The 61935-nt window shown below is 50.9% G+C and overlaps 2 protein-coding genes and 1 long non-coding RNA gene across 3 annotated transcripts; 1 reads left to right on the top strand and 2 right to left on the bottom strand.

The window, feature by feature from the left end:
• Positions 1-1237: 1237 nt before the first annotated feature.
• On the bottom strand, positions 1238-19246 carry LOC133340378 (coiled-coil domain-containing protein 113-like). Its single transcript, XM_061548519.1, is given in 10 exon segments — positions 1238-1318; positions 1320-1358; positions 2569-2724; positions 3310-3417; positions 5178-5333; positions 6242-6322; positions 9298-9477; positions 10632-10796; positions 12379-12508; positions 18996-19246. Coding segments are annotated over 10 exon segments (1332 nt in total). The 3' UTR covers positions 1238-1252.
• A 4186-nt stretch (positions 19247-23432) lies between these two features.
• LOC133340348 (E3 ubiquitin-protein ligase znrf2-like) lies at positions 23433-49671 on the top strand. Its single transcript, XM_061548488.1, has 4 exons — positions 23433-24216; positions 43306-43401; positions 47048-47153; positions 48831-49671. The coding sequence occupies exons 1-4, from the start codon at positions 23589-23591 to the stop codon at positions 48886-48888; spliced, it is 888 nt and encodes a 295-aa protein (XP_061404472.1). The 5' UTR covers positions 23433-23588; the 3' UTR covers positions 48889-49671.
• On the bottom strand, positions 28709-30232 carry LOC133340347 (uncharacterized). The gene is made up of 3 exons (XR_009754893.1): positions 30113-30232; positions 29241-29531; positions 28709-28844 (listed from the first exon to the last, which is right to left on the bottom strand). It is a non-coding gene; the product is annotated as an uncharacterized LOC133340347 (long non-coding RNA).
• Positions 49672-61935: the final 12264 nt, after the last annotated feature.

Here is a 61935-nt window from a genome sequence, read left to right as displayed (position 1 = left end):
TTCTTTTTATGCTTCATGCTTTTCAACTCTGGTTAAAAGTGTTAATGTATTTTCTCTGCCAGGCTCTAATACGGAGGCATAATAACTGATCAAGATGATTCATTATCGCAATTAAATACTTCTGAAGTCAACTGTTGGATAGTGTTACAGAATCCTCGCATATGCATGTTTTTTCGTTCCTTGATATTATTGCATTGAAAGATTTTAATCTCAAAGAGCATCGACCTACCTCATTAACATTTGACTAAAATTTAATGTAACTGCAATAAATGATTTACTGTCAAGATACATTCATTGTCTTAGGGGGTCGGTGCATAAAAAACCTATTTAACATGTTGTAATACAATTACATTTTCATTTCAATTTACAGCAGCTCATATCGAGTCTGCATTAAATGCTGCAATTGCTAATTTTTTTAACACAGAATAAAACGTAGTAATTTCCCACATCCTAATATCTAGATTTTCTCTGCAAATTCATTTTTTATGGGTTAAATTAAATGACCTGCATTTATTCTCTCTGGATCTTGCCCGAAGATGCTTGATGCAGTTTGAAGTGAAACGCAACTAATTTCCGCTGAGTTTGGTCGTGAGAATTGTTCTTCAACTCACCGGTGAGCGAGCCGAAACAACAGCCGCTGGTACACACGCGACAACTACATTTTTTTGTCCATGTCGGGCGTGGAGGGTCTTACGACACAAATTTGGTCAGGCCATTACGTGGCCTAACCCAAACATCAATTGTGAATTGCCACATTACCTGAGACTGTGAACAAGGTGCGACCCAAGGGATAATCTTGCAGGAAAACGGGTGATGATCTGTCCAATGGCGGAGCCATTTTCAGGTGGGGGGGGGGAACCCCTCCAGCAATGAAAAATGATAGGAGCAGCCATCAATTGAGAGTCGAATTCGAACCGCGTTGTGTGATCGGCATCGCGCTCGCTGAAGGTTGATGCCTTCAGGGAAGTCGTGTGCTGTATATGCAACTGCGCACAATTCTGTGAGTCACTTATAACTGCTTTGCCGTTACTTATTGCCAATTATGGACTCAGACTATTGTCCTATCATCTCATAGAGTCCCTGGCACACAATAATATGCTACACAGTGGCAGTGGGGGTCGCAAAATGCCGATTTATTACGAATAAACCCCAATGATCCGATCGAAATTAGGGAATTCGATCGGATCATTGGGGGGGCACGTGCCACCCCCCCCCCCCCCACTGGCTCCACCATGGATCTATCCCAATTGTATTATCTGGGGAGGTGCTGTGATGAGTCTGGCACTGGATACTCCTTGTGCTGAACGCTGGCTGTTTTTCAGCCTCTTCCAGGTGCTTTTGTGAGCCTGTAGTTGCGTCTGTTAACAAATATAACAGTTTATCAACACACATCTTACTGCACACAATCATGATAGCAGACACACCAGGGCACGCGCACACACTTGGACAGTGCCCATCATGTAAATACATGTACACAAACAGGCTTAACGAACATAAAGCTACATGTGTGAAACATCCCACACAGGTCTATGTGCACAAGTAGAAATGCCACATGCGTACTGTATATAACCACCATTCACCACTAAGTGGGGTGACATCACCAAGGCGCTTGTGCCAGGCTGTGTGCACTTTAAGGCTATGTGAAGTGGCAAACGCCCACTGGCAGGAAGTATGGGGCAGAGCTAGGTGCCATGGGTTGACTGACCGAGTTGACTGGCCGATGCACAACCTGTACCCCCTACTATGCCTTCTTGCTGCACATACAAAACAATACAAAGCACAGTTGATAAGCACAGGCTTCAAGGCAACAAGCGGTCAGCAAATATACAGCACTAGTTTTATATATATGAGTTACATGTTTCTGGAAAGGTTATAAGAGCTTGTCAAAAGAGACGATGGGAGAGACGCATCAGATAAATGTTGACCTGCAGAGTGGTGAGTGGAGGAAGTTGTTGTGACCTGCAGTGTGGTGAGTGGGTGAATAAGTTATGACCTGCAGTGTGGTGAGTGGGTGAGTAAGTTATGACCTGCAGTGTGGTGAGTGGGTGAGGAAGTTGTTGTGACCTGCAGTGTGGTGAGTGGGTGAGTACGTTATGACCTGCAGTGTGGTGAGTGGGTGAGTAAGTTGTTGTGACCTGCAGTGTGGTGAGTGGGTGAGTAAGTTATGACCTGCAGTGTGGTGAGTGGGTGAGTAAGTTGTTGTGACCTGCAGTGTGGTGAGTGGGTGAGTAAGTTATGACCTGCAGTGTGGTGAGTGGGTGAGTAAGTTGTTGTGACCTGCAGTGTGGTGAGTGGTGAGTAAGTTATGACCTGCAGTGCGGTGAGTGGGTGAGTAAGTTGTTGTGACCTGCAGTGTGGTGGTTGAACATCGTGTGGATGTGATGAAATGTTACTCTGTTGTGTGGAATCTTGGAATGACTTTTGGTGCATCTCCAGTGAGCTGCTTGTTCAAGGCCTTTGTATATGCCTAATATCGACAACCAACTGAGCTGGTACGCACCTGGACCAATACCAGGGAGGAGCTATTCGTGTTTGTTTAATGAACAAGTGTTTACGACATGCACTCACCGTTGCAATCTCCACTTTACGCTCCCAGCTGCACACTTCATTCTGCAAGTCCAGCAACTGGGCCTTGTGCTGCACGTATTCCATCACGGGAGGGACACGGAACTCGGACAGCTGTGCCCGCAGTTGCCTGTTCAGACGTTCTGCCTTCATCCTCTCCTGCTCATTCACCCAGAGACAACTCAATTAACATAAGATGGCCACCTAGTAAGGCACACAGCTAACTCCTAGATACTTTTGTCTACTATTTAAGCATAAACCCCTTGAGCCACAACTCTCAGTTCAATCCGAATCCTGATGTTGCCCATCTCTCACCCTGTCATCTCGACGTTGGCTAGAAACACAACGGTACTGGTCGGAACCTCCTGGTTACACCAGCCCACAGGGATTATTGTGTCCGTCGTGCAGGGAGGGGCTGGGTGGGGAGGGCTGGGGGTGGGGAGGGTAGGGCTGGGTGGGGAGGGGCTGGGTGGGGAGGGGCTGGGTGGGAGGGGTGGAGCTGGGTCGGGAGGGGCTTGTCACCCCGTGGTGCCCTTATAAAACTCAACGTTTAACTACTCACGCCGGCTTGTGCCCCCCTCACAGTCGGGCATATTTGCGGAATACACCACGCTGCCGTTGACCCTGGCCATTGACCGAGCAACCCAACGTTCCAACCAGCTCCCTCCGTAGGAATGTTTAATTGTGTACTGCAGGGTGAATGATGAACTTATGCCCCTGCCATGCACAATGTCAAGGTCTCACTTCCTCCACCGCCACGGTCTCCACGTCGATGCTCTTGAGCATCTCGTGCCGAGAAGCAATGTCACGCTCCATGGTCCGAGCCTCCTCCATAAGCAGGTTCAGTTTTTTCTGTGATCACAAATGAGACGCTGCTCAACAACCGTGCGTAACCGTAATATGCTTAGCGCAACAAAGACACGCGGAGTACGCGACATAAACATCGCACGTTCACCCCTACGATGCTAACGGTGTCTGTGCCGGGCTTATTGCACTCTGGTCGTTTGTTTGTGTATTGTTTGTGTTGTAACATGCTGACCTGCCCCTAACTGGACATCTGTGAAAGAGAGCTGTATTGCTCATCGGATCCTTCAGTCTATATAAGATTCTGCTTCTGATGTAGAGAGGAAAGAGGTTTGCTGACTGACAGCTCATAGTACAGTTAAAGGTTGCACATTAACGGAGTGCAACCAATGAACGTGTATAACAGTGGACCTTTTTGCAGTATCAAAGTATTCTTATATCACCCCGATCTAGAAATGTTCTGATAGTGGCATTGTCTTTGTACTGTTCGGCTTTTAGCGTTGTCTGGTTTGACACTGGTGGTGAGACGAGGCCCTATTGAAAGCTGTCTCTGGTGTAGGCCAATCAGTTTCAAGACATTGCTTATGTAACCAGAGTATGTTTGTTTGCATGTTCACCACAAGTACGTGTGGTTACTGCGAAATTGATTCCTTAGAAAAGGTTTATATTTGGTGTTTGAACCTCTTAACACCTGATGATGATTGCTTGTGTTGCAATCGAAACGTCGTGAGAATTGTATTGTTTTATTTTTATTATTTCCCTTCTACGTGGCTTTACGAAAGAACCAAGAATATCTTAACACCTGTTTTATTGCCAGAAAGGGCAAAACCTCTTCTATTTTTTCAAAAGAGAATGCGTGTCCACTTATCGTCCAACTGTTATTCCTGCCGTTTTAACTGCCTCACAAGCGTCTCGTGGTGAGCATCGTCACTCCTTGCCCCATGTCACGAGAGTGTTGCTGTCACAGCTGCCTAGAGGTTGTCGATTTAACGAAACGACGCAACGGAAAAGAAAACAAGCGGCCCTTGCAGGGGCACACCGAGGCCGTACGTCTCGGGCTGTATGACACCCATGTGAAGTGGTGTTAATGAGAAATACAGATGTTGAAGTTACAAGTACATCATGATGGTCTTCAAGCACTGTGGTTGTGACATACAGTGAGGGAAAAAAGTATTTGATCCCCTGCTGATTTTGTCGTTGCCCACTGACAAATTAAATGATCAGTCTATAATTTAATGGTAGATTTATTTGAACAGTGAGAGACAGAATAACAACAACAAAAATCCAGAAACACGCATGTCAAAAATGTTATAAATTGATTTGCATTTTAATGAGGGAAATAAGTATTTGATCCTGTATCCTTGTACAGGGAAATTGAGTTTTTTAGGTCCATACTGCGTACAGCCGTTTCGATACGGGCAACAACAAAACATTGTTTTGTCTATTTGTTTGTGCTTCTCCCCCTTGTGATGGGACTTTGTAGGACGAACGTTAAGATGTATAAGGGCACGGGTGACCAGTAAGGTCTGATGTGTCTGTAATAAGTAGGGCACTGACAAGGGGTTGACGGTTATGCTGCAAGGTCACTCCCATACACTTCAATACAATGTCAGTGTAATGCAAAGACATGGCTAGGGCTGACTGTAACTCAAATTATAAGGCTTACAAATAATTTAACTCGTGGGTGTTCCAGCCAATATTATCAGTGATTCTTTTCCATCATTTGCACTCCATTGCCACCCCTTGCTCCCCAGTGCCTCTCCTTGCACCCCAATGCCCCCCCCCCCCCTTGCACTCCAGTGCCATACCTTGTAGGAGTTGAGGACTTGCAATGTGTTAGCCGCCGTGAGTTTCAGCCTCAGCATGTCCTGGTTCCTCTCGTCAATTTTCTCCACGAATTGATTGTTCTCAATCTGCAGCTGGCTGAAGTCTACCTCGTGTAGAGCCTCTCCCATCTCCTCCTTCTGCAGACACGGCGTATCCCACACATAGCACTGGCTGTTTAAAGAATGGGACGTGAGCGAGACTTGTCTTCCCGAACTGATAGCCAGACAACTTGCAATGGTTACATGCACCGTCAACTTTGCTCAGCGGCAACTACTCGACCCAGTAGGTTATGCAGCCATCCAGGCTCTGTAGCAATGTTGAAGTTACGCATTCGCCAAGAGTGAAACGATGTATTTCCCAATCAGAGTAAGGACAGTTCAGTGAAAATAACCGGTGACTGCATTAGTCCGATGTGTTTGTAAAGGATTTCCAGTCGTGTGAGTCTTGAACTCGGTCTTCATCCCATCTTCCGCACAGCACGTCACACATCAGTGCATCATTCCGTTCAGGCACCACCCCTTCTACCCATACAGTACTTTTATCCCCTTCTCCATCCGTTCCCAAAACGTTCCATGACTCTCCACAAATCCCATTCACTTCCCCTAACAGTCTCCCAACCGATCCCCTCATTTCCATTTAGTTTTCCCTTGACAACCAATCCGACCTGATTGTTCTTCACCTTCAAATCCGATTTGTGTATCCCCTATGTTGGCTGCCCCCATGCTAGCTCCTCACCAATGAGAGGTGAGCACGCTATTCGAAATCACGAGGAGGAGCCGTTAGACATAGTGAGTGTATATTAATTAAATTTCCGAATAGGTTTCACCTCTCGGCATCCCTTACACATTTAATAAAGTGTGAGTATGTTAATGAATTGTAACTGAGGAAACATACACCGTCTCCTAAACCACCGTCTTTCTACATAGAGCAGTTGATTGCATTTGCAAGGAAGTTTCCTTTGGGCCTAGTGTATACGTGCAAGTAAGAGATTGCAGTGTGAGGTCACAACGTTGAGGATTTTAGGGGAAATGAATCAATGTCTGACCTGCTGTAGCTGGAGGAGCATCTTCTTGTTTTGCATCTTCAGGCTTCCATTCCTTAAACGCAGTTTCTCTATCAGCGTATCCTGCGCCGACATAGCACACAGCAGCAAATAGTGACTTGTGCGTGACTGCGATCTGAATTTTGGAACTTCTCAAACATGCAGGCTCAGTAGGTGGTGTTTACAGTCAGTCTCTTGGCCGAAGGACTGCAAGAAATAACACCCTGAGAGTAACGGGGAAAAAAATTCACATAACTTTGTGACTTTGAGTAAATACAGATGCATCAAGTTAATTGAATGTCTTATGAGAGTGAACAACGTGATGCGCATCATAACCGGGACACCGAAACCAACCCCCCTGGCTCACTGTTTTGGTGAACGTTCTGCCACCAAATATCCACAGAGACATGCAAACTGCAAGGGAGTTCACACGTTTTCTTGTCAACGACAACCACATTACAACCATCATCGACCATGACCTCAGCAGTTTACCTCGCAGCAAACTTGAGTCCCAATCCCCCTTCTGGGATCATGCTGTCACTATCGTAGAATCTCACCCAGATCCAGAAGATTGCTGGCAAACAGAGTAGAACAACGTGGATGTCCAGAATGAACACCACATTCGAGATACAAACATCGCACCCCGTGGCTTTGACGTTCTACCTCGAAAACACTGGCGATGGATTCATCAACTGCATCAGAACGTCACGAGGTCGATGCACACATGTATGCATATTGAACTTCTTTCACACCGTATGTAGCCAACCGTGCTAATCGCAGCCACATCTCCTTCATATATGGAAAATTAAAGACACACAAGTCACAGTTGTGCAATTGTGGCCATGCAACTGTGAAGCACTGTAGTCTGCGCTCCTTTAACGAAGAAATCGCAAAACTACACGAACGAACTCCTGATGCCCTCTCATGGTGTAAAACCACAGCTGTGGTTTTCACACCATGAGAGGGCATAATGGTGATTGCTGATGATGATTGCTTGTGTTGCAGTCGAAACGTCATGAGAATTTTTATTTATTTTATTTATTATTTCCCTTCTACGTGACTTTACCGAAAGAACCAAGAATATGAATCCCTGCAGTCACGAAAGCTTTAAAATCGCTGTTCGTGGTGCTGACGTTAGGAGAAAACCGCCACTTTTTTCAAATTTTCTTGCTGTGGATTTCACACCTAATGATGATTGCTTGTGTTGCAGTCGAAACGTCGTGAGAATGGCATTTAGCTCCTGAACATATTGCCATATCGTAAGCATAACATGAGAGTGGGGGACAATGTAGTAGCATTACATATTTGTGCATGCTCTAGAGAGCCATATGGTCTGTATAAGATGTCGAACCAGAGTGGGTTAAAAAAAGTGCTGCAAGTCTTGGGAGAATGACATTTGCTAGCTGTGAAAGCAATGACCGTGGCAATATCGTCACAAAGAAGTGCATCATGAGACAATCTGGTGTATGAGTGCAGGGAGGCAGTCATTGTCTCACTACGAATAGGTCAAATGGCCTCAGGCTGAATCTCGTTCAGCACGACAACCGCAGTCCTTGAGGTACTGACAACAACGTGAACTATTTGTGAGATTTATCACAAAAAGTTTGGCTTGCTCCCAGCCACAGGCTCCAGGCAGTGCAAACTTTTACACAAATGACCCTCAACATTCTTCATCGTACACGACTCCCCCGAGGGCTTAGACTCAAGGCGAAGCTGCAAAAACACGAATCACTTTTACAATACCTTTGGTGACAAAGAGAATATTATTCGGCAAACAATGCGATATCAAACACACTACACACCAATGCAGAGCCACCCCCACGGCGTATGTTTAATGAAATTAACAACACTACAACAGCGACATTCATTCAATTACCTCAATGAAAGATTATTTGAATCAGTACCATTCTTGTACCTATTGTCATCTAAATTACATTTAGAAAAAAACTCTCTCCATGGATGTGCAATGAGCAATTATATTTATCCGTGGTCATGTTTCAACCAAGAAATATAACGAAGCACATCCATCACTAACACTGTCTTAAAACAGAAAACAATTATAAAGCAGACAAATGTTTCAGGCAATGGCTCCTTTTAAGGGCAATTGGATAAAGGGGGAAATGACGAAAATTTTAATCAATAATATGTTATTGCTAAAAAGGCAGATTTAAGGCTGAACGTGGTCAAAAATGTGTTTACTTGTGTACCACTATCAACACAGATCCACTGATATCATAATAAACATGTTACTGCAGGTCACCTTGGGGTCACTTGAAACGTGAATCTTGAATTTAATTTGACAGCGAATATGCCACATTGTTAAGCCCCACTCGTCATCCGTATTTGGCCAGACGGGCCTCTGCTCAACGTGTTTGCAATGAAAGAGTGGCGAGGTCAAATCATAGTCAGTTGTTGGCACAGCTCATTATCCCCCCCAGGCAATAAAAAGTTGATTCCCACTTTGTGGGAAGGGAGATCAACAATGGTTAGCATATGGGGGGTGTCTGGCTCCCACTAAAGCAATGTGGCATTTCGTCCATTGGCTCAGGGCCACCAACAGAAGTGAGTATGATCCCATCGCTCGCTTGGGCAGGGAGACGCTTGTAGATTGTTGGAATTTACCTCTTGCTGACAAAATACAAGCAAAATTTTGATTTAAAGCTTTCGTGACTGCAGGGATTCATTTTTCTTGGTTCTTTGGTAAAGTCCGTAGAAGGGAAATAATAAAATAATATAAATATAAAACAATAAAAATTCTCACGACGTTTCGACTGCAACACAAGCAATCGAAAGAACCAAGAATTATAAAAATACAAGCCGTTCTCAATTTTCTATCGGAATAAAATTGCGCACGAAAAATAACGGTCACGTTGGATCCAATTCCGGTCGTAAGCCCACCGCAACAACGCACAAACCACCCGCAGCGGTGCATCCGAGAAACGACGGAGGGACGACTCAAATCCATTAGCCACCTTTATATTTTTGTGAGGTGTCAAAGGACATTCGCAGCCATGTGCTAAAGTCTAGGAAGGATAAGTGCGGGATGCGTGTGGCTGTACCCGAGCATGAATCCTGTCTTCCATGTAGTGCAGGATCTTGTCGGCCGGCAGCCGAGCCAACCCTCTGGCAGCGTCTCGTCCCTTGCCAGTGCCCGTCTTGGTCTTAAGGATATCGCGCTCGAACTCCACTTGCGCTCTCCTGAACTCTGTCAGCCTAATGTCTGCCTCCTCCATCGTGGCCTGACCTCCACGCCAGACACAAAGGCACATGACCAGCACACCGAACCACCCCATGTCACAATGGTATCTTCCTGCAGAATGAGCTGAGGTGAATGTCGAATACATACATAACACACAGGAAATTATGCTTTTCTTAAACAGCACAAATTTGATATACTCTAATTTTTTTATTTTTTTATTTTTTGTACTATTGCTCAGAAAATGCCCAAAGACCCAAAATGTCAAACGGCCAGCAACAAACATCACCGTTAATTCCACGTAAGATCAGCGGCATGGCTCGGCTTCTGCAGTGGAAAAACAACCTGGTATCTAATGAGAAAAAGCCAGGCTGGCTCAGCACGGGTCTGATTAGCACGGTTGACTACGTACGGTGCGAAAGAAGTTCACCATACATACTTACGCACTGTGGCCAAAAGTTTTGTAAACCTGATGCTGCCAACTGCCAAATCTGAGTAGAGTGAGGTCAGACCAGAGGTCGCAATCGGGTACCCGATACCCGTACCCTACCCAATACCCGGCTACCCGTACCCGACTGGGTACGGGTACAGGTACCCGTTTGCGACCCTGGTGCGGCCGGGTACGGGTACGGGTAGGCCGTGAGTCACTGGTGAGTAACCGTTTGTCACTCATTTCCCAACGTCTTGTCTCTTCTCACAATTCAAGTTCCTAGAATCAACCCACCCGCGCCTGCAACATGGCTTCATCCCAGAGGTCGCAATCGGGTACCCGTACCAGTACCCTACCCGATACCCGGCCGGGTACGGGTAGCCGGGTATCGGGTAGGGTACGGGTACCCGTTTGCGACCCTGGTGCGGCCGGGTACGGGTAGACCGCGAGTCACTGGCGAGTAACTGTTTGTCACTAATTTCCCAACGTCTTGTCTCTTCTCACAATTCAAGTTCCTCGAATCAACCCACCCACGCCTGCAACATGGCTTCATCCCAGAGGTCACAATCGGGTACCCGTACCCTACCCGATACCCGGCCGGGTACGGGTAGCCGGGTACGGGTACAGGTACCCATTTGCGATCCTGGTGCGACCGGGTACGGGTACGGGTACCCATTTGCGACCCTGGTGCGGCCGGTTACGGGTACGGGTAAGGAATAAAAACCCGTTTGCGACCTCTGGGTCAGACACTTGATGCCGAGTGCGACCTTGTAGGTGTCGAGGACTTGCTCAGCCTCTACGCCCGTGCTCAACAGCTCGGCCCGCAGCTGCTCCAGTTCCGTCTGTGCCAGCTCGCACTTCTGTGCCGCCGTGAGCCGCAGCGGTCGGTCAGTCGAACTGCCTCGCGACCGTGAGCGACGCAGCCCCCGGGTCTAAGAGAGGTTGCAGAGTGCACGTTGGTTAGAGGCATTCAATAGAACAGATATTGTTAAATTTCGATTTAAAGCTTTCGTGACTGCAGGGATTTATCTTCTTGGTTCTTTCGGTAAAGTCACGTAGAAGGGAAATAATAAAATAAAATAAAAACATAATAAAATACAATTCTCACGACGTTTCGGCCACAACGCAAGCAGCCGTCCTCAGGTGAAGAACAGGTCTGTCGGAACGACCTTCCTCCCCTAACCCAGCTTAAATATACGCTGCCAAGCTTGGCGGTGTTCATTCGGACGCTGTCTTTCCGACAGACCTGTTCTTCACCTAAGGACGGCTGCTTGCGTTGTGGCCGAAACGTCGTGAGAATTGTATTTTATTATTATTATTTTATTATTTCCCTTCTACGTGACTTTACCGAAAGAACCAAGAAGAAGATATTGTTTTGCCAGATACGTTTATTTTAGAGAAACATCAATGCGCAATGACACAAAAAATACATGGTTATTTTGGTCGATTCTTTATCTATTTCCCAACAATGAAAATCAGTTTAACACGTAGGCTTTTGCGACCAATATTATTCATAATAAAGGTTTTCGGGTTTGATCGCGTAAGTATAAATGTGTCGTAACCCTCCACCACCCGACACAGCTATTAAGGTTTGTCACGTAAACAACGCGTCGATTAGTTTACTACTTCAGCACCACCGGTGTGTTGGAGAGTAAATCCACAACATTTACAATGAAAATCAACTGCCTGGGAGTTTAAGTCCAGAAATTACGATTGAATTTCAATGCAGTTCAACATGATCTGATAGTTACATTTATTATCGACATAAACTTCATAGCGGTGATGCACATCTGTAATCCAGTACAGTGGAGGTGTGAGACTGCTTACCTGTTGGGCTCTGAGGTGGCTAGGAGATGGTAGTGCAACAAATAGATTACTAATGTGTGGATTGAGTGTTATTGTCCCATATATGTTGTTTCCCTGAGTACCCCAAATAGAAAAATTAAGGAATTGATCAAATATCTAAATGGAGTACTCAAAAATAATCTTTAGATTCAATCACTGGATTTTATATTAAAAGCATAAGAAAATATGTACATATATAAATCAAATTGACAGCAGGAGCTAGGTGGATTGGTGTAATCCGAGTCCTTGAGAGATGGCAATGGCTTGAGAAGGCCTTCATCCAGCAGTGATAGATCATGGCTGATGAAGATATATAGTAAATGCTATCCAGAAATTTACTCAAATCACAGCGTGAAATAGTGTAGAACCGGGTTGTTCTCATTTTGTCGTCAAAATTGTTCTGTCAATTACAGTTGTGGACATCATATTTCTAGTTTTCCCCTTTTGAACTTGGAAAACACAACAACACTGCCAAATGTTGTTTTTTAACCCGAAACTTTGTGATTCCAATTACTACAGTTGCTCAGTTCAGTGGCTAGCCCTCTCAACTTGCGAAACACTTTTAAGTGTTTTCATCAATCATCATGCAAAGAAAATAAAACTCGCTTTTGTGCCCATGTGCAATATATCACCACTGATATATAGATGCACGTTGAATTGCATACTGACCTGCAGGTCCTGCATTGAAGTGGTGGGTGTCGGACCCTGAGAAGGAGTGCTGTTTAAATCTTTGGGATCCAAACGGTTAAAGTATTTCTCAAACATCTCCGTCTCTGCAAGCAGGACTTCATTTGTTTGCCTACATAAAAGGCAAATAGCAGATGGGTAAAGTTTATTGGGCTGTGCTTTTGACCGACATATATCACCAACAGCAATTGGTCTCTTACACAGGAAGACGCTGTTACAAGTGAATGTGGATTAGACTACTGCTGTGTCACAAATATTGGGTATATTTTACAGATGATCATAATACTAGCCCCCGTCTCACCGAATTGAGAAGTCAAAACTTTACTTTGAAGCTGCAAAATCTAAGTACATTCTAGGAATACTGTACATTGTGAGAGATGTCCCGAATATATCTAGAAGTTACCATCATACTCTATCCGAAATAAATGAATTTCCATGTAACATTTCTGATGGTGTATTCATATTGCAAACATTTTTAGGGTTCAAGAAGGAAATATAGTTGCAAGGATTACTCATGAGAGTGTGAGTGCTTGGTTGACAGGTCACATTTGGAATGAGATTTGACCAACATGTTTTTAATGAGTTCCATTACACGTTGTGGATCTGTATACTTGATCATGGGTATACACGTCTGGAGCGAGTATATTTCACTACTGAGCACAACATAGACGCTTCATACGGGAAAATCCCCGAATTCTTTGAGGCCAATGTGCCAAACCAAAGAGGATCCATTGGGTTAACACCTGCAAAATGCCACTTCCCATGTGATGTCATTAGAAACCCTGTGATTTGTCAGCTATATATTACGTAGCTTATTCTAGATTTGAAGCTTTCGTGACTGCAAGGATTCATACTCTTAGGTTTTTTCGGTAAAGTCACGTAGGTAAAAATAAAAATAATAGAAAAATAATAGAAATAACATTTTTTTAATGTCTTTACCCTATATAATAATGTCCCATCACAAATAACTCCCACTACAGTTATTTTGCTGTGCCTTTTAACACCTGATGAAGGAAGCTTGTGTTGCCTCCGAAACGTCGTGATTTATTATTTTATTTCTATTATTATTTCTATTATTTTTTATTTTTACCTACGTGACTTCACCGAAAAACACCTAAGTGTATTATGTAGCTACTCCACAGATATATAAACAAATGTAACTATCCTCATATAACACGGTGAATTCCCAAACCCAGTACTGTACATGTGGAAAACAAACCCTTGGCTGCACACTGGAATAAACAAGGCATTCCAAAGGGTGTCTCTCTCTCTCTCTTGGTGTCTCTCCCTGTCCCTGCGGGGTCTCACTCAATCTTGGGAGCCCACTCTTCCCCTTGCTTCCTCTCTGTCTCTTGCTGTCTCTCTCCCTTTAGAGCAGTGGTCATCAGTGGCCTTTAGTGCGGCCCATGACGAGCAGCCCCCGACAATACACAACGTGTGACAAAACTCCCCATCATCATGGTGCTGCTGTCAAACCCAGTGGTAGCCAATCGTCTCAAAATGTGTGGCGGCCCTCACACCGATAATGTCTTATCGGCAAAAGTGGCCACCCTCTAAGAATGAGTGAAGAACTCTGACTTGGAGTCTCTCTCTCTTGTGGTCTCTCTGTCGCTCTCCAGCGGGGTCCCTCTCCTTTGCAGGTTCCTATCCCCCCTTTAAGGGGTCCCTCACTGTCCATTTACATTCTCTCTCTCTTGTGGTCTCTCTGTCGCTGTCCCCTGGGGGTCCCTCTCCCTTGGGGGTTCCTCTCTCTCCCTAGGGGGTCCCTCTCTCTCTAGGGGGTCCCTCTCTCTCCCTTGGGGGGGGGGTCTCTCTCTCTCCCTTGGGGGGTCTCTCTCTCTCCCTTGGGGGGGTCTCTCTCTCTCCCTTGGGGGGGTCTCTCTCTCTCCCTTGGGGGGGTCTCTCTCTCTCCCTTGGGGGGTCTCTCTCTCTCCCTTGGGGGGGTCTCTCTCTCTCCCTTGGGGGGGGTCTCTCTCACTCCCTTGGGGGGGTCTCTCTCTCTCCCTTGGGGGGTCTCTCTCTCTCCCTTGGGGGGTCTCTCTCTCTCTTGGGGGGTCTCTCTCTCCCCTGGGGGTCCCTCTCTCTCCCTTGGGGGGGTCTCTCTCTCTCCCTTGGGGGGGTCTCTCTCACTCCCTTGGGGGGGTCTCTCTCTCTCCCTTGGGGGGTCTCTCTCTCTCTCCCCTGGGGTCTCTCTCTCTCCCTTGGGGGGGTCTCTCTCTCTCTCCCTTGGGGGGTCTCTCTCTCTCTCCCCTGGGGGTCTCTCTCTCTCCCCTTGGGGGGGTCTCTCTCTCTCCCGAGGGGGGTCTCTCTCTCTCCCTTGGGGGGTCTCTCTCTCTCTCCCCTGGGGGTCTCTCTCTCTCCCTTGGGGGGGTCTCTCTCTCTCTCCCTTGGGGGGTCCCTCTCTCTCCCTTGGGGGGGTCTCTCTCTCCTTGGGGGGGTCTCTCTCTCTCCCTTGGGGGGGTCTCTCTCTCCCTTGGGGGGTCTCTCTCTCCCTTGGGGGGGGTCTCTCTCTCCCTTGGGGGGGTCTCTCTCCCTTGGGGGGGGTCTCTCTCTCCCTTGGGGGGGGCTCTCTCTCCCTTGGGGGGGGGTCTCTCTCTCTCCCTTGGGGGGGGGGGGTCTCTCTCTCCCTTGGGGGGGTTTCTCTCTCGCTTGGGGGGGGTCTCTCTCTCTCCCTTGGGGGGGGTCTCTCTCTCCCTTGGGGGGGTCTCTCTCTCCCTTGGGGGGTCTCTCTCTCCCTTGGGGGGTCTCTCTCTCTCCCGAGGGGGGTCCCTCTCTCTCCCTTGGGGGGTCTCTCTCCCGAGGGGGGTCCCTCTCTCTCCCTTGGGGGTCTCTCTATCTCCCTTGGGGGGGGTCTCTCTCTCCCTTGGGGGGGTCTCTCTCTCTCTCCCTTGGGGGGGTCTCTCTCTCTCCCTTGGGGGGGTCTCTCTCTCTCCCTTGGGGAGGTCTCTCTCTCTCCCTTTGGGGGGGTCTCTCTCTCTCCCTTGGGGGGTCTCTCTCTCTCCCTTGGGGGGTCCCTCTCTCTCCCTTGGGGGGTCCCTCTCTCTCCCTTGGGGGGTCTCTCTCTCTCCCTTGGGGGGTCTCTCTCTCTCCCCTTGGGGGGTCCCTCTCTCTCCCTTGGGGGGTCCCTCTCCCTTGGGGGGTCCCTCTCTCTCCCCTTGGGGGGTCCCTCTCCCTTGGGGGGTCCCTCTCTCTCCCTTGGGGGGTCCCTCTCCCTTGGGGGGTCCCTCTCTCTCCCTTGGGGGGTCCCTCTCCCTTGGGGGGTCCCTCTCTCTCCCTTGGGGGGTCCCTCTCCCTTGGGGGGTCCCTCTCTCTCCCTTGGGGGGTCCTCTCTCTCCCTTGGGGGGTCCCTCTCTCTCCCTTGGGGGGTCCCTCTCCCTTGGGGGGTCCCTCTCTCTCCCTTGGGGGGTCTCTCTCCCGAGGGGGGTCCCTCTCTCTCCCTTGGGGGGTCCCTCTCTCTCCCTTGGGGGGGGCTCTCTCTCTCCCTTGGGGGGGTCCCTCTCTCTCCCTTGGGGGGGTCCCTCTCTCTCCCTTGGGGGTCCCTCTCTCTCCCTTGGGGGTCTCTCTCTCTCCCTTGGGGGGTCCCTCTCTCTCCCTTGGGGGGTCTCTCTCTCTCCCTTGGGGGGTCCCTCTCTCTCCCTTGGGGGGTCTCTCTCTCTCCCTTGGGGGGTCTCTCTCTCTCCCTTGGGGGGTCTCTCTCTCTCCCTTGGGGGGTCTCTCTCTCTCCCTTGGGGGGTCTCTCTCTCTCCCTTGGGGGGTCCTCTCCCTCTCCCTTGGGGGGTCCCTCTCTCTCCCTTGGGGGGTCTCTCTCTCTCCCTTGGGGGGGTCTCTCTCTCCCTTGGGGGGTCTCTCTCTCCCTTGGGGGGTCTCTCTCTCTCCCTTGGGGGGTCTCTCTCTCTCCCTTGGGGGGTCCCTCTCTCTCCCTTGGGGGGTCTCTCTCTCTCCCTTGGGGGTCCCTCTCTCTCCCTTGGGGGGTCTCTCTCTCTCTCCCTTGGGGGGTCTCTCTCTCTCCCTTGGGGGTCCCTCTCTCTCCCTTGGGGGGTCCCTCTCCCTTGGGGGGTCCCTCTCTCTCCCTTGGGGGGTCTCTCTCTCCTCCCTTGGGGGGTCTCTCTCTCTCCCTTGGGGGTTCTCTCTCTCTCCCTTGGGGGGTCTCTCTCTCTCCCTTGGGGGGTCTCTCTCTCTCCCTTGGGGGGGTCTCTCTCTCTCCCTTGGGGGGGTCTCGCTCTCTCCCTTGGGGGGTCTCTCTCTCTCCCCTTGGGGGGGGTCTCTCTCTCTCCCTTGGGGGGTCCCTCTCTCTCCCTTGGGGGGGTCTCTCTCTCTCCCTTGGGGGGGTCCCTCTCTCTCCCTTGGGGGTCTCTCTCTCTCCCTTGGGGGGTCTCTCTCTCTCCCTTGGGGGGTCTCTCTCTTTCCCTTGGGGGGGTCCCTCTCTCTCCCTTGGGGGGGTCCCTCTCTCTCCCTTGGGGGGGTCTCTCTCTCTCCCTTGGGGGGGGTCTCTCTCTCCCTTGGGGGGGGGGTCCCTCTCTCTCCCTTGGGGGGTCCCTCTCTCTCCCTTGGGGGGGTCCCCTCTCCCCCTTGGGGGGGCCCTCTCCCTTGGGGGGTCCCTCTCTCTCCCTTGGGGGGGTCCCTCTCCCTTGGGGGGTCCCTCTCTCTCCCTTGGGGGGTTCTCTCTCTCCCTTGGGGGGTCCCTCTCTCTCCCTTGGGGGGTCCCTCTCCCTTGGGGGGGCCCTCTCTCTCCCTTGGGGGGTCTCTCTCCCGAGGGGGGTCCCTCTCTCTCCCTTGGGGGGTCCCTCTCTCTCCCTTGGGGGGGTCTCTCTCTCTCCCTTGGGGGGTCCCTCTCTCTCTCTAGGGGGTCCCTCTCTCTCTAGGGGGTCCCTCTCTCTCTGGGGGGTCCCTCTCCCTTGGGGGGTCCCTCTCTCTCCCTTGGGGGTCTCTCTCTCTCCCTTGGGGGGTCCCTCTCTCTCCCTTGGGGGGTCTCTCTCTCTCCCTTGGGGGGTCCTCTCTCTCTCCCTTGGGGGGTCTCTCTCTCTCCCTTGGGGGGTCTCTCTCTCTCCCTTGGGGGTCTCTCTCTCTCCCTTGGGGGGTCTCTCTCTCTCCCTTGGGGGGTCTCTCTCTCTCCCTTGGGGGGTCTCTCTCTCCCTTGGGGGGTCTCTCCCTCTCCCTTGGGGGGTCCCTCTCTCTCCCTTGGGGGGGTCTCTCTCTCCCTTGGGGGGTCTCTCTCTCTCCCTTGGGGGGTCTCTCTCTCTCCCTTGGGGGGTCTCTCTCTCTCCCTTGGGGGGTCCCTCTCTCTCCCTTGGGGGGTCTCTCTCTCTCCCTTGGGGGGGTCCCTCTCTCTCCCTTGCGGGGTCTCTCTCTCTCCCTTGGGGGGTCTCTCTCTCTCCCTTGGGGGTCCCTCTCTCTCCCCTTGGGGGGTCCCTCTCTCTCCTTTGGGGGGTCCCTCTCTCTCCCTTGGGGGGTCCCTCTCCCTTGGGGGGTCCCTCTCTCTCCCTTGGGGGGTCTCTCTCTCTCCCTTGGGGGTTCTCTCTCTCTCCCTTGGGGGGTCTCTCTCTCTCCCTTGGGGGGTCTCTCTCTCTCCCTTGGGGGGGTCTCTCTCTCTCCCTTGGGGGGGTCTCTCTCTCTCCCTTGGGGGGTCTCTCTCTCTCCCTTGGGGGGTCTCTCTCTCTCCCTTGGGGGGGGTCTCTCTCTCTCCCTTGGGGGGTCCCTCTCTCTCCCTTGGGGGGGTCTCTCTCTCTCCCTTGGGGGGGTCCCTCTCTCTCCCTTGGGGGGTCTCTCTCTCTCCCTTGGGGGGGTCTCTCTCTTTCCCTTGGGGGGGTCCCTCTCTCTCCCTTGGGGGGGTCCCTCTCTCTCCCTTGGGGGGGGTCTCTCTCTCTCCCTTGGGGGGGGTCTCTCTCTCCCTTGGGGGGGGGGGTCTCTCTCTCTCCCTTGGGGGGGTCTCTCTCTCTCCCTTGGGGGGGTCTCTCTCTCCCTTGGGGGGGGTCTCTCTCTCTCCCTTGGGGGGTCTCTCTCTCTCCCTTGGGGGGTCCCTCTCTCTCCCTTGGGGGGTCCCTCTCTCTCCCTTGGGGGGTCCCTCTCTCTCCCTTGGGCGGTCCCTCTCCCTTGGGGGGTCCCTCTCTCTCCCTTGGGGGGTCTCTCTCTCTCCTCTTGGGGGGTCCCTCTCTCTCCCTTGGGGGGTCTCTCTCTCTCCCTTGGGGGGTCTCTCTCTCTCCCCTTGGGGGGTCCCTCTCTCTCCCTTGGGGGGTCCCTCTCTCTCCCTTGGGGGGTCCCTCTCTCTCCCTTGGGGGGTCCCTCTCCCTTGGGGGGTCCCTCTCTCTCCCTTGGGGGGTCCCTCTCTCTCCCTTGGGGGGTCCCTCTCCCTTGGGGGGTCCCTCTCTCTCCCTTGGGGGGTCCCTCTCTCTCCCTTGGGGGGTCTCTCTCTCTCTCCCTTGGGGGGTCCCTCTCTCTCCCCCCTCCCCTGGGGGTCCCTCTCCCCTGGGGGTCCCTCTCCCTAGGGGGTCTTTCCCTTGAGCGGCGGCGGGGGGGGGGGGGCTCTCTCTCTCCCCTCTCTCTCTCTCTCTGTGTCGGCAGTCCCGCTGTGTGCGAGCCGCTACCACCCCGCTGCTACTCACTGCAGGCCGCGTACGCGCTGCGCCAGCGGCTCCTCGAGCGGCGGCGATTCGGCGCGAGGCGGCGCGACCTCCTCCTCCTCGGCCATGCTCTCCGCGTCGCGCTCCGCCATCGTTGTCGTCACGGCAACGGGGTCTGGGGGTGGAAACTCCGCGGGTGGTTGCCCAGGGAGACGCGCCTCGACGTCATCGGCGCGTGGACACGAACGCCAACAGCGGGGGGCGGGGCTGTGACGGCGAGCGAATGACGTCATCGCGACTCGTTGTGAATTGCGGGAGTGACGTCATTGTTATGGATGTGTGTGTGTGTGTCGGTGGATGGTGTTTCAGTTCCATTTCTATGTATTTGGTAGAGCTCTGTGAGCCATTCGGCTGTTGAATCGGGTGTAACCGCAACAACAAAAAAACATGGACAAGAAAACATCTTAAAGTGACTATGCGCAAACAGATGAATCCAGGAAAAAACAGCAAAATGTTCTAGATTTGAAGCTTTTGTGACTGCAAGGATTCATATTCTTAGGTTTTTTCGGTAAAGTCACGTATTAATTTTAATGTTTTACCAACGTGACTTTACCGAAAAAACCTAAGAATAGCTAAATGTTCGTCGCTGTTGATTTGATTATTTTTAATAATTTAGCATTTGGAATTCTACATTGGCGTTCTATGCACAGCATGTATATATAGATAGCGTCTTCGTCTGTAACGTGCGTTACATAAAACAAATGCACGGTTAGTTTTACACGCAGTTAAGCTTTCGCGGCCAATATCGATTATCGAGGTTTTTCTGGTTAGAACGCCTAACATATGAATGTGTCGTTAAACCCGCCACCACCCGACAGCCAATTAGTACGGGTTTTCACGTGAACAGAACATATTTGTGTGTTGGAGAGTGAACCCACAAATGTAAATATTTGTGGGTTTACTCTCCAACACACCGGTGTGCTGTACGAGTAACGAATTGGCACGTTTTGTTTATGTGACAAACCTTACTAATTGGCTGTGTCGGGTGGTGGAGGCTTTAACGACGCATTTATATCCATCTGTATGGCTGATGCACTCGCGGTGATAATCAGGGCGGCCGCTGGATTTGAACCGCGAACTTTCTCTCACCTTTGCACTCCTATCGATGTTATTGTTGTTGTCATCGTTGCTGTAACAGCCCTTTGCTGGACATCTGTGAAAAAGAAGTCTCGCAGCTCATCGGATTGCTCCTCCAGGATGGAGAAAGTGTTCGGTCTCAGCTGTCAATATACCTCGCTCGGGAAGTTGTGGGAATATTCCTTAAGGACTCTGCTGAATTTCGATTTAAAGCTTTCGTGACTGCAGGAATTCATCTTCTTGGTTCTTTCGGTAAAGTCACGTGGAAGGGAAATAATAAAATAATAAAAATAAAACATAATAAAATAATTCTCACGACGTTTCGGCCACAACGCACGACGGCTGCTTGCGTTGTGGCCGAAACGTCGTGAGAATTATTTAATGTTTTATATTATTATTTTATTATTTCCCTTCTATGTGACTTTACCGAAAGAACCAAGAAGATGACTCTGCTGAACTCGTATATTTGTTCGCGTTGGGGTCTTAGTCTTTGCTGTTACTGCTGCTGCTGTGCGCACGCACCACCTCGGATCTCCTGTGTAGAAATAATCCGGGGAACTGGCTGGAGGGACTCATCATCCTTGCAACACATGCAACTCAACTTAATCTTGAAGCTGTGTCTTTCCCAGTCGTTCGCCGAGCGAGCCTGTGCAACGATTGGTTCTATGACAGGAGGCTTTAATGGCTTTATTTTGGTGATTTCGAAAAGTTTTTTGGTTTGGCCATGTTTGTTTGTTGTAGTACGGAGTTGGACTGATGGCCTTAATCTAAGTTGTCTTGTGGTTGTTGTTGTTGTTTGACTTGCATCCCACTGGGATTTTTTCACACAGCGTTGGCGTACAGTGCTTTTTCTGCAATATTTTGCTGTCTTTTTTTGGATTTTCTGTTTGCACATAGTCATTTTAAGATGTTTCTTGCACCCGAATCAAGAGCCGAATGGCTCACAGGGCTATACCAAATTAATGAAACTGAATTTGCCCGTGACATGGAGCATCGGCTGATGTGTTTAGTTGTCCTCCGGCACCTCCACCTAGCACGGTTGGCTACACACGGCACGTGCAATGGAGAACACTGGATCGGTTTGACATTGCAGTGCCTCGGCTGCGGAGTGATGTGCTTGCCAGGTGCACAATTTATATAACGCGATGCACGTCATAACCAAAACACTGAAATCGACACCCGTGTTGGCCTCGCCTGCCCTGGCTTCCAGTTTCACACGTAGCATACAGTTTGAAATCATATTAACATACAGAGCAGCGAACCATCTTGCCCCAGCCGACATCAATGACATACTGCAACCATATTTCCCCACAAGGTCCCTCAGATGCGGGGATGCAGATCTTCTCTGCATTCTCAGGTCGATACTTCGGTCTAAGGGTGACCGAGATGTTTCCCGTGTAGCTCCCAGACTATGGAACGCTCTTGCACGAGATACCAGGATCTCTGAGTCTGTGGACATTAAAACAAGTGTCTTAAAAGCTATGTATACGCTTCCGCTTATTAAACTTTTAGTTCGTTTGTAAATTGTTTTTTAAATGTATTTATAATTATTGTGTATGCTGATTGTCTGCTGCTGCTGCTGTGTCCTGTACATCGCTTTGAGATCTTTGATGATAATTGCTACATAAACGGATTATTATTACCATTCCCTGGCGAACAATCTGCAACCAAATATCCGCATGAGACTGCAGACTGCAAGGGGGTCAACACGTTTTCTTGTCAACGACAGCCACCTACCCATCATCAACCACAATCTCAAACAATGCTCCTGTCTGCCAACTTAAATCTCGAACCGTCCCTTCTGGAATCGCGCTGCTTATCGCCATCCTAGAATCTCACAGGTTGCGGAAGAACGCTGCTGGAGAACAGAGTGGAACAACGCGAACGTACAGAATAAACACCTCATTCGAGACCCCCAAAAATCGCACCATCTGGCTTTGTCATTACTCTTTTGAAGGCACTGGTGATGGAACCATCGACCGTGCCAAGAACATGTACAGACTGATGCACACATGAATTTGAAATTATAGAAAAGCCACAGTAGTGCGACTGAAAGAACTACATAATTTTTTTATTTCAACAGATAAGTCCCACTGAGCTATATAGCTCTTTAAAAAAAACGACTTGGCCACAAATGAATGCTCAACGAAGTGGATTATCACGTGGAAATATACATAGCAGCCAACTGCTCTAAACGCATGTTTATAAAGCCACGCGACCACGGTGTGAGAGAAATGCAAACTCCAAATATACAGCAGGCCTCAGGGTGGGAATCGAGCCCACGACCTCCTGTGTACCAGGCGAGGTAGTTAACATCTCGCCACCGTGGCGTCCATCTCGCCACCGACTGTGGCCAGGCAATCCCAACTATGGACCATAACAGTAAACCACAGTGAGTGCGCGCTCCTTCAACATAGGAGGAGGAACAACAAGACTACAAGGGAGTCAGACATCACATCATTAAATGGCTTGGGCCAGGAATTGTGCGGTGAGAAATCGGCTAATGCGGGACAGGTTGAAAAGGTCGTCAGATGGAGGCGCAGACGTGGCAAAGACGAGCACACGCGGTGTGGTTTGAGCGGTGGGGACTCGGGGTGGGGGGGGGGGTCGCTTCTTGGTCGAGTGCGCCGACATTGGAGTTCGACGTGCGGCTGGACAGCTCCCCGGCTCGGCTCGGCGTGCTCCCGTCCCGGGATGTTCACCACCCGTGGCAGCAGCAGTAGGAGCAGAAGCTCCCGCTCAGAATCTGAATCTTTATTGAGAGTTGGAGGAGAAGGAATCCGATGAGCTATGAAGCTCATTGATTTCGACAGATGTCCACTAGGGGCAACGGGTAACAAACAGCAAGTTAGAACAACAGACGATACAAACAACCGATTGCAGTGCAAAGTGTTAGGAAAGACAAGCACGCCACTATAAACACAGTTATACAAAAAAAATCAAGTATATAAGTACCACGCTCGCCTCTGCAGCAGAAGCCCCCCCCCCCCCCCCCGGCACACCACATCACGGATAGCCAGCCAGCGAGCGAGCGCATCACGCCCGGCACGCCGCAGTGACGACCCGCACCGAGCACCCCCCCACCCCCGGCACACCACATCACGAGCAGCCAGCGAACGAACGAGCGCATCACGCCCGACGCGCCGCAGTGACGACCCCCCACCCCACCCCCCTCCTCGTGACCGCGCGGGGAGTTTCCCCGCACTCAGCGCCCCGCTCAGCACCACCGCCAGTGACGTCACTGAAGCACCGTCCCTATTTGTGCGGCGCGGAGACGCGGCGCGCCCGGCACTCCCGGGGCCGCGGCTCGCCTCCCTCCCCTCCCTCCCTCCGTCCCCCTCCTCCTCCTCCCGTGTGTCTTCTGCGAGCTGCGTGCGGAAGAGCGGGCCGGGGCCGGAACGTCGCCCCTGCGCTCCGAGGTTGATGGCTGCGGGCGCGTCGATGACTCGAGCGCGGTGATGGGACGTCCCGTCGGCCACGCCGCTCGCTGTCCGCGGCATGGGGCTGAAGCCGAGCTCTGACGGGCGAGCCCGGACCGCCTCGGGGCCAGGGATTGCGGGGGTCTCGGGCCACCAGCCCCATCCTCTCCATCACCCCCACCAGCCACACCAACACCACCACCAGCCGCATCATCATCACCATCACCACCACCATCAGCAGCAGCTGCAGCCGCCGCCGCCACCGCCGCCGGCACCACCGCACGCGGGGCTGGCGCTGGGGCGAGCCGTGCTGGGGCCGCACAGCCCGGGGCTAGCGCGCAGCCAGGGACCCGGGCAGCAGCAGCTGCTCCTGCACGCGTCGGCGAGGACTCGATCCGGCGGCACGGGCAGCGCTCCCGACGTCAGGCGCAACGCGTCCATCCCCATCCCCGGGCGGACGGCGTCGTTGGCAGCAAGCGGCGGTGCCAACGGGCGGCAGGGAGCCGGAGCGAGCCCCGGGGCCCACGGGCATGGGAACGCGCATGGACACGGGGACACGGGAGCGTCGGGGTCCGCGCAGCACGAAGACGCGGGGGGGTCTGGGCGTGCGGGACGGCGCGCGGGGAGCCGCGGGTCGGCGAGGAGGGACGAGGGCGCCTCGCTCTCTCGCTCGCTGCCCTTGCACCTCAGCCCCAGGATATTCGGTGGTAAGAGCGCTCGCTGCGGCTGCTGCTGCTGCTGCTGGTGAAGGTGGTGCTGGTGGTAATAATTCTGATGGTGTCGATGATGCCATCACACATCTACGCGGAGTCAATGAGGACATGCGTTGCGTCACTCGCAGACAGACCTCCCCTGGCTGCACACAGTTGTGCCTTGCCCGTAACACCGTATGCTGCGTTTGTTCATTCATTCATTCACTCACGTACGCATTAGTTGGACGCGTTAATGCATTCCTTCACTCGCCATTACTGTCCATTAATGTAGTCGTTCATATGTATATCAGTTCTTTTGTTCAATGTATTCACGAACCGTTCAGTCATGTATGCCTCGAGTCGTTCATTCGTTCAGTCGTCTCTACATCCACCGACTCACCCGTTACGTCTCAGGGTGTCCGTGAATGGGGTCGCTTCGTCTGCTCGGCCTGACCTTGATCACGCGAACACGGCCGTGATGCGAACACGGCCGAGGCAATCGCCCTGCACTATTCAGGATGTGCGGTCCGTGCGTGCGGTGGCGGTGATGGCGATGGTGGTCATGATGCTGATGATGATGGTGGTGGTGGTGATGGTGATGGCCCGAATTGTTTGCACACTCCACCGGATTCTGGCCTAAAATATCAAATTATTGATGAGCAAACAAGCCGCGAGTGTAACCATGTTTACATGAGTGGGCGTGGGGGGGAGACGAAACAGTTAATATTCTTAGGTTTTTTTCGGTAAAGTCACGTAGGTAAAAAATTAAAATTAATAAAAGTAAAATAAAATAAAGTCACAAACCGTACCTCTCCATAACAAAGGCTCAGCCTTTTGTTATGCAGTCTATTCTTAGTCTTAAGCCTCACCATACCATATTAATAAAAAGTGTGCCGTACTTGGCCCTTCCCCTCTTCAACCATTATATATACGGAGTGGTAGTTCTTGTAATCTCTCATTTACTTGATACAGCTGTCGTGGCTGTGACGGTTCCACCTGAAGACGGAAGCTTGTGTTGCCTCCGAAACGTCGTGATTTTTATTTTATTTTACTTATATTAATTTTAAATTTTTACCTACGTGACTTTACCGAAAAAACCTAAGAATATGAATCCTTGCAGTCACGAAAGCTTCAAATCTAGAAACAGTTAATGTTAAACAAACTTTAAACAAATCCTAACATGAATAGGCAGACGATTAGCCTCCTTCACGCGCCTGTCCCTTCACATACAACGTGCACAATGTTTTGTTTCGCAAAACCCATCAGCGACACGGCCTTTCGGGGAATAAACCTTCCGGCAGCCCCGCCTGGCTGCCAGAGGGGGTTACGGCAGCCCTGCCCTGCCGATGAGCAAGAGGACGGGCGAACCTTCTCAGCGGTGTCCTCGGCCGTAATGTCGCTGCGTTTATTCACGACGCGTGGCCCGCGGTCAGCCGCCCATCCGACACTCTGATCGCAGCATGAGCGCGAGGCAGCGTCGTCTGTTCCGACTCGATCGGGGCCGGCTGATGCACCAGGGCTCTCTGCTGGCGCAAAGGCTCCGGACATGTGAACAGTCGTGGAACACGGCAGGCGCGCCGCGCACACGTTTGCGGGCTTACTGGACGAGAACGAGCTCTGTTCGCGTGCGAAACGCCACGCTGGAGCTTTAGAAGCGAGCGGACGTGCTTGAGATCATCACCGCGTCGATGTGCGCGTCCGTGCGTGCGTGCGACCAAGATGTGTGGACATCTGTCGAGGCCATGCGGCTACACCTCGTTTAAGTGCCGCACTGGGTGTGAGCGGTTTTATTGGTCGGGACGGATACGTTGCAGGCGGATATGCGACGTTGTTTCTGTATCGACCAACTCGCAGTTGGCTGTGTTCAGAGCTCGCAATCGCTGTGGTTAGAGCTCACAATCGAAACATATAAAGGGGCCAGGTCTGGGGGTGGACTTCGTCTTTCGTGCGTCTGGCGCGGTGGTGGATGGTGGGTGGGGTGGTCAATAAATCAGGTACCATGTTGTGGCAATTTGACAACGGTGGCGATGCTGTGTGGTCAGACTGAGATCCACGTCGACGCGGATCTCCCCAGCACTGCGCACTGTTAATCGTGGCCTGCTCTCCCCCGCCACATCCCCGTTGAGCGAGTCGCACCTGGGAGTTGAGAGTAAAAATACCGCCGCGCGCTGGAGAGAGAGAGAGATGGCGAGAGCCACGCGTCCGCTCCCATGTGGTGCAACAGGTCGCTCATCGCCAGGGCCTCCATCATTATCATAATTATCCATAATAGAGGTTTTTTCGGTTAGATCGCATAACACCCCCTCCCATTTCCCCCCAAAAAAACCGTCTATTATGGATATTGGTCGCGAAATCCTAATTGTTAAATGATCATCATTATTGTAATTAACTTATTTACATTATCTAGAAATGCGACACGGAGCCGTCTGGCTTTTTTCAGTAGGGTTGGGTTTTTTTATTATGAAGGAAATGTTCAGCTCTTTTAATGATCAGTGTGTATTATACCAGTGGAGGAGAATAGCGGAGCTGTCCGCGACATGGGGTTTTGCGCGAGGGGGCAACACTCGATCCCCGTACAAATGGATATTATTACTCCTGGCTTTCAAGTACAATTTACTAAACTAGAATTTCGATGGCCCAGCTCCTCCGGAGGGCTTCCACGGCGCTTGGCGCCTCCCCCGTCGCCCCCACTGATGTCCTCTTCTCCCCGGCCCCCACCCCCCATGTGTGCAGATACTACTGACTCTATGGTATGTCGGGTGTGTAGGCATATATGCCTACCAAATAAAAAAAAATTTGAGCGGGAGCGAGGTGAAACATTTTGGGGGGGGGGTACATTTTTGGAAACCTGTTGGATCAACTTTTTACCCCCACATCTGGGGGGGGGGGGTGGGGGGAGGGCGATAGGGTTCCACTTTCTATAACTTTTTTATTCAGGCCTTCTGAAAGGCTATTATAATTTAGTTGACGGATAAACGGACAAACGGAACGCCGGGGTTTTATAACAGAAGTGCGGTCTCACCCTGGAAGGTGGTGCTTTCACACCGGATCACTCGAGGCACATTTGTCGCGGGTCCCTATAAAGCATCACGTGCTTAACGTTTAAGGGCCATAAATGTTAATTTCGCGTTCCGTAAGAGGAGTTCGAAATTCTATTCCCGCGCAGCAACACGTTCAGGAGCTAAATGGCAATGTCGAGGTCTGCTGGCCACGAGGAGAGGGCTTCGGGAGAGAGTTCTTGTGTTTTTAAATCCTTTATATTAAGTTCACTTGCTTGCGCGCTTACGACCGTGCAAATCTTTCGGTCGTGTTTTAACCCACTTCCCGTGATCCAATCGAGCTGACATTTTGCACACAGACTCGTTGTGCGTGACAATTTATTTTCGTGAAAAAAAATTCCAAAATTTTGCACTTTTTTGGATTTTTTTTAAATATTTCATTTAAAATACCAATGTGATAAAAATGAAACTCTTACTCAAGAAAAACAGAAATGAATAATAAAATAAAACCGATGCCACGCATATAAAGGATTTATAGTGAAAAACTTTGTTTTTACGGGTTACATTTTGTTGTTGTCCCTCTTTTGTTAAAGGAGCGTAGACTACAGAGGTTCACTCCACGGCCCATAGTTTGTGTTGCATGGCCACAATCCCACGACTGTGGCTTGTCTTTAATGCATCTCTTTATATATATCTCCCATGGGTCTCTGTGTATCTCGATGGGTCTCTGTGTATCTCTATGGGTCTCTGTGTATCATCACGAGTATCTCCATGTGCCTCTATCTGTTCACTCTTGTGGCCCATAGTTTGGGTTGCATTACCAAATTGCACGACTGTGGCTTGTCTTTAATGCATCTCTTTATATGTATATCTCCCATGGGTCTCTGTGTATCTCGATGGGTTTCTGTGTATCTCTATGGGTATCTGTGTATCTCCACGAGTATCTCCATGTGCCTTTATCGGTTCACTCTTGTGGCCCATAGTTTGGGTTGCATTACCAAATTGCACGACTGTGGCTTGTCTTTAATGCATCTCTATATGTATCTCCCATGGGTCTCTGTGTATCTCTATGGGTCTCTGTGTATCTCCACGAGTATCCCTGTGTGCCTCTATCGGTTCACTCTTGTGGCCCATAGTTTGTGTTGCATGACCACATTCGCACGACTGCGACCCGTGCCTTTCATTTCCCGTGAAGGAGATGTCACACGTCGGCCTGGTGATGCTCTGACGCGGTCAATGATTTCCACCGGTGACGTCAAGGAAGAACGTCTGAGAAGTTCAGTGTAGGCCTTAGAGGTTGAACTTTCGGACCTTAAGCGAACACGAAGTCAACTGGCAGCCAAAGCCGTGCAGTGGGCAGACGCAGGGCCTGGAGAGCGATCTTCACTCACCCCATGGCTCCCAACGTCAAGTCCCATCGTGGCAGAGGTTGGAGTGCCTCACTCAACACAACGTGTCAGTAACACCGTGGCCTTAAGAGGTGACGGTGTTATAAAAAGTGGCATTGCGGGAAACGGTCTCTTATTCACAAAGACCTCGAAACAAAAGATGAATGCTGCATGCAGTGGAGTGGAGTGAGGGGGGGTGTGTGTCGAGGCAGAGCTCGGCGCGCCGTGCAGTCGCACCATCATCTGGACGCGCCATCTGGAATAGAGCAGCGCAGAGTGAGTGAACGAGTGCTGCTAGATGCCTCTGGTGGGCATGGTGGTGGTGGTGATGGAGGGGGTCGGTCACGTGATGCGCATGAGCTCATCGCGCGTGTATATTTAGCCGGACAGGCTGCTGGAATCTCCCGTGGCGACAACGTGGAGGCCGTGGGTCGGATTGGAGTCTCGGCGTGCGCACGGCAAGCGATTCCATCACACGTTTCGTCTCGTTGGCACGCTTATGGCTCACCGATTGAGTGACTCGTTGCACGAGACGGTAATATGGCCGGATTGGCAAAACGTTGCATCCAAAGATGTTCGATGGATTACTCCTCGTTCAATTCCACGCCGATGAGATGTTATGTGTGTGTGTGTTTAACAAACAAAAAATCACCAATCATCGCACGCGTGGCGTCGTCCATCGGGACAATTTGCGCGTGTCCCGCAAGTGGCGAAGGTGGCGAAGGTGGCAACGGTCGAAGCGCCTGGTGCAACCCGCCCCACTTATTGACGAGCGCGCGTGGATGATGTAGGACGGCGAGCTGACAGCTGCAAGTGTCGTGTCCCGGAGACGAGCGCTGATTGACTGCGGTGTCGGCTCAGCGTTGTTGATTAAATTCCACATCGCGCGCTTCTCGTGGGGCGCTTACGGGTGCTGAAGGTCAACTTAAAGCAAGAGGAGAAGCTTTGTCGAGGTGGGGGGGGACAAGACAAGGGGGGGGGGGGAGACGCGTTACACTCTTTTTGCACGGTGCAAAAAAATTAATGACGTTTAACCTGCCGCGTGCTTTTCTGTTCGGACAAACAATAGAATAAAGCCACCCACCCCTACGGTGGCAACGCCGTTGCAATGGACTGCACTGCAAGCGATATCACGCGGTGGCAGGGTGCGGATCTGCCGTTCCATATTCTCTGACTGCCCAGTGACTCTGTGTGCTGCGGGGGAGGGAGGGAGTGGTGGGGAGAGTCGTCCGTCCTGCCGTTGAACGATGCGCGTCCCGCGTAATGATGTCTGATGACTGGAGAGTTTAGTGTTTCCCTCGCAAGCATCATTTCTGGCCTCGATGAGCGAGACGCGTGTCTAGACGCGTGTCTAGGAGTGGAGGGAGGGTGTGGGTGGCTTTAACCCTCGTGGCGTTGCCTTGGCACCGGCGAGGAGTGGATTGTGGGCTCCGTGCCGCTGCCCCGCAGGGCTCGCCGGCATATGCGCCCTCTTTTTGCCCGTTGGAAGAAAATCGTCAAAAGGCACCGCGGGGTTAATCGCACCTCGCGTTTACACTTTCCGTCGAGTGTCGAAAGCGTTGACCGCACGAGCTCCGTCGTTTGTCTGTCGGCAATTGCAGTAGAGAGTGTTCGGACGTCACTCTCGGAGGGATGATCCGGCGTGAACGAAACTCAACTGCGTGGAGTTGCGTTGCCGTCAGGGACTGGCAGTGCCAGATTAAGCGAGTTGCGGGGCCTGTGGCATATGTTATGAAGGGGCCTTGAATAAAAAAAAACACGTAAATATTAAAACACGCATTTTTTACTTGCACAGTAAAGTAATTATATGTTTTCATTTGCTATACAGTCAGATAATACGACAAAATTCTAACCTTAAACACCCATTCGTTCATAAAAGTTGAAGGCGGTATCTAATTATAATAGCCCAGGTCTGTCCTTCTGTCATTCTGTGACTGTGATTAACGCCCCCTGAATGATTGAAGTGCGTCGCGTGACCGCGCCCCCCCCCCCCCCCCGCGGATTGGTTAAAGTTCGTCACGTGACCGCGAGCTGCCCACTTCGTGTTGTGGTGCCCCCCGCACCTCGGAGGCACGAGAAGCAGCAACATGACGTCCACAGCGTCGGAGACGCAGCCACGGAGAGCTGACGGTCGATCCACTCACACACAGCTCACTCATACACACAGCTCACTCACACTCACTCACGGCTCACTCACACAGCTCACTCACTCACACAGTTCACTCACACACAGCCCACTCACACAGCTCACTCACACAGCTCACTCACTCATACTCATACACATGTAATAATCCTTTTGAGACGGCTTCGGAATCGGTCCTTTTTATTTCCACTTCCACAATACACTTTACTCACACACTCTCCGTTGCTGGCAGACAACAGAGAGCGGGCAGACTTCACACCAAGTTCCCACCGCGCACGTGGCACCCAGAGCCCCCGTACGCGCGTGGCTCTTGCTCTGCTCGTTCCCCAGTTTGCTCTCGATCGTTCTCTCTCTCTTAATCCCTTCGTCACGTGGTACCCCCCAGCCAATCCTCCGTAGACAACATTGACCATTCTCGATGGTTCCCTGTTCAAGTTCAAGTTCATTTATTAGGTATAGCCCTGTGAGCCATTCAGCTCTTGAATCTGGTGCAACCGCAACAAACAAAAAACAAAAAACATGAACAAAAAACATCTTAAAGTGAATATGTGACTAAGTGCAAACAGAAAATCCAAGAAAAGACAGCAAAAATATTGCAGAAAAAACACCGTACACCAACGCTGTGTGCAAAAATCTCAGTGGGATGCAAGTCAAACAACAACAACAACCACAAGACAACTTAGATTAAGGCCATCAGTCTAACTCTGTACTACAACAACACAAACATGGCTAAACCAATACACTTTTCGAAATCACCAAAATAAAGCCATGAAAGCAATGAAAAAGCAATCATAGGAACTGTGACGGAATTTTCACAATAAATGGCATAAACAACATGTACTACCAAAACCCTGCAGCCATAGCTGGCTGCATGAGTCACTCCACAACAGCAGGAGCATCAATCGGAGTATTGTAAATTTTCAATGCACCTTTAAGATCAGCACACTAAATCAAAACACAGGTCATACTTTGTAGCGATCATCCAGAGCGAAACATTTTATTTTAGGTCACTGAATAGCACTGGCAGCTAGGGGTGTACAACTCCTCTAAAGCAGTTTTGAGTGAAGATCTCATAGGTAGTGACTCAAGTTTCAATTTATTTGCAACAGCATTCCAGACCCTGGGGGCATCAATAGCAAAGGCCCTTCCTCCAGTATATGTACGGCAATAGGGAATATTAAGCTGGTAAATGAGTGTAGACCTTAGGTCAAATTTGTTCTTTGAAACAGAGACGAGATCCAGCAGGTAATCTGCAGATTTTTTTGCAAGTACATCATGAATAAATAAGATCTGGTGCACAAGCCGTCGAACATTCAGAGATGTTAAGTTTGACCCAATGTAGAGATCACAGTGGTGAGTCCTATATGGGCAGTTCAATGCAAATCTTAAGGCCAAATGATACATTGAGTCAAGCTTCTTCAGTACAGTACTTGGGGCTGATTTATACACAATGTCACAGTAATCAAGTAGAGGCAGTACGGTAGCTTTAATCAATTCCAAACGGAACATAGGAGGGAAGCAGTGCTTGTGTCGATATAGAAAACCAATTTTAATTTTTGTCTTTTTCCCAATATAATCAATGTGATCTTCAAAATTCAGTTTTGAATCCAGGATGACCCCAAGATACTTATAGATCTTGACTTGCTCTATTTGATCATTATTTAAGGTATGTAATTGGGGAAAAATAACTTCCCGCTTTAGTCCTGGTGAGAAGCATAGCACCTTGGTTTTGGCAGGATTTAGGACTAGTTTAAGAGCAACTAGCTGATGTTGTAGTTTGTTGAAATCACTCTGGAGCTTAGCAATCACGTCATCCGGAGAGCGGCCAGCAGTAATTAGTACCGTGTCATCTGCAAAAAGATTTACCCTGGAATAATCCAGTTCAGTGCCCAAGTCATTTACATAAAGAGAGAACAAGAGGGGGCCGAGAATGGAACCCTGTGGAACCCCTTTTGTTATCTTAACACTGTTTGACCTCCAACCCTCTGTGAATACAGTTTGGGTGCGAGAAAAGAGGTAATTTTTTAACCATTTTACTGTGTTTTCGGAAAAACCGAGGCAACTTATTTTACTAAGCAGGATGTTGTGGTCTACTGTATCAAAAGCTTTGGACAAGTCAAGAAAAAGACAGGCGCAGTACTGCTTATTATCAAGGCTACTGTAAATGTGATTCAGAGAGTCTAATGCAGCAGATGTGGTGCTGTATTTTTTTCGGAACCCAGATTGTTTTAGATGTAATAGATTGTTGGCGGACAGGAAACTGCTAATTTGGTAGGTCAATAATTTTTCAAAAATTTTCATCAACGGGGACAAAATTGAGATAGGTCGGTAGTTATTTGGATCATCTTTAGGGCCCCCTTTGTGAAGTGGACGAACATAGGAATGTTTCCATTCTAGAGGAACTGATGCTTCTTTGATGGACAGGTTGAAAATATGGGCTATAGGTTTGTATATTAGGTGACCAACAGTTAGTAGAGCAAAGACGGGAATACTATCTGCTCCGGTAGAGGAGGACCCTTTGAGGTAGGACAGTTGTTTCAGAACATTACTTTCGTGGATTGGCTGAAAACTAAATTCGCTTAATGTTTGGACAGGAGTGTAGGAATTTGCATGAGCAGGGGTGACTCCCAATACATTATCAAATAGGGTACCAGCTTCAGAAAAATGAAGGTTAAAATTGTCAACTATTTTTTGGGGATCTGAAAAATATTCCCCATTTCGGTTAAGCTGAACGGGCAGATGATCTGTTTTGGATGCCTTTTCGATACATTTGATTGTTTTCCAGAAAATCCTGGCATTTCCATGAGATTCAAGGAGAGTGGAAGAGAAGTAGTTATTTTTTGCATGCCGTATTTTTTTTGACGCATATATTCCTTAAAATCCTGTATTTTAGCCAGTCATTGACCAAATTACTTTTCTGAGCACATGCCCAAGCCTTGTCCCTAGTTTTCATGAGCTTTGTAATCAAAGGATCAAACCATGGTGGACGGTTGCCTTTAGTTTTAAATTTAACCAACGGAGCATGTTTGTTAAGAATTTGGAGAAACGTGTACCTGAAGGTCTCCCAAGCCGTAGTCAGGTTTGGAATATCACAGACCTTGTCAATATCCGAGTGAAGCACATCATTAGTAAATGCCTGAGTGCTGAAGTGTCTCATGGAGTGCTTCTCAACCAATTTAGGGGGGGCTTTGGGTCTGGCTGATGATCTCACCCCAAAAATGAAGGAGTGATCACTAAGGTTATTACCTAGAACACCAGTCAGTGCGAAATTGTGAGGGGCATTTGTCAATAGGACGTCAAGCAGAGATGACTGTCCCGGATTTTTTAGGTTGGGTCTTGTGGGGACATTTATTAATTGAAACAGGTTAAATTCATCTGCAAAATTTGTGGCCACGGCCGGCGGGTTTAGCCAATTCCAATTTAGATCACCCACTAAAACTATTTCACCTTTAGGGAGACCCCCAAGAAGCTCTCTCAGTGCAGATGCAGCTTCAACATCCTTCCCACTAGGCGGTCTATAGCAGCACACTACCAATATGTGTTGATTATTAGAGAGAGTTATTCTGAGAGCCAGACCTTCAAAGCAACATTTTTTAAACAAGGAGTGAGCTGGTGAACATGCAATAGTATTACGAACATAGATGGCAATTCCACCTCCTTTAGATCCTCGGTCAAGCCGAAAAAGATTGTAGTTGTCAATCGTAATCTGCAAGTCATTGACGGCAGGAGTGAGAAATGTTTCTGTCAATCCCGGGACCACGCCTCTGATCCGGCTCCCCATTAGCTGGGGCCCCGAATGGCCAGGCCACTCCCCCCTGCTAACACGCCGCTATCACGCAGAGGCCATGTTCCCTGTCTCAACCCTTATTGGCTGCAAAGCAGGACCGGCAAGCCAATCCCCACGTGAACCCTCTATGGCTGTTATTATACACACACAGCTCACTCACTCACACTCACTCACTCATACACACTCACTCACACTCACTCACTCATACACACTCACTCACACTCAACAACAACAACCGCCATTCGCCACTAAGTGGCGGTGACGTCACCACGACGCTTGTGCCAGGCCATGTTACAACTTGAGGCCACGTGAAGTGTCGAACGCCCGCTGGCAGGAGGTCACGGGGCAGACCCAGGTGCCACGGGTCAACTGACCGAGATGACTGAGATGACTGGCTGATGCACCAGCTGTGCCCCCTACTGTACCAACTTGCTGTGCTTTAGCCACCCGGCGCTCCGCTCGTTGTTGTGAGCGTCGCTCCTCCGCTCTCCGTTGTTGTTGGAGGGCGACTGCCTCCAACTGCCCAGTAGCGTCCTTCACGAGCCTCCTCCACAGAGGCCGATCTTGACACCGCTGGTACCAGTCATCGGCAAGTCCACTCAGCTCCACGTCCTCCTGTACCACATCACTCCATCTCTTCTCTAGCCTGTGCCGCGCCCGTTTAGCCCCCTCGATCCGGCCGAACAAAAGCTGTTTAGGCATGCGGTGGCTGGGCATGCGGGCTACATGACCGAGCCAACGCATCCTTGCCTGCCGGAGGAGCTCACCGATGGGACTTTGCCCAGATCTTTCAAGGATTTGTGAGCTCCTCACACAATCCAGCCTGGTTAAACCCAGGATGGATCGTAGGCAGGCCAGCCTAAATGTTTCCAACCGGCGAAGATGCTCCATTAGGGAGGTCCACGTTTCACAAGCGTAGAGAAGGGAGGGAATGACTGGCCGAGAAGACCTGAAGCTTCGTGCGGAGCGACAGACCAGGTAGCTTCCACACAGCGTTACACAACCAATGAAAATATATTGCCGCTCGACTGATTCGGAGTGAGACCTCTGCTGTTAAACTGGAGCCGGTCATAAGCACACTGCCCAGGTATGGGAAACTCTCCACTCTCTCCACTACTGCCCCATCATCGATTGGGAGTTGTGGGGGTGGAGTGTCCGATGGTACAAAATACCCAGGCAGGTGCTTAGTTTTGGTGGGGCTGATGGTAAGGCCCCACCTCTTAGTGGCACGCTCCAGTCTCAGCAGCAGCGTCTCCAACTCCTCTTCTGAATGAGCAGCTATTACCAAATCATCGGCATACATAACTTGGTTGGCCAATAGGGAGCCATCCCTTGATCGCAGACGGCTCTCCCAACAAGCTCTGCGGTCCTCGACATATTAAGATGTTTTCAGCCAACGAACGAGTGCTTATTATGGATTGTTAAACACTTCCTGAGGACAAACTCATGCCGTTGAACAGAATGACAGAATCCATGCATATCCCCGCTTGGTCTTCCTCGTGTCATGTAGCACTTGCAAGAGTGAGTGCTTTGACAACAGCTCTTGTGTTGCCGTGCTCACAGTGGCTTCACTGCACTATTCCGCCTTCTGCAAACATCCATGCATATCCCTGCAATCCCTGTATCTGTGCATCCCTGTACATCTCTCCACATCCCTGTCCATCCCTGTATATGTCACTGCATTGATTGCAGCAGGTGAAAGGAGGGAGCTGTGGAATATTTATGTTTTTTTGGTTACCTTTACAAATAAGATGGAAATTATTGGATATTGTCTTAGAATACATTACTTGAAACTGACATTGTATTTACATTAGTTTACCAAGATGAAGAGGTAAAATATGCATTTTACCAAAAGACAGACTGTACTGCAGTTTTAGTCCACGTCCTTAATTATAATTGAGTCGTCGTCATACTGATTCTATCATCATAGGAAGAACCAATAAATTATAATATTATAGGTTGCTACTTTACACCATGTAACACTTGAACGCACACAAGGGAGGCAATTGATACTTCATACGATGATGCAGCTGCACTCCGTCGTATAACGCTACCCTGTTATAGTGCCACAACTACATACACCCAGCCCACTCACTCCGTGCAAGGCACCAACACCTCGTGTGGCCACTGCCACCGAGGGGCCTGGTGACCAGCACTGGGCCCTCACCGCTCGCCAGGGCCTGTCCACCACGCGGGCACGCTTCGTGACCACCACGTCATCGCGACGCTAGGCCAATACACTCACCTGGCACCCTCACCAGACACTCGGCACTCACTTTACCCCACTCACCTGGTGACACTCAACACTCACTTTACACCACTCACCTGGTGACACTCACCACTCACTTTACCCCACTCACCTGGTGACACTCACCACTCACTTTACACCACTCACCTGGTGACACTCACCACTCACTTTACACCACTCACCTGGTGACACTCACCACTCACTTTACACCACTCACCTGGTGACACTCACCACTCACTTTACACCACTCACCTGGTGACACTCACCACTCACTTTACACCACTCACCTGGTGACACTCACCACTCACTTTACACCACTCACCTGGTGACACTCAACACTCACTTTACCCCACTCACCTGGTGACACTCACCACTCACTTTACCCCACTCACCTGGTGACACTCACCACTCACTTTACACCCCTCACCTGGTGACACTCACCACTCACTTTACACCCCTCACCTGGTGACACTCACCACTCACTTTACACCCCTCACCTGGTGACACTCACCACTCACTTTACACCCCTCACCTGGTGACACTCACCACTCACTTTACACCACTCACCTGGTGACACTCACCACTCACTTTACACCACTCACCTGGTGACACTCACCACTCACTTTACACCACTCACCTGGTGACACTCAACACTCACTTTACCCCACTCACCTGGTGACACTCACCACTGACTTTACACCACTCACCTGGTGACACTCACCACTCACTTTACACCACTCACCTGGTGACACTCAACACTCACTTTACCCCACTCACCTGGTGACACTCACCACTCACTTTACCCCACTCACCTGGTGACACTCACCACTCACTTTACACCCCTCACCTGGTGACACTCACCACTCACTTTACACCACTCACCTGGTGACACTCAACACTCACTTTACCCCACTCACCTGGTGACACTCACCACTCACTTTACCCCACTCACCTGGTGACATTCACCACTCACTTTACAACCCCTCACCTGGTGACACTCACCACTCACTTTACACCCCTCACCTGGTGACACTCACCACTCACTTTACACCCCTCACCTGGTGACACTCACCACTCACTTTACACCCCTCACCTGGTGACACTCACCACTCACTTTACACCACTCACCTGGTGACACTCACCACTCACTTTACACCCCTCACCTGGTGACACTCACCACTCACTTTACACCCCTCACCTGGTGACACTCACCACTCACTTTACACCCCTCACCTGGTGACACTCACCACTCACTTTACACCCCTCACCTGGTGACACTCACCACTCACTTTACACCCCTCACCTGGTGACACTCACCACTCACTTTACACCCCTCACCTGGTGACACTCACCACTCACTTTACACCCCTCACCTGGTGACACTCACCACTCACTTTACACCCCTCACCTGGTGACACTCACCACTCACTTTACACCACTCACCTGATAACACTCACCACTCACTTTACACCCCTCACCTGGTGACACTCACCACTCACTTTACACCCCTCACCTGGTGACACTCACCACTCACTTTACACCACTCACCTGGTGACACTCAACACTCACTTTACCCCACTCACCTGGTGACACTCACCACTCACTTTACCCCACTCACCTGGTGACACTCACCACTCACTTTACACCCCTCACCTGGTGACACTCACCACTCACTTTACAACCCCTCACCTGGTGACACTCACCACTCACTTTACACCCCTCACCTGGTGACACTCACCACTCACTTTACACCCCTCACCTGGTGACACTCACCACTCACTTTACACCACTCACCTGGTGACACTCACCACTCACTTTACACCCCTCACCTGGTGACACTCACCACTCACTTTACACCCCTCACCTGGTGACACTCACCACTCACTTTACACCACTCACCTGGTGACACTCACCACTCACTTTACACCACTCACCTGGTGACACTCACCACTCACTTTACACCACTCACCTGGTGACACTCACCACTCACTTTACACCACTCACCTGGTGACACTCACCACTCACTTTACACCACTCACCTGGTGACACTCACCACTCACTTTACACCCCTCACCTGGTGACACTCACCACTCACTTTACACCACTCACCTGGTGACACTCACCACTCACTTTACACCCCTCACCTGGTGACACTCACCACTCACTTTACACCCCTCACCTGGTGACACTCACCACTCACTTTACACCCCTCACCTGGTGACACTCACCACTCACTTTACACCCCTCACCTGGTGACACTCACCACTCACTTTACACCCCTCACCTGGTGACACTCACCACTCACTTTACACCCCTCACCTGGTGACACTCACCACTCACTTTACACCCCTCACCTGGTGACACTCACCACTCACTTTACACCCCTCACCTGGTGACACTCACCACTCACTTTACACCCCTCACCTGGTGACACTCACCACTCACTTTACACCCCTCACCTGGTGACACTCACCACTCACTTTACACCCCTCACCTGGTGACACTCACCACTCACTTTACACCACTCACCTGGTGACACTCACCACTCACTTTACACCCCTCACCTGGTGACACTCACCACTCACTTTACACCCCTCACCTGATAACAATCACTTCCCAGACACTCACCACTCACTTTACCCCACTCACCTGGTGACACTCACCACTCACTTTACCCCACTCACCTGGTGACACTCACCACTCACTTTACACCCCTCACCTGGTGACACTCACCACTCACTTTACACCACTCACCTGATAACACTCACCACTCACTTTACACCACTCACCTGGTGACACTCACCACTCACTTTACACCACTCACCTGGTGACACTCACCACTCACTTTACCCCACTCACCTGGTGACACTCACCACTCACTTTACACCCCTCACCTGGTGACACTCACCACTCACTTTACACCACTCACCTGATAACACTCACCACTCACTTTACACCACTCACCTGGTGACACTCACCACTCACTTTACACCCCTCACCTGGTGACACTCACCACTCACTTTACACCACTCACCTGATAACACTCACCACTCACTTTACACCACTCACCTGGTGACACTCACCACTCACTTTACACCACTCACCTGGTGACACTCACCACTCACTTTACACCCCTCACCTGATAACACTCACCACTCACTTTACACCACTCACCTGGTGACACTCACCACTCACTTTACACCCCTCACCTGGTGACACTCACCACTCACTTTACACCCCTCACCTGGTGACACTCACCACTCACTTTACACCCCTCACCTGATAACAATCACTTCCCAGACACTCACCACTCACTTTACCCCACTCACCTGGTGACACTCACCACTCACTTTACCCCACTCACCTGGTGACACTCACCACTCACTTTACACCCCTCACCTGATAACAATCACTTCCCAGACACTCACCACTCACTTTACACCACTCACCAGACACTCACTTTACACTACTCACCTCACACTCACCAGTCACTTTACACCACTCACCAGACACTCACCACTCACTTTACAACACTCGCCTGATCTCACTCGCAACTCACCAGACGCTCACCCTCACCAGACACTCGCCACGCATCACACTCCCAGCGAGGAATGACCCGGCACTGGGGGGCAGTCGACTCAAGCTGTGCCGAGCTGCTCGACTTGGCCGGAGCGCACAGAGGTCGATGCTGCAGACGAAGAGGCCCGTCCATCTCCCGTGTTCACCTCGCATGGCCGCAGCTGGACTCGACGATTAACGAATCGTGTTGGACGTCGGGGTCATTCCGAAAAAAACACGGGTTGTTGTTAAATGGGTTGTTGGTAAATGGATTGTTGTAATAGATTTTTACCCTTTTAACTGGTACAAAAACTGACACCTTTATACACGGCATCATGTTTGCAATAAGGCCTTTTGGCGTCATCTGGTCCAACCCATGTGAGACTAGGCTCTAAGGAAAGCTGTCTCGGGTGTGGACCAATCAACTTCAAGGACAGTGCACATTATCAGAGTTATGTTTTTTGTTTGCATTATGACTGCAGGTATTGTGGTCTATGCAAACATGACTCCTTGTAAAATGAGGTGTCAGTTTTGTTGCCAGATAGAAGGGTAAAAAATCAATTATCGAATCGTGTTGGGTCATTCGGAAGCCTCGTGGCGCCGTTTCGTTGGCGCGATTTGGCCGGCCGGGGTGGACGGGGTTGGGAGGGGGGTAGGGACATCCTCGCCGTCTTCTTGGTTCTTTCGGTAAAGTCACGTAGAAGGGAAATAATAAAATAACAAAAAGAAAACATAATAAAATACAATTCTCACGACGTTTCGGCCACAACGCAAGCAGCCGTCCTGCGTTGTGACCGAAACGTCGTGAGAATTGTATTTTATTATGTTTTCTTTTGTTATTTTATTATTTCCCTTCTACGTAACCTTACCGAAAGAACCAAAAAAGATGAATCCCTGCAGTCACGAAAGCTTTAAATCGAAATTTAAAAACACCGTCGCCGCTTCGTGTTCCTGCTACGGCGTGCGCAGGCACCCAGCGTACTTTCCCACGGCACCACTGTGCGCTGCCTGACTTGTACAAAGATGCCTTTCTGGATCTGGAAAAATAATCAGAAGTGGGCTCCACATTCCTGGTGGAGCAACTCCAAGCGCTTTCCACGACGCTGGTGACCTCTCCCATGCAACCACGCGACCTCCACGGGGTTCCCGAAATCAAGCGAGCGAATTCACGTGATGAGCCTCTTCAGTGCACAATCGGACGGTATTATATATATATAAGTCTTGCTGGCCGGATGCCTGACATTGAGCCGGGGTGAGGCGCACTGACGTTATACGCTGTCACGCTGCCATATCATCATCCTCATACTATCATCAGCGGTTAGCGCGCTGCACGATGAGCCTGAAGATCCGCGTTTGATTTCCGGCCATAGGCAAACTTCGGTAGTGAATAATATTCTGAACACCCTCTTCATTGATCCACGTTGACCAGCGTGGTGAAGTATGGTCATATAACCCCCCCCCCCCCAAATGACCTGCGCGTCTTGCAGAGGTGGTGCTCATCCAGCTGTGCATTGACAAAAGGGCTGCACGGCGTGGTGATCACCGCTGCTCAATTGGAGCGGGAGCACAAGTCAATGCTTGGTTGAGGTGCCAGAGCTTGGACAAAGTCGTCACCCGCGTCCGCGTGCGTTCACGTCCATGCCTCCGCGTGGCTTTCACGTGAAAAAATTCACCCCGGGCGTGTGCTGGGCCCTCCCGCGCGCTGGTAGACGTTGGCTTGAATAACGGGAGGCACTTGCCAACCATTAATGCGATAATTTCTCTTTCAGCCTCGGCTCGTGATCGATGTTGTGCCCCCCCCCGCCCCCCCCCCCCCGCGCCGTCCCGTGGGTGATTCACGGCGCGTCGATGTGGAGCGATCCCCGGCGCCCCGGGCCTCATTGCTTCGTTATGCGCGACGCCTGCCCGCATTTATTTTCTCATCGTGGATATTGAGGAGAGTCCACGCTTCGGATACGTCACGCCCCGGAGTCCAGAACGTTGATTAAAAAATAAGAGTTCAGGGACACTGCAACTGCGCGACACATTCGGGTCTTCGCGCTCGCGTTTCCAATCCCATCAGCGGCAAACGTTATCCGCGAATTCCTTGACGTTGCACAAATCCCATGAAAAACCCGTGGCATTTTTCGGCACCGCGTGATGACAACTCACGGATTTTATTTCAGGCCACAGCGAAACCAGGGCCAGGGAGGATCGCGTGTCGTCATGGCAGCGGTTTGGTAAATTTCGTGGCCGGCATCCCCAGGGCCCCGTCTCTCACCGCCAGCTGTCGTCGTCTGGACGACTTCACGCGCCGTGCAGCAGCTGACAGTCGTCGCGCATCGATCTGGAAGATTCACTTCACGTGCGGTGGACAGTGTGACACTCTAGTGTGACGCATCCTACTCGTGTGTGACACTCGGATGTGCTAAGCATATTTAGGAAATGTTCGCAAGCAACAGCGCAACCTAGGCTGGGTTCCAGCGAGCCGCGGCCACGACAGCGACCGCAGCAGCAACCGCTCGCCATGAATTGGCTGGAGAAAAAAAACATCTTAAAATAAAAACCCAATGCAGGATCTTCGTGAAAAAGAGTCACATGATTCAGGGTGGCTTTCCTGGATAAATAGCTACACTATTGTTCAAGGGCGTGCGGCGTGTATGCGGTATGGTCGAAGCCGGACGGTCCATCCGTGTTCTGGTTTCAGGAATTGATTCGTCGCGAGCTCTGATAGTGCTATCGCTGCGATGAATTTTAATCAAATCGGGACGGTCCAGGGATCGTCATCCGTGATCTGGTGGCAGGAATGTATTCGTAGCGAGCTCTGGTACTGGCAATGCTGCGGGAACTTCATCGCAGCACCGCTGCACTCTGGCGACAACAGCACCGAGTGCCGAGCGACAAATACATCGGGGGAGTTTCTTTTTGTTGTTTCTTTTGTTCTCTCTCTACGGAAAAGGTGGCGACCCTGGGCTCGTGCTTGCGCGTGTTCACCCTCGCAGGGTTCAAGTGCCCCTTGTGCTCCAAGTCGTTCATCGCCGACGAGATGGAAGCGCACATCTCCCTGTGCCTGGCCAAGCCCCGCATCACCTACAACGGTGAGACGCGTCGCACCGAATGCGGTCCAGGCCACCCCCGGCACACCCAACCACGGGGGAACCGATGCACGCCAGGATTCCATGGCGATCATCGGTTCACGCAGAAGAACAATTCCCCAGCAGCGCGTGTCTCAACTGGTTCCAGCCCCCCCCCCCCCCCCCCCCCGTCTTCTCATTCCAGATGAAAACAACAACGAGTGAGTTGGGTTTTTACGGGCAACACAACCTGCACACGTAACGCGTGGACGCGCACGTGCGGATTGTGACGTGGTAATTGACGTATGCAAATACAGTGCGATGTACGGAGGCACAGGCTCGAGTTGGAGGCAACACGTTTATTTAACAGCTCCCCAACAGGGTAACTAACTCAACGTGCACTGGTTCTACTGCTAAGCGATAGCTACACAGTTAACTATGTGAGCAGCGGGTTAACTGCACGAACGTGCCAGTCAGTCGACACGCTGCTTGTCCCACAATGCCGAGCGAAGACCGAAGACGACGAGACGAAGCACCCTGGGTTGATTCCACAGACGAGCCCCGATCACTCCCGGGACTTCCTCTCGATCCCGTTCAGCTTGGACCCCCCCCGCCCTCGGCCCCGCCCCCTTCCTAGATCTTGCCAGAAGGCTCCCGGCTCGCATCACGTGCCCCTCGGGTCCCCTTGCTACCCCTTGCAGGTGACGTCCCCTTTCCGTATTCATTCTAGATTCGAAGCTTTCGTGACTGCAAGGATTCATATTCTTGGGTTTTTTTCGGTAAAGTCACACGGAGCAGCACGTTCGCACCTGCTCACCTCCAACCCTTCAGCAGAACCATCCCTCCCATGGTCCGCTTCCACGGCAAGCCATGTCTGCTGATAGAGAGCGACGTGTATCAAACCGTGGCAGCAGGTGGCGCCAACCACCATCGTGGTTCAACTCAGTCACCACACCAACAGCATCGTGACACCATGAACGTCACCGCACACGGGCGGCAAGCCACACGAGGGTTTGTATGGTTCTCTCTCTCTTTCTTCGTACGATCAGAGGAAACAAGAAGATGCTCGGTGTAGTCGGCACTTTGCTTCGTTTATCATTTCGTTTTTTTTTGTTTGTTTTTTCCAATGCTTTGCTTTATGTGCCCCCCCCCTTTTTAAATGAAAGATTTCACAAGATTTTCTCTCCCTCTCCTCCCTCTCTCTTTTCTCTCCCCTCCCTCTCCTCCCTCTCTCCTCCCTCTCTCTTCCCTCTCTCTTCCCTTTTCTCTCCCCTCCCTCTCCTCCCTCTCTCTTCCCCTCTCTCTTCCTTTTTTGTTCTCTCTCTCACGAGGCTCCTGCACTGGGTTTTGTATTTTAAGATGAATCTCATTAAAATGTATAAAGGGGGAGGAAATCGAAGCACCCTGGAGAAAGCCCACACATGCTCCAGGGGGCAACAGTCTACCCCCGTACAGATGGAAACAGATGGCGATTAAGTCCCACTTGCTATACCGCCTTCTCCAGGCGAGCACAGGGCATGGTCCCACCTCCATGTCCACGGGAAGGGAGGTTTCACAACAACATCTGTGCGGTGATCCACTAACACTTGCTGCTGCTGCTGCCCACACAATGTTGGATCACTACAGGCAGCAGTCACGTGCAGCGCAGCCACCACCACCGCATCGATTCAATCTCATCTAACGGCTGTACGAGTGTGGAACAGAATGCAGTTTTGCTGGCTGGCTGGCTGGACGTCATGTCCGGAGGGAGTGAGCAGTGCCGGATTAAGCTAGTGCGGGGCCTGTAGCATATGTTATAAAGGGGCCCTAAATTTTAAAATAAATTAAACACAAAAATGTGATTGTGTTTTTTCATTTGCTATACAGCCAGATAATACGACAAATCGCTAACCTTAAACACCCAGTCGTTCATAAAAGATGAAGGCGGTGTAGTACTATAGTAATAGAGCAAGTGCAGAATCGCTGAACCGGAATTGATAGCTTGAAAGCAAGGCCGTAATTATAATATCTATTGGGGGGGGACATCCCCCCCCTAATATACAAATATTCTCAAAATGTCCCCCCCCCCAATATATTGCTATAAAATAGATTTCTGTATATATGATTGTGGTTATGGTTGTACTTTATTAATGCCTAATCTCTGCCATTACATACAATGAAACAAGACAAGGTCAAAAATAAAAAAAACAGAGCAATGTAATACAATACACTATTAGACATTATTGTAAAAAAAGTCCATCCTATGTGTTAGTGAATTTTTTAAAATTTAGGCAGGAAATGGCAGGAAATTAGTTTTCAAATTTATATTTTTTTTTTTCTGGGGCGAGGGACCCCCAGACCCCTAGAAGATTTGGTCCCCCCCAATGTTGACTCCATGGCTACGGCCTTGCTTGAAAGCATTTAGCGCAGGGCCCTTGTAAGTACGGGGGCCCGTAGCTACTACATATGTAGTAGTAGCTACTACATATGTAGTAGCTACTACTACATGTGTAGCTACTACTACACGTGTAGCTACTACACGTGTAGTAGTAGCTACTACATGTGTAGCTACTACACGTGTAGCTACTCCACGTGTAGTAGCTACTACTACACGTGTAGCTACTACATGTGTAGTAGTAGCTACTACATGTGCAGCTGCTACACGTGTAGTAGTAGCTACTACACGTGTAGTAGTAGCTACTACACGTGTAGCTGCTACACGTGTAGCAGCTACACGTGTAGCTACTACATATGTAGCTACTTGTGCTGCTGGGATAATGCGGCACTGGGAGGGAGCGATGGACGATCCCGTTCAAAGGACGTACGTGCTTGCTAGTTATTAACATAAAATAAAATAATTAAGTGTTTTTTTCTTTCTCGAAAAAATCAACGAAATTCGTCGTCTGCAGTGTGATTGTCATGGTTGCTACGGCGCGTTGGCCGTGTACCTGGAAGAAGAGGCATTCCACACGCGCAGAGCATGCAGCTCCGCAACGAGCGGTCGGCGTGCAGTGAACCTGCACAGAGAGAGAAGACTCCTGCACAGAGTCGGGGCGAGCTTTGGCTTTCTTATTCTTAGCTTTTTTTCGGTAAAGTCACGTAGGTAAAAAAATTAATAAAAGTAAAATACAAAATAAAATAAAAATCACGACGTTTCGGAGGCAACACAAGCTTGTGTTGCCTCCGAAACGTCGTGATTTTAATTTAAAAACATTTTTACCTACGTGACTTTACCAAAAAAAACCTAAGAATATGAATACTTGCAGTCACGAAAGCTTCAAATCTAGAACTTTGGCTTTCTGGCCACTCTTGCAAACGACGTTCCGTGTTTGAACAAGTAACTGACATCTCGAGAGTTTGTGGGAGTGAGGAGCGGTGGTGTGACGGTTAGCGCGCTGCGCTACGAGCTTGACGACCCGAGTTCGATTTGCCGCTGACGGCCAACGCCAGTGACAATTATGTGAACTGGTCCTGGGCCTCCCCGAGGTGGACTCAGCCTCAAATGAGTGCCTGGTGCCGTGTGTATAAAACATCGCCACGAGGGAGACAAAGATCTGCTGGGCGTGGTACTGGCCACCCACCGCTTCGTGTGCCGTGCCGGCCTTCAAATGTGCTCGCTAACAGCAACTGGCCCCAATATTATGTGAAAGCGTAAAGGCTATAACGGGGATTTTTTTGTGTCTTTTTTAAGATGATGTGCTGAGTAAGCACAGCGGGGAGTGCGCCATCTGCCTGGAGGAGCTGGAACTGGGAGACACTATCGCCCGCCTGCCGTGCCTCTGCGTCTACCACAAAGGGTGATTCACACCCACACTCTCTCCCGTGACGTCCACTCTCTCCCGTGACATCCACCATCTCTCCCGTGACACTCACCTTCGCCCGTGACATCCACCATCTCTCCCGTGATATCCATATCTCCTGTGACATCCACCATCTCCCGTGACACGTGCCCTCACCAAATCACTCTTTTCGAATCACACAGCAACTATCGCCCCCTACTGCCACAATAATGCGCGTTTGCAGGACAGATGATGAGTCACCCTGTGCCGCACAGGGGCAGCTGACACTGGGGGTGCTCTTCAAATGTGTTGATGAGATGTGAGATGCCCCGGCGTGCAGGAGGTAGTCTCTGTGACACACTGGAGGTAGTCTATATGAAATACTGGAGGTAGGCTCCATCAAACACAGCTCAAGGTCATCACGGACACTGCCGAGCCGCGCTCACGCCCGTGCCTGGCACTCCTCACGTGGCAGGCGCCCTGCACAGACTCCACACGCTCGCTACTCTCCACTCCGAGCTCAATGTACAGCTCGTACTGTACATACATCTTCTCTATTGCCCCTCATCTTGCTCTTGCCACCCCTCGCCCCTCCACTCCTTGACATCCCTCCCTAATCCCCTTTATTCATCCCTAAGTGTCGCTCGTTCCTCAAGGCAGGTGCGCTCCTGCCATCTAAAATCAGTGTTCTATTCTGCCCCCATTGTGTCAGCTATGCCAAGCCTTGAGTGAAGGCGCTCCATTATGAATTAGATTATATTGTATTTATTATTGCTGCGCTTTGTCTACCCAGAAAAGCCTCACCGAGTCTCATTACTTCTTTTTTTTGCGAGGTTCCTGACAAGTTTTTCGCTGCTGTGTGCCATCCCAGTTGAGTCATTTGCAGGGACACTTTCAGCATCGTGCGTGTTTTATTAGCCGACCTTACCGGCAGCGTTCTAACCTTCACCGCAATAGCTCTTGTGTTAGTGTAATAACACGCTGGAGACGGCTTGTGGAATTGGTCCTTTTATTTCACTTCTTGCAGTTCACAAACACTCCCCGTTGCTGGCAGGCAACGGGAAGTGGGCAGACAGCTACCAGAGACCCACCGCCACGTGGCACCCGGAGCCCCACTCGCGCGTGGCCCCTCTCTCTCTTCGTTCCGTGTCTGACCACGTGTCTCTCCTCTCTCCTCTTATTTAATGCCTGGGTCACGTGGTACACTCCAGCCAATCCTCAATAGCCTGCGCCGAATGTTCCAGATTCCCCATCAACTCCCGGGACCACGCCCCCGACTTGTCTTCCCATTGGCTGAGGCCAAGACCAACGAAACCAATCACCTAGCTGACATCCCGTGATCACGCCGAGGCCATGCTCCCAGGCTCTCCCCCCATTGGCTGTAAAGCGGGACCGGCAAAGCCGATCACCCCGTGAATCCGACATAGGCTCTTATTACATTAGGTCCCCTGATCAGTTAAATAATACAAAAGTAACCACAGGGGGCTTCCATACTGCGCGGGTTTCGACGGTTGTGCATCGTCGTGCCGTTACTGCGTGTTCTTCGGCACGATGTCCGACGTTTCACCCCACGTGCTGGGAGCTACTTCAGGAAGAAGCTCGCGCGGTGCAACACGAATCACGCGCCTGAGAGTTGTGCTGCTGGCTTCGTTGCGTGGGTGACTCCATGCTGCCCTGTGCTGCTCTTCCTTGCAGCTGCATCGACTCCTGGTTTGAGATCAACCGCTCGTGCCCCGAGCACCCGGCCGACTGAACGACTCGCCCAGGACGTGCAGGGTGGAGGGTGGAGGGGAGGAGGAGATGGGGGTGTGGAGCTCAACTTCTCTCCTCGCCACCTGAACCCAAGCTGCAAACGACGAGAAATCCCTGCTGCCACCGTAACGGAACGATGGCGCGGGCTGCCGGGATGCCCATGGCTTTCGGGCGGCACCCCGTCGCTCGCAAAGCGCGCGCCGCCCTTTGTGCATTCAGCACAAACCACCAGCAGCTCCTGAAGAAGTGCACTGTGGTCCTCTCGGCTGAAGGCTGCCCCCCCCCCCCCCCCGCCTTAGCCGTAGCGACGTTGTCCAGGCAGTGCGGGCGTAGAGATTGCGCGGGCTGCATCACTCCGCGCCGTTCGCTGCCTCACGAGTTCCACAACTGTGGACGGCAGCGCTGGGTGTGCTCCCTGTGAAGAGAGGAGTCACGCGGACTTTCTTGCTTCCATGGCAGTCCCTGATAACGCAAGCCGGGTCCACCTCCACCACCAACAACAACAACAACAATTGAAGCGTATCCACCTTGAAATATTCAGAAACATTGCCCGTACATTCGTGATTTCCGATCGCCGACCCGTGTCAGCGAACTGGGTGAGCAGGCGGCAGTTCGGGTAGCGGAGCCGACGGCGACACCAGCGAAGGGGGCGGGGGGGGGGGCACTCGGGAGCGATGAGGAGCGTCCGTGCTGAGCTTGCACGAGCGTTCGCTACACCGGTTGATGCTCTTAGCAGTCATAACCTGCCTGCCTGGCATATTACAAACCTCAACGCTGTCGTCAATAGCAACACCGTGGCCTTACAAAGGCAGCGTATATAATAGGCGACGTTTCGGGCAGTGGCCCCTTCGTCATAGCACATGCATGAAGAAGGTCCATTGCCCGAAACGTCACCTAATATATACGCTTCCTTTGCAAGGCCACGGTGTTGCTCTTGACGACTGTGCCGAGGGTTTTGTTTAGCGTGCCACTGGCGATGCAGCAGCAGCAGCAGCTAAATCACGAAATAATTTGCTTATTTATCGACTCATTTTAGTTGACGATCTCACACTAATTATTCAAAGTTGACGATCGAACAATAATCATTCAACCGCGGAGGTCAGCGGTCGCTGCGACAACCCCCGTGTCGCGCTCACACTCGCCGTGCTGCGCTGCTCGCGGCGTCTGTCTCCCATTGCGGGTGATGGCCGGCAGGGAGTGGCCCGGGCCTCCGTGGGCCCTGTGACCCGTGCCTCTGTTTGTCGCCCTCCGCCAGAGGTCGCAATCGGGTACCCGATACCCGTACCCTACCTGATACCCGGCTACCCGTTTGCGACCCTGGTGCGGCCGGGTACGGGTACGGGTAGACCGTGAGTCACTGGTGAGTCACCGTTTGTCACTCATTTCCCAACGTCTTGTCTCTTCTCACAATTCAAGTTCCTAGAATCAACCCACCCGCGCCTGCAACGTGGCTTCATCCCAGAGGTCGCAATCGGGTACCCGATACCCGTACCCGGCCGGGTACGGGTAGCCGGGTATAGGGTAGGGTACGGGTTTCGGGTACCCATTTGCAACCCTGGTGCGGCCGGGTACGGGTACGGGTAAGGAATCAAAACCCGTTTGTGACCTCTGCCCTCCGCGGACCGCCGCGCCCACACTCACCGCGGATGTTACAGTGGCAACTCGCCACCCTATATTTTTTGTTGAACCGTTATTTTTGTACTTTTTAAATTTGCTTCTTGTTTCACGAAAGAGACAACGTCGAGGCCACTCCGCTACAGTTGCGCACCCCCCCTCCACCTCCTCCATGAGCGTGTGGGGGGTGGGGGGGCCTGGGGCGTGTACCAGCGGCGCTTCACGCGGCCGGTTCGATTCCCACTCCACGTGGTGGTTGCACGGGAGATTGAGCGCCGTGTCCCAGCAGCCCGTTGACTTGCGTGCGCCGCTTTCAATTTGCTGGCAGAAGAGAGATATTTACATTTGAGGCATATTCAAAGGCTTTATTTTTTTTAGACGCTAAACTACTTCGAGTCTCGGAGAGCACTTAGTCTTCGATTGCGCGACAGAGGCTGGGACACAGCGTGGTTGTCACACCTATCAACCCCTGATCAGTGCCTACCTTATTACAGGCCAACTCAGACCTTATTGGTCACCCCGAGCCCTTTATAAATCTCAACGTGCATCCGACAAAGTCCCATCACAAGGGAGAAACACAAACAAATAGACAAACACATTTTGTGCTGCCCGTATTGAAACGGCTTTACGCCGTATTGACCTGAAAACTCAATTTCCCCGTACAAGAATACGGGGTAAACCGTGTGGGTTGACAGCTATTGCGTTGTCGAATGCGGATTATCCCCTAAGAGGCTTTGCTGCAGCTACAAAATCGTACACCCGACGAAATCACCGATCAGAGATTTCCCCCCCCCACGCTTCCCCCCAAATATTAGGGAGAAAGTGGGCGTGGCTTTGGCCGAAGGGTCGCGTGTTTGCCCATTTATGGTCGTTGTGGATCGTTAGTCGCATCGATTCCGCTCATTCGATCGGTAGTAAACAAACACGTAAAAAAAATACCGGGTTCATCATAATTTTGCGGGTTAATCGCTGTGTCGATTCATTTGCCGATCGTCGATCCGTAGACCGAGCAATGATGTGACACGCACCCCTTCATTTGATTGGCTGATATCAGCAAGATCGGTGATTTCGTCGCAGTCCGCTTTTATTGTTGCCAACCACGGCAACCGCGTCCTGGGGCATGCACAATGCTCTTGCAACCTGCCATTGCTTTCTCTGTCGCTCGTTTTTAATTGCCATCGCGGGTGATTTAATTCGAATGCATAATACAGGGTGATTCAAAAAAATGTTAACACTTCAGAAAATTTGCAACAATACCACAAGAAATGTGCCTCCGGGCTCTGGAGACCACCTGGAGAAGATTCCAGGCACGCGTTGACAATGATGGCGAACAAGTGGAGACTCTTTGCAGCTATTAACATTACATTTGTTATCATGTTAACAGTTTATTATCCCTTGTCTTTCTATTAAAAACGATAGGCCCATGTAAGTGTTAACATGTTTTTGAAGCACCCTGTATATTTGTTTTACTTTGTGATTTTGAGTGGCCAAACCCTCCTGTTGCTTCGTACTGTCAAGTTGCTTTCAACATGTGCTGCATCACCACCACAACATGATTTGGTTGAGAATATTTTCTTGAAAAGATTATCCAGGTGAGATTGTACCGGTAAGATTATGTGAGTAATATTATGGAGGTGAGATTATTTAGGTGAGATTATCAAGATGAGATTATCTTGGTAATATTATCCGGGTAAGATGATCCTGGTAAGATTATTCTGGTAAAATTATCCAGGTGAGATTGTTCAGGTAAGGTTATACAGGTAAGATTGTGTGGGTAAGATTATCAGGGTAAGATGATCAGGGTAAGATTATTCGGGTAAGATTGTCTGGGTAAGATTATCAGGGTAATATAATCCTGGTAAGATTATCCAGGTTAGATTATCCAGATGAGATTATCCGGGCAATATTATCCAGGAGAGATTATACAGATGATATTATCTCGGAAAGATCATCTAGGTGAGATTATCCAGGTAAGATTATCCAGGTGAGATTATCCAGGTAAGATTGTCCAGGTAAGATTTTCCGGGTGAGATTATCCAGGTAAGATTATCCAGGTGAGATTATCCAGGTAAGATTGTCCAGGTAAGATTTTCCGGGTGAGATTATCCAGGTAAGATTGTCCGGGTAAGATTTTCCGGGTGAGATTATCCAGGTAAGATTATCCAGGTGAGATTATCCAGGTGAGATTATCCAGGTAAGATTGTCCGGGTAAGATTATCCGGCTGAGATTATCCAGGTAAGATTATCCAGGTGAGATTATCCAGGTAAGATTGTCCGGGTAAGATTTTCCAGGTGAGATTATCCGGGGCTGACATTTCCTTCGTGTCCACCTGGGGTTGCACTCTTATGCGACGTGGGTTAAAAGCAATGACACACCAGGAGAGGATTACCTGCGACGCACGGCATCCTGGAAATGTGTTTGTCGTCGAGCTGGGACCATAACGCCAAGCTATTTGGCGAGTGGTGAACATCTCACCCGTGAGTAATCTGGCTTCCGATCGCTCCGTGTGTGACGGGGTGCACACGATGGCGCACAATCAGAACGGGAATCTTTATTTCGACCGGAGGAATCCGATGAGCTATGAAGCTCATCTCCTTCTCACAAACCCGCACACACCCCCATCGCATCGTTGCCGAGTTAACTGTGACGACGCCACGGCGACGCCGTCTCTCCGCCACTGTCCCGTAAGCACCCTTGAGCGAAATACCGTGGGGGGGTGGTGGGAGGTGGAATCTGTTGGTGAGCGACGGTGCAGTACTCCTCGGGGCACGGAGTCCGTCGCGCATCGCAGGCCGACGCTGTTAGCGTCACGAGCTCGCTCTCCCCTCCCCCCCTTGACAGATCTCCCAGCTGGTTTTCAGTTCCATTTATTAGGTATAACCCTGTGAACCATGCGGCTCTTGACTCGGGTGCAACCGCAACAAACAAACTGCGTCTTCTTGGTTCTTTCGGTAAAGTCACGTAGAAGGGAAATAATAAAATAATAAAAATAAAACATAATAAAATATGGTTTATTTTTATTATTTTATTAAAATAATAAAAATAAAACATAACAAAATATGTTTTATTTTTATTATTTTATTAAAATAATGAAAATAAAACGTCATAAAATAGGGTTTATTTTTATTATTTTATTATTTCCCTTTTACGTGACTTTGCCGAAAGAACCGAGAAGATGAATCCATGCAGTCACGAAAGCTTTAAATCGAAATTCAATCAAACTGCGTCCACGGCCGCCGCCAGACAACCAAAGGTCTCCCAGCCGTCCGCCTTGAGGTTCCACGAGACGACTCCTCCGCGGCTTAAGCGCAAAATCCCCGTGTCGGCGCTGAGCAGGTTTGGGTCGCGACGCGTTCTGGGCAACTGCGCACACGGCTGTTGCCCCAATGATTACTGTCACCTTGTAGCCAAGGGTGGTTTCCCCTTGCGTAGCTTCTCCGTGGTGGTTTTTTTTTGGACGCAGTTTACCAGTCTGGCCTCGAAAGGCCGAACCGCAAGGCTTAGCGGTACCGTTGCAACGGCGAGTGCAATCGCTTGCGAGGTTACGCATCGCAACTGGGCAGCTGTCGCCGCGATCCCATCTGGGGAGACATCGATTGTGTTGTTTAACACGTAGGCTGACTATTATGGATGGATTATGTTGTCTAAGAGTTCCTTTCGAGGTAGCGGCGGCCGCCTTAAAGCTGCTCGATCAGCGTCACGAGCAAAGGGAAAGGTTCTGGGGTTCCTTGGCTCAAATGTCCAGCGGCAGTTGCCACGTCCCAGCTTCGTGGTGGATGGAGTTGGAACTCTGATCCATCCTTGCTCCGAGCTGTAGGCAAATTGCCACAGTCTTCACCGTGGGATTAGTGAATGTCGTCCGTTAGCAAACACATTAAAAAATATATATTTCAAAGGAATCGGTCACTGCAATTGAAACGGTTTACGATTTTCCATTACGGACATCGTCTCCACCGAAGAGTGCAAGGATATTAATTCGTAATGATTTGAAAGTAATAATAATAACCTAAAGCTTTACACGCAATGTCTCCCAGTGGAAATGACCACAAATGTACCCCCCCCCCAAGGTGTCCTTGTGTACTCGGTTCACGGCCCGTGCCTGGAGCGGCCGCGTTCCACTTTGTGGTGGTCGCGTGCGTAACCGTGTCAGTCACGGGGTTGTAAGAGGCGTTTCACACCACGACCTCGGTGCTAGATCTATTTTTTGTTTGTTTGGCACAAAACTCCCAAGAGCACCAAAAATATACGCGTCGAGCTATTGTTGCGTCCGTCTCCACGTTTGGCAAACCCACCCGAGTGGGAAGAAGAAAAAAAACAACCACACAACTTGAAACTCTCGATACGACTCGGTGCTGCTGGCCAACGTGAGCGGAAACGCGACATCGCCGCTCGGCCACGTGGCTCTCGCCAGGACTTCTGAGCAGAGGAGCGATTGTTGTCTCGATCGAGCGACGACGTCTGTCACCGTCGCGTGACAGAGAGAGAGAGAGGGGGCATCTCCTTCCAGAGTACAGATCGCAGGCCTCAGCGTGGGTGGTGGGGGGGGGTCACCCTACAGGACAAATGATTGGCAAGATCTGACCCGTGAAAGGGATTTGACCCCCCCCCCCCCCGCACAGCGTTCGCGATGGTGGGTCAAAGGTCGTTAGCCGCGGTGCCGCCCAGACAAAATAAAATGACATCTCTCGCTACGCCACCTGCACAGAAGCAGCGTGGTGTGCAGCTTGGCCACGTGGCACGGGTTGTGACCGTGCTGCCGGGCTCTGCTCTGCTCGGACGATCTTGAGTTGCGCCGTTCGTGCTCTGTGTAGGCGCGGCTCAAGCGCCGTGCTTTCCGATGCAAGTTCTTGACCAACGCGGCTCTGTTTGTTCTCTTTGGGTTTTTGTTGTTGTTGTTGTTGCAGAAGCACATCTAGCCTCTTGTTTTACAGACAGGAGACCGGTGAACCAACTTTCAGAGTTAAATGCATTTCCAACACGCCCTCTGGACTCCGTCGTATATCACCGGCCGCTTCATTTTTAAATGTCGGTGTGCCAGAGGAGATTGTCTTGAAGTGCGTTATTCATTTATTGAAGAAATCCAGATATGTTTGTCGTAAAAAAAAACAACAGACAATAATCACTTTAACGGATCCATAGCGAGATGTGTCCGTGGCAAGTGGTCGCATCGTTACAAATCGTGCTCGCGGTGGCCTCGCGAATGTGCGGGCGATGCCGGCGGTGAAGAACGAACACGTGGATCAGAGGACGGACCCCGCCGGTGCAGCCCCTGCAGATGTCGTCTCGCGGCACTTTGTGGAGGGAGCTGTCGAGGAGCCTCCCTTCTAGACGTTTCTTCAACTCCTCTTCGACGCTGGTCAAGTACGTCTCGGGGGAAATGAAGGTGGCGGTTACCCCCCAAACTTACGTCCCACCACCGCACGCGACCTCGCTGATCAACTCGACTGTGTGTCCACGTTTATACTTTGGGGCGTTAACGGAGGCCTCGGCTGCAAAACACCTATTCAGTGACGGATGCAAGCAAGCGCGGATTTTCTTTGGCCTTTGCTATTAACACGACGCTTTCCAGCCTTTTTCAGAGATGATGATTTCCACACCGTAGCCTTAACGTTGTTACACAGATATAATCCGCATGACAGAGCTTTGATTCCTCATGTGCCTTGTGTGCCCCACGTGTGTAACAACAGTGATTCATATTCGGGTTCAGTTGCTGAACGAAATCTCGAGCTCAAAATCAGAATGAATTAAAAAAATACATGAAAACCCAGAGAGACGGAGAGAGAATGGAGGAGGGTGAGACGTTGAAATTCGTCTCATTTGTACCGACGCGCTCGTAATCACCTCGCTGTACCATCGCCCCCTATGTCGCCATGTGCTTTGCCTCAGTGCCGCTTATCCTCATGTCTTATCAAAGCTGTCGTCGTACGCAGGACTTCCTTCCGAGCCACCGCCTCTGCAGGCGGTTAGACAGCCCTCGCTGTATACACCGCGACTTCTGCGCGGCCCGTGTAAAGTTGACTAATCGATTAAACGTGTGTTTTATTATTTACAACTTCATGCTCAGATATCATTTATATTGCATGGGGGGGAGGGGTGAGGGATGGAGGAGGGGTGAGAGTGTTCCTGCAAGCTGGGCGATGGACAGACACCATGTGCGTCTCTGTGTTTGGAGTCACGGTCGTACCCTACCCGTACCCGGCCGGGTACGGGTAGGGTACGGGTATCGGGTACCTGATCGCGACCTCTGTGATGGGTATCGGGTACCTGATTGCGACCTCTGGGATGAAGCCATGTTGCTGGGTTGATTCTAGGAACTTGAATTGTGAGAAAAGACAAGACGTTGGGAAATTAGTGATAAACGGTGACTCACCAGTGACTCACGGCCTACCCGTACCCGGCCGCACCAGGGTCGCAAACGGGTACCCGTACCCAGCCGGGTACGGGTAGCTGGGTATCGGGGAGGGTATCGGTATCGGGTACCCGGTTGCGACCTCTGCCAACAGCCCTTGACCAACGCTAGGATTTAATCTGAGCAGCCGTACACCGCGGTCTTCTGCAGAACGCGAAGAACCAGTGGCATCTACATCTACAGGAGATTGTACAACTTTCCCCGTGCTGAGTGTGCATGCCGTACAACATATTTGGAATCGACAGGAGTAGAGTTGGACTTACAAACAAATCAACTTACGAACAGACCTCTGCAACCTAACTCGCTCGTAAGTGGAGGAGTCCCTCTACCCTTCATCAGGCGGCACAGACACCTCGAGACGACTACTTGGACACGTGGAATAAACCGTTCTTGAATCGGCACTTGTCACCTAACTCAAAGCCTCCTTTCCCAACAGCCCCTGAGCCAACGATGGGTTTTAATCTGAGCAGCCGCAAGCCACGGTCGTCAGGTGAGCGAGCCTCAGCCATGCGGCAGAGATATAAACATTTGCATCGCATCCGCCGTGCGGGTTCTTTCCCCTGGATGTTGCCGAGTGTTGTGATCCCAGCATGCGGAACGGAACGTCGAAGATCTCTGGACACCAGATCCGGGCTTTCCCCGAGCCGCGATGGCCACTGCGGGTTGCCACGTAGTCGACCACTCTTCGCGGGTCATAAGCGGGCCCTGCCCAATGGTGGTTTGCGCCGAGCCGTAAAAAAGGCGACCGCAGAAACGTTTCAGGTTGATTTTCTACAGCCTGGCTGAGAACTCAAAGAGACCAGGATGTCGTCTCGTTTGCGAGAGTCTCTGGGACGCATTGGTTTGGCAGCCAGGAGCTGTCACTACTTTGTGTATCATCCCAATCGAGTAATTTGCAGGTAATTTTTCGATTTTGGCAAGCTTTGGAGTGCTTCTGTCTTGTTATCTTCGATGACCACTGAGAAAGGAGCTGCGCTCGGTGGCCTCGACAGGGCAATCTAGGACCAAAGCCGGCCCTGCGGGCACCACGCGGAACCCTGCGGGCACCACGCGGAACCCTGCGGGCACCACGTAGGCACCACGTGGTGCCCTGTAATTGGAGCCGCAGCACTGTCTGCAGACAACAGTCGCGCCCTTTCACCGAAGGTGCCCTTCAACAACAGCTCGAATGCCACCGGGACAACGTGGAATCGGGGTCTCATGGGACAATGGAGTGCCTCGTCTAACGCAAACACAAGCCGTGCCTTGTGTCGAACCTTTTATTGAAACACATTTTTGTTGTTATGATCACTGCCTTTTGGTGGCCACGGATACGATGGGGAGCCGTGGGGGTGGGGGGGCATCGAGTCATCGGTCACGTAAGGACAGCACCGAGGGATGGAGGCAGTGCTGGTCCCGGGGGGGGGGGGGCGTGGTGGCGACACGAGGCGCGCTCTCCCTGCGGTGCTCATGGAGACGCAGCCGTTCGAGGCCCTTCAGACGGAGCGGCTCTGAATGACATTCAGATCGCGACTTGACACCAGCAGCACCTCGGGGAACGAGAACAGGAGACGCGAGACTGACGTCTCCTACTTTTATAATCGTCCGCCGATGCTTGGCCATTTCAACGCCGTTCTCGTTGCGAGCAGACAGAGCCATCCCTGGGCTGCGGCGAATCGTGGCGACTGCCCTGGGCCCCGCGACTTGGGGGGTAGTGGGGGGAGGGGGGCGCTTCGAGATTAAACGACTCAGCGTGGCTTTCCTGGAAAGATAGACAAATAAAAACACGCGTACATGGCCCTGCAACCTCGCAGTGGCTTCACTGCGAGCTCCGGGGCTCTGAGCTTGAGCGACGCGGGACAATGCGACGGTTCGTGCCACCACCTCCCCCACGGGTCTCTGTGCCGTGTGCTCTGTGGCTTTGTCGACAGGCGTCGTTGCTGTTCGCCTTACCGTACCGGCGTTTCGTGTCCCCGTGGTCTCTCCTCCTGAACAGGCGTCTCGCGTTACAGACAACTGGCGCACGCACGCACGCACACGTACCGCGATAGACGTTTTTTTAATTTAATTTCGGAAATTGTCGAAGAAACTGCAACGAAACGCCGTATCCGATGTTGTCGGTCATGAATGTAAGCCGACTGTGAATAATGTACTGTTGACGGGTGGATGACGTACGAGGCGAACGTTCGCTCCACGTTGGTGCGCCGTCCCGTGAGTGTGTGCCGTGCAATGGGGTGGTTGGGAGTCGGCTCGATACGACACGAGCAGCAGCTCCCACGACATCGAACTCCGACCTCTGCCCAACAGGGGTCCTCACCCTCCAACAGTGACCTACACACAAGAGCCCTCCCGAGGCTGCGGCAAATCGGGGCGTTTGCCCCGGGCCCCGCGCCTTGGGGGGGGGGGACGCGCTTTGACGTCAACGTGTGAGATGTAATATTTCCGCTTTAGTTTGAGGGCGTTAGGGGGCCTACAGGGCGGGATTTACCCCGTGCTCCGTACCCCTATAGGGACGGCCCTGCTCAGAGAGACCAGAAATCTCGTCTGCAAGAGTGGCCTTGGGGTACATGACTCTGCCAGTGAGGGCCAATGAGTGCTGCTTTTCGTGTAATCACAATGGGGGTAATTTTGCGGTGGAATTTTTCTAATTTTTGCCCGACACACAGTGGCCTCCTCTTGCGAATGCCGTCAGGGGATCTCGAACGTCCACTGTGAAGCAGACGGCGCGGAATGTGATCACACACCGCAGGAATAATGAGGGCGGCTGTTGGATTCGAACCTCTGCAAAAATCACCACCCCTGCAGTGTTAACCTGCAAATGGGCAGTGCAATAGATCGTACACAAATACTCGACTGTATGCAGTACAGACAACCCCCCGAGATACGAACGTTCTACTTACGAACACCCGCACGTACGAGTCGAACCGCGGAACCTGCATGTTCCACGCCCCTTCCAACAAGCAAGGCAGCATCAGGACTAAAGGTAAGTGAAAATAAAACCGTTTTTTTTCTTCTTTCTTTTTATATTACTTTTTATTTATTTACCATACAGTATTTAGTACAGTATTACATGCAAATGTACAATATGTATTATTTATGAGTTTAACTATGCTTTTTTGTTGTTGAACGATAACACATTTTCTAACACTTACGAACGGTCTTAGGAACGTTGCCCGTTCGTAAGTCGAGGCCTGCCCGTACACACATTGTTCTGTATGACTCAGACACCGTCTCGCCGTGTTGGCACAGTAAACATGTTTCTTGTGAAAACCGCTGCGGGGTAGGACTGCCAGCTCCTGAACTCTATAAGCACAGTCTGAATCAACACGCATCAAGAAAGCCGCAATGCTGACCATTATACAAAGATCCCCCGAAAAGACATAACCAGACTATTGTGGCAAGTGGGTCTTCGCGCGCACCTATGAAGGTCGGTACGGCTCACGAGGGGGTGGGTGGCCAGCACCACGCCCGGCCGCCTTTGTCTCCCCAGTGGTGTAGTTTACGCACCGCACCAGGCACTCATTTGAGGCTGAGAAGATCCAGGAGAGGCGCAGGACGGGTTAGATAATCGTCACTGGTGTTGGCCGTGAGCGGGAATCGAACTCGGGTGGCCGAATCAGTAGCGCAGCGCGCTGACCACTACACTACCGTTTCCCCACCTTCTCAGACAAAGATCCCCCCCCCCGTATAACCTTAACACAGACCCACTCACTCACGTCCGTGTTCACACGGGGTGGGGGTCTCTGCAGTAACTCAAACACCCATTGCCACCAAGGAGGGGCTACCACACGGCAGGACCCTGACGCCACAACCGTGCCCACCACAGTCACGCTCTCTCGGGCGCAGAAGACACCCCCCACCCCACCCCCGTACCTACTCATCAAGGGGGCTGTCGCTGTCCAGCGTTTGACCACTGGCCGTCTGGCTATTGACATTCTCATTCAGACTTTGTCTTTTCGACAGACCTGCTCTCCACCTGAGGACGGCTGCTTGCGTTGTGGCCGAAACGTCGTGAGAATTATTTTATTGGTTTATTTTTATTATTTTATTATTTCCATTCTACGTGACTTTACCGAAAGAACCAAGAAGATTCTCAGTTGCGTTCGGGCGGCAGCAGGAATTGTTCCGTGCCGACACGCGGTGCCGGTGTTGCTGCGTTGAACTCCATCGCGGTCATCTGCGCCGTGCTGATGATGATCGAGCCAAGCGGGCTGAGAATTTCGTCCGGGTTTGGTCTACGGGTGGAGCAGGTGGCTGGATACGCGCGCCTGAGGATGATTGTTTAAGGGCGGTTTATAAATGTTGATTAGTATTACCATTCTGCCAATGCTGATCAGTCTGCAGATTATAGTTTAATATTCAGTACTGTACAGTACTCACGTCATATTGTGACTAGGGTTTGCACATGGGGGGAACGTGGATTATATATGTCTGAATTGTAATTCGAGTGATTGGAAGTCATCGTCGTACGGCTGATGTTGATGTCGAACAAACTGCTATGAGTGTTGCATCGAGGTGGGTGATGAGCCCGGAGTAGAGGAGTGGTGACGATGTGAGTCCACGTTCTCGGTTCCGTGGTTCTCTTTCTGGCCCCACAAAGTCTCCGCACACTGCTGGAAAGTTACAAAGAAACACGCGTTCACCATTTGGGAGTTGTGCATTGGGTTGGAGTGCAAACATTTGCCTGCTACTGAAAACAAAAACACATTTCACCTGCCTCCTTATCAGGGACATCGCTTCGCTGGTACAAACACTTTTTTTTTTTTACAATCCCACATTATCACTGATACAGGCGTGTGTGTCTGGTGTCAGTTTAACAGCAGATCTGCATCGGAGCATCTACACAATGCCCACGATCGCACCCCAAAGCAATACTCGCGGATTGGCCTCGCCATGAAACTGTATAACCTTGAACAATAAAGGTGGAACCATGAACCTTGCACCCACTTGCATGGCAAACGTGAGCGGTAAGTTACACCGTCCCTTATTTGCATGGCAGGACTTGCATTTACTGTCGGTGTTGCAACCTAAGAATAGGCCAAGCA

This window comes from Lethenteron reissneri, chromosome 9 (genome assembly GCF_015708825.2).
Source record: "Lethenteron reissneri isolate LAM-NWPU_2019-01 chromosome 9, ASM1570882v1, whole genome shotgun sequence".
In the NCBI taxonomy this organism is placed as follows: domain Eukaryota; kingdom Metazoa; phylum Chordata; class Hyperoartia; order Petromyzontiformes; family Petromyzontidae; genus Lethenteron; species Lethenteron reissneri.
The sequence above is the reverse complement of the archived record's forward strand: the minus strand, read 5'-3'. Positions and strand labels throughout refer to the sequence as shown.

Coding starts and splice junctions, on each gene's coding strand:
- LOC133340348 (XM_061548488.1), top strand. CDS start 23,589: ATGGGGCTGAAGCCGAGCTCTGACGGGCGAGCCCGGACCGCCTCGGGG. Junction 24,217..43,305: donor CAGCCCCAGGATATTCGGTG/GTAAGAGCGCTC, acceptor TCACCCTCGCAG/GGTTCAAGTGCCCCTTGTGC. Junction 43,402..47,047: donor GCCCCGCATCACCTACAACG/GTGAGACGCGTC, acceptor GTCTTTTTTAAG/ATGATGTGCTGAGTAAGCAC.